The sequence below is a fragment of the Hordeum vulgare genome, chromosome 7H, assembly GCF_904849725.1.
Source record: "Hordeum vulgare subsp. vulgare chromosome 7H, MorexV3_pseudomolecules_assembly, whole genome shotgun sequence".
In the NCBI taxonomy this organism is placed as follows: Eukaryota; Viridiplantae; Streptophyta; class Magnoliopsida; order Poales; family Poaceae; genus Hordeum; species Hordeum vulgare.
Genome location: NC_058524.1, coordinates 351,844,996 through 351,917,084, shown reverse-complemented (window position 1 = coordinate 351,917,084; position 72,089 = coordinate 351,844,996). Strand labels below are relative to the sequence as shown.

Below are 72,089 nucleotides of genomic sequence, written 5' to 3'. Positions count from 1 at the left end.
GTATGGAGATACCGACGATCGAATCTCGGGCAAGTAACATACCGAATGACAAAAGGGAATAGCATACGGGATTAACTAAATCCTTGACATAGAGGTTCAATCGATAGAGATCTTCGTAGAATATGTAGGAGACAATATGGACATCCAGGTCCCGCTATTGGTTATTGACCGGAGAGTGTCTCAGGTCATCTCTGCATAGTTCTCGAACCCGCAGGGTCTGCACACTTAAAGTTGGTTGACATTTCAGTATTATTGAGTTATGTGTGTTTGGTAACCGAAAATTGTTCAGAGTCCCGTGTGAGATCCCGGACATCACGAGGAGCTCCGGAATGGTTCGGAGGTAAAGATTGATATATAGGAAAGTGGGTTTTGAACTCCGGAAAAGTTTTGGGCATTTCCAACAATGCACTCGGAGTGATGAATGGGTTCCGGGGGTCCACCAGGTGGGCCCACCCACCCCAAAGGGTCTCATGGGCTGTGGGAGGACGTGGACCAGCCCTTAGTGCTCTGTTCGAATCCTCCACTAAAGCCCAAGGCGTATTGGAGGTGGGAAGGAAAGAAACCCAAAGGTGGAAAAGGTGGAAAGGGTTTCCAAGTGGAGAGGAGGAATCCTACTCCTAGTAGAATTTGATTAGGACTCCTCCACCTCCAATTTCAGCCAAACCTTGAGGGTTTGAGGCTGCCTCATCCCCTCCCTCCCTCCTATATATAGTAGAGGTTTTATAGGTGAGGGCCAACCAAAGTTGTCAGAATCACGATTCTGAATAGGATCGGAGCTTCGTTGGTAGGATCGTGAATCGTAGAATCATAACTACGAGGATCGTAGAAACTTAGATTCCATGAGCAAAATCGTAGAATCGGAGGGGCTAGATCGGATTGTAAGATTCTAAGACTTGAGTCGCGATGCTGACAACTTTGGGTCCAACCCTAATTGCCATGTGCTCCCTCTACTTCTCTCTAGATCTGTTTCTCCTCTAGTCTAGTTCGGCGGTGCTTAGGCGAAGCATCATAACCCACAAGTGTAGGGGATCGCAACAGTTTTCGAGGGTAGAGTATTCGACCCAAATTTGTTGATTCGCTCACAAGGGGAAGCTAAAGAATATTCTCGAGTATTAGCAGATGAGTTTATCAGATTCAACCACACCTGAAAGATTAGTGTCTGCAAGCAAGGTATCGGTAGCAAAGTAGTATGATAGCAACGGTGTCAGAAACAAAACTGTTGACGACAGACTATTCCTAACTGTTGTATCAATGGCGCCAGTGTTGCACGTGGACGCGGAAATATTCTTCCCCGACAACGGTGTCGGAAAAGGTCTTGCAACAAGTAACAACGAAGTAGCAAGGAACAGTAGTAGCAGCAGCAGCAAAGTAATAGCAGTAGCAACAGAGTAACAACAGTAGTAGCAAAGTGGCCCGATCCCTTTTGTAGCAAGGGACAAGCCTAGACAAAGTAACGTAGCGAGGACCAGTAGTAAAAGACTCGTAGGCAGTGGATCGGTGATGGATGAGTGTGACGGATGTGATTCATCATGTAACAGCTATAACACGGAGAGATAAGTAACTAGCTCCCGTTCGTCGATCTAATGTAGGCATGTATTCCGTATGTAGTCATACGTGCTTAGGGAAAAGAACTTGCATGACATCTATTGTCCATCCCTCCCGTGGCAGCGGGGTCCTAATGGAAACTATGGGATATTAAGGTTCTCCTTTTAATAAAGAACCGGACCAAAGCATTAACACGTGGTGAATACATGAACTCCTCATACTATGGTCATCTCCGGGAGTGGTTCCGGCTATTGTCACTCCGGGGTTGCCGGGTCATAACACATAGTAGGTGACTACAACTTGCAAGATAGGATCTAAAACACACATATATTGGCGGCAACATAATAGGTTCAGATCTGAAATCATGGCACTCGGGCCCTAGTGGCAAGCATTAAGCATAGCCAGGTAGTAGCAACATCAATCTCAGAACATAGTGGATACTAGGGATCAATCCCCGTCAAAACTAACTCGATTACATGATAGATCTCATCCAACTCATCACCGTCCAGCAAGCCTATGATGAGATTACTCACGGACGGTGAAGAGCATCATGGAATTGTCGATGGAGGAAGGTTGATGATGACGATGGCGACGATTTCCCCTCTCCGGAGCCCAAAAGAGACTCCAGATCTACCCTCCAGATGAAGAACAGGAGGTGGCTACGCCTCCGTATTGTAAAACGCGATGAATCCTTCTCTCTGATTTTTTTTCGGGCGAGACGGAAGATATAGAGGTGAGTTTGGGGGCGGTGGTGCCACGTGGGCCCCACAAGCCCTCATGGCGCGACCTAGGGGGGTGGCTGCGGCCTGTGGGCTTGTGGCCCACTGGCACGCCCCCTCTGGTGGATCTTTGCGCACGTATTTTTCTTTTATTCCTCAAAAAATCTCCGTAAATTTTCAGGACATTCCGAGAACTTTTATTTCTGCACAAAAACAACATCATGGCAATTCTGCTAAAAACAGTGTCAGTCCGGGTTAGTTCCATTCAAATCATGCAAGTTAGAGTCCAAAATAAGGGCAAAAGAGTTCGGAAAAGTAGATACGTTGGAGACGTATCAACTCCCCCAAGCTTAAAGCCTTGCTTGTCCTCAAGCAACTTAGTTGACAAACTGAGAGAGACAAAAGAAAATCTTTGACAAACTGTCTTTGATCTTGTTGTTGCAACTATGTCTAACTCATATCCAGAATTTTAGCAAGATCACAAGCAAACCACATAAGCAAATGACATCTAGGTCTCACGGTAAACTCATATCAATGGCATAATCAACTAGCGAGCAAATAATAATAAGCCTCAAACGTCAACACTTCAATCAAAACAACATGAAGCAGCACGAACATGTGGTATCTCGCTAGCTCTTTCTGAGACCGCAAAACATAAATGCAGAGCATCTTCAAAGACCAAGGGCTGACTAAACATTGTAATTCATGGCAAAGAAGATCCAGTCACAGTTAAAAACAAAGCATAAAAATGACAGAGGTGCTCTCTAATTGGTGCTTTTATAAGAGGAGGATGACTCAACAGGAACATAAATAGACAGGCCCTTCGCAGACGGAAGCATTGATTTGCATAGGTGTCAGAGCTCAAGCTTTGAAAACAGAGATAATAATTTTGGGTGGCATGCTCTCATTGTCAACGAATGACAAAGAGTTCTCACCATCTTCCACGCTACACATGCTATAGGCGGTTCCCAAACAGAAAAGTAAAGTTTTGACTCCCCCACCACCAATCAATCACACTCCACGGCTAGTCGAATCCTCGGGTACCGTCCATACCAACATCAATCATGGGGGAGTTTTGTTTGCAATTATCTTTTCGATTTGAGCATGGAACTGGGAATTCCAATTACCGGCCTCTTTCTCGTGAATGATAGTGAATAAACACATATCGAGGATAACACGCCTAGTATGGAAGATACCAATAGCCCCCTGTCACCACATGAGTGGTTCGGGCATGCGAAACATATTATTTCTTAAAGGTTTAGAGAGTGGCATATGCAAATTTACTTGGAACGGAAGGTAGATACCGCATATAGGTAGGTATGGTGGACTCATATGGAACAACTTTGGGTTTATGGAGGTGGATGCACAAGCAGTATTCTCGCTTAGTACAAGTGAAGGCTAGCAAAAGACTGGGAAGCGACCAACTAGAGAGCGACAACAGTAATCAAAATGCCTTGAGATTAACTAACATTAAGTGCAAGCATGAGTAGGACATAAATCACCATGAACATGAACATCATAGAGGCTATGTTGATTTTGTTTCAACTACATGCGTGAACATGCGCCAAGTCAAGCCACTTGAATCATTCAAAGGAGGATACCATCCTATCATACTACAACACAATCATCTCAACATTCATGTTGGCAACCAAGACAGACCATTATAAGCTCCTAGCTAAGTAAGCATGGCATAAGCAACTATGATCTCTAAGTTGTCATTGCAAACATGTTTCTCTCACAACAAAGCTGAATCAGGCATGATGAGCTAGTCATATTTTCAAAAACAAAATAGATCGAGTTCATACCAGCTTTTCCAGGCTCAGTCACTTCATCATATATCGTCATTATTGCCTTTCACTTGCACGACCGAACAATGTGAACAATAATAAGCGTGCTCGTGCATTGGACCACGCTGGAATCTCCAGGCAAACACAAAGGAGAATACAAAGTAATATGGCTCTTTGAAAGCTAAACATGTATGCATGCAAGAGCCACTAAACATTGTAACCAATATCTTCTACCTTGACCCAAAGAAAAGGAAAATTATTTACACGGGAAAGCTCTCAACAAACAAAAGAAGAAGAAAATCTTTTTGGTTTTTCTCAAACTATATAGACACACGAAAAGAAAACGAGAAAAAGAAAATAAACTAACATGGATGATAAAGTGGAAAAGTGTGAACACCGGCTAACAAAGTGAAAGCATAAGCAAGAATGTAAAGTCGGTGAGAACACGTACTCCCCCAAGCTTAGGCTTTTGGCCTAACTTGGTTTACTCCCAAGGATGGTCCTGGCGAAACCCAAAATCATAACGGGGGTTATACGGGAAAGCTGCAGCCACTGCGTGAATAGCTGCCTCACGGAGACGAGCAGCCTTTGCCTCCCTCTCATACTCCTCTGCCTCTCCTATGGTTATGTAATATCTCCGTTTTACCTGAAAGTCAAAGAAGGCAGGAGCAGGAAGGGTAATATGGAAAACACGTTGTCGATTAAATATCAAACGGTATAGGAGGGATTCATCATCCCTCTCAAGGAACTGGTAGCGTGTCAAAGCGGCGCGGTCAAGGAAAGTTGTATGGAGAGGGGGATGTCCTTCGTGGATGGGTACTCCAAGAAAATTTGCTATACGAGTGGCATAGATCCCACCAAAGAAATCCCCTTCATTATCGTTCTTATTCAGCCTCCTTGCTATTATAGCTCCCATATTGAAACTTTTATCACCCGTTACTGCGCTCTTAAGGATACTAAGGTCGGGTGCGCGGAGGTGACAATGCTCAATCTTGCCATTAATGCATCTGCCTATGAAGAGGGCAAAGTAATGCAAGACGGGAAAATGAATACTCCCCATGGTAGCTTGCGTAATGTCTCTAGTTTCTCCAACAGTAATACTAGAGCAAAAATCTCTAACCGAAGATTTAGGAGGATCATTGAGGCTACCCAAAATAGGTATTTTGCAAATTCTATTGAAATCCTCTAAATCCATGGTATACGATTTGTCATAGAGATCAAACAGTACCGATGTCTCACGGCCAGCTGAAAATTTGAATCTACAAACAAAAGAGGCAGTGAGAGCAACATATTGTTCACATTTATCGGCGATGAATTCCTCGAGTCCGACGTTGTGAACAAGTGCATCAAACTCATCTTTGAAACCTGCCTCAATCATAAATTCATCACAAGGCCATTCACATGGTTGTACCTGCGCGTCCCTTGGTTGGTAAGGATCAGGCTCCCGAATCGCAAGACGGGGACCTCTCTTGCTTGAGGAACCACCATGAAAGTTTCTCCTGAACATTTTCCTTTTCTGAAATTTTCAGTGATTCTAAGGAAAGGTGAACAAGGATCAACGAAACTCGTAGCAACTACTCGCACAAGTGCCTAGAGGCCATATTACGCATCAAAACTACTTGGGACCAGCTAGAATTAGCATGCAAAGCTCAAGAACATGGTCACCAAGGCAGCAAAAGTACGCGGAGTATAAGGCAATAGAGCAAAAACTAATTGGACCAATGGAGGAGTCACTTACCAAGGAGTAATTTCCCCAAAATAGTTCGGAGAATGGCGATTTGAGCAAAGAGATCGAAAATCCCAGCAAGAGAAGCAAGAACACGGGTTTGAGCTGCGAAACGATTTTTTCTGAAGGTAGGAGAAGGAGATAAGAGAAAGAATGAGTGGAGGGGGGCCTGTGGGCCCCACAAGCCTGGGTGGCGCGGCCAGGGGGTGCCCGCGCCCCTAGGGCTTGTGGCCCACTGGTATGGCCCCCGGACAAGCTCTTTATCTCCAAAATTTTCAAAATTTTCACAAAAAATCATACTTGATTTTCAGGACGTTCGGAGAACTTTTATTTTCGGGGTACTTTTCTACCGAACGCTAAAACAGAAAATAGGGAAAACTAAACTAATCTATCATTTTTCTTCTAAGCAACCGAAAGTGAAAGCTTGGAACACAGGTTTGTGACTCCTCGATTCATCCTTCTCATGGTCATCGAAAGAAATCCATCAGTGAGGTTGATCAAGCCTCTTTGACAAACCTTTTCGAATCGCAAAAGAGAATGGAGAATTTTCAAATAGTCACTAGGTCACCTCAATGGGGATGTGTATCTCCCCAACAAGCAAATCATACTTCATCTTGACACGAGGAATAGAGCATTCAAAGCTCCCAATAAGAATCGATGAAGTCTTTTCAATAGCATTGATGCAATGTACTCGATATTGTTTCTTTGGAAAGTGCACCGTATGCTCATTACCGTTGACATGGAAAGTGACATTGCCTTTGTTGCAATCTATAACAGCCCCTGCGGTGTTTAAAAAGGGTCTTCCGAGGATGACCACCATGGCTTCATCCTCGGGAATATCCAAGATAACAAAGTCTGTTAAGATAGTGACATTAGCAACCACAATAGGCACACCCTCGCAAATGCCGATAGGGAAAGCAGTTGATTTGTCGACCATTTGCAGAGAGATCTCAGTGGGCGTCAACTTATCCAGTTCAAGTCTACGATAAAGAGAGAGAGGCATAACACTAACACTGGCTCCAAGGCCGCATAAAGCAGTTCTAACATAGTTACCTTTAATGGAGCAAGGTATAGTGGGCACACCGGGATCACCTAGTTTCTTAGGAGTTCCACCCTTGAAGGTATAATTAGCAAGCATGGTGGAAATCTCAACCTCAGGTATCCTCCTCTTATTAGTCACAATATCTTTCATGTACTTAGCATACGAAGACATTTTGAGCATATCTGTCAAACGCATTTGCGGAAAGACAAGTCTGATCATTTCAACAAAGCGCTCAAAATCCTCATCATCCTTTTTCTTGGATGGTTTGGGAGGAAAGGGCATAGGTTTCTGAACCCATGGTTCCCTTTCTTTACCATGCTTCCTAGCAGCGAAGTCATTCTTATTGTATCTCTTATTCTTAGTTTGTGGGTTATCAAGATCAACATGTTCAATCTTCACATCCTTATCATTTCTAGGTTGAGCATCTTCATGAACATCACTATTGATATTATCACTAGGCTCATGTTCATCACCAGATTGTGTTTCAGCATCAGAAACAGAGGCATCGTTTGGACTCTCAGGTGTAGCAGCAACAGGGTTGCTAGCGTTCCTATCATCTTTCTTCTTCTTTCTAGGATGACTAGGTGCATCAGTGCTAACTCCTTGAGAATCTTGTTCAATTCTCTTTGGATGACCCTCAGGATACAAAGGTTCCTGGGTCATTCTACCGCCTCTAGTGATGACTCTGACAGAATTGTCATTCAACTCATTGAGCAAGTCATTCTGAGCTTTAAGTACTTGTTCTACCTGAGTAGTAACCATAGAGGCATGTTTACTCAGAAGCTTAAGATCATTGACATTTCTGTCCACACAAGCACTTAAATGACTAAGCATACGAGCATTCTGTTCCAATTGTCTGCTAACATAATCATTGAAACTCTGTTGTTTGGCAACAAAGTTATCAAATTCATCCATGCATAAGCTAGCAGGTTTATCAAAAGGAATATCACTATCATCAAACCTACGCAGAGAATTTACTTCTACTACCTGTATCGGGTTATCAAGACCATGGATCTCTTCGATAGGTGGTAGATTTTTGACATCTTCAGATTTAATGCCTTTCTCTCGCATAGATTTCTTGGCTTCTTACATATCTTCAGGATTGAGGAATAGAATACCTCTTTTCTTCGGAGTTGGCTTAGGAGGTGGTTCGGGAATAGTCCAAGCATTCTCATTGCACAAGATGTTATTCATTAGGATCTCAGCTTGTTCTACAATTCGTTCCCTAAAAACACAACCAACACAACTATCTAGGTGGTCTTTGGAAGCATCGGTAAGTCCATTATAGAAGATATCAAGTATTTCATTCTTCTCAAGAGGGTGATCAGGCAAAGCATTCGGTAGCTGGATGAGCCTCCCCCAAGATTGTGGGAGACTCTCTTCCTCAGCTTGAGCAAAGTTGTATATTTTCTGCAAGGCAGCTTGCTTCTTATGGGCAGGGAAATGTTTTTTAGAGAAGTAGTAGACCATATCCTGGGGGCTACGCACACAACCAGGAGCAAGAGAAGTGAACCAAATCTTAGCATCATCCTTTAGCGAGAAAGGAAACAGCTTGAGGATATAGTAGTGGCGGATCCTCACTAGTGAATAGGGTGGCTATATCGTGCAGTTTGGTAAGATGGGCTACAACCGTTTCAGACTCATAACCGTGAAAAGGATCAGATTCGACCAGAGTGATTAGCTCAGGGTCGACAGAGAATTCATAATCCTTATCGGTCACAAAGATAGGCGAAGTAGCAAACTACGGGTCGTATTTCATCCTAGCGTTTAGGGATTTTTCTGTCCATTTGTGTAGTAATTTCTCAACATCATAGCTATCCTTACATGCAAGAAAGTCCTCAGCTATCTCTCCCTCCATAACATAGCGCGTATCAGGCATAACAAGCATAGTAGCAGGTTCTACTTCAATAGTATCAGCAGTTTCAGAAGTATCATCACGTCTAGGAGCAACTCTAGCAATTCGTGCATCAAGGGCACCTAGTGGCAAACCAGTATCAGGCATAGCATCATCAGGCATAGTATCAAGCATAGCATCATCAGGCATAGTATCAAGCATAGCATCATCAGGCATAGTATCAAGCATAGCATCATAGACAGTAGAAGTAGCATCATCAAGCACAAGCGACATATCAAGATTTCTAGCAGGAGGCGATGTCGCAAACTTACTCAAAACTGAAGGTGAATCAAGTGCAGAGCTAGATGGCAGTTCCTTACCTCTCCTTGTACTAGAAGGAAAGATTTTAGTTCTTGGATCTTTCAGATTCCTCATAGTGACCAGCAGATGTCAATCCCAAGTGACTCAGAGAATATAGTTGTGCTTCCCCGACAACGGCGCCAGAAAATAGTCTTGATAACCCACAAGTGTAGGGGATCGCAATAGTTTAAGAGGGTAGAGTATTCGACCCAAATTTGTTGATTCGCTCACAAGGGGAAGCTAAAGAATATTCTCGAGTATTAGCAGCTGAGTTTATCAGATTCAACCACACCTAAAAGATTAGTGTGTGCAAGCAAGGTATCAGTAGCAAAGTAGTATGATAGCAACGGTGTCAGAAACAGAACTGTTGACGACAGACTATTCCTAACTGTTGTATCAATGGCGCTAGTGTTGCACGTGGACGGGGAACTATTCTTCCCCGACAACAGTGTCGGAAAATGTCTTGCAACAAGTAACAACGAAGTAGCAAGGAACAACAGTAGCAGCAGCAGCAAAGTAACAGAAGTAGCAACAGAGTAACAGCAGTAGCAGCAAAGTGGACCAATCCCTTTTGTAGCAAGGGACAAGCCTAGACAAAGTAACATAGCGAGAACCAGTAGTAAAAGACTCATAGGCAGTGGATCGGTGATGGATGAGTGTGACGGATGTGATTCATCATGTAACAGCTATAACACGGAGAGATAAGTAACTAGCTCCCGTTCGCCGATCTAATGTAGGCATGTATTCCGTATGTAGTCATACGTGCTTAGGAAAAAGAACTTGCATGACATCTATTGTCCATCCCTCCCGTGGCAGCGGGGTCCTAATGGAAACTATGGGATATTAAGGTTCTCCTTTTAATAAAGAACCGGACCAAAGCATTAACACGTGGTGAATACATGAACTCCTCATACTATGGTCATCTCCGGGAGTGGTTCCGGCTATTGTCACTCCGGGGTTGCCGGGTCATAACACATAGTAGGTGACTACAACTTGCAAGATAGGATCTAAAACACACATATATTGGCGGCAACATAATAGGTTCAGATCTGAAATCATGGCACTCGGGCCCTAGTGGCAAGCATTAAGCATAGCCAGGTAGTAGCAACATCAATCTCAGAACATAGTGGATACTAGGGATCAATCCCCGTCAAAACTAACTCGATTACATGATAGATCTCATCCAACTCATCATCGTCCAGCAAGCCTACGATGAGATTACTCACTGACGGTGAAGAGCATCATGGAATTGTCAATGGAGGAAGGTTGATGATGACGATGGCGACGATTTCCCCTCTCCGGAGCCCAAAACGGACTCCAGATCTACCCTCCAGATGAAGAAGAGGAGGCGGTGGCGCCTTCGTATCGTAAAATGCGATGAATCCTTCTCTCTGATTTTTTTCCAGGCGAGACGGAAGATATAGAGCTGAGTTTGGGGGCGGTGGTGCCACGTGGGCCCCACAAGCCCTCACGGCGCGGCCTAGGGGGGTTGTCGCGGCCTATGGGCTTGTGGCCCACTCGCACGCCCCCTCCGGTGGATCTTTGCGCAGGTATTTTTCTTTTATTCCAGAAAAAATCTCCGTAAATTTTCAGGACATACCGAGAACTTTTATTTCTACACAAAAACAACACCATGGCAATTCTGCTGAAAACAGCGTCAGTCCGGGTTAGTTCCATTCAAATCATGCAAGTTAGAGTCCAAAACAAGGGCAAAAGAGTTCGGAAAAGTAGATACGTTGGAGACGTATCAAAGCCGTGCTGGATTAGTACACCACCACCACCATCGCGCCGCCGTGCTAGAGAACTCATCTACCTCTTTGCCCCTCTTGCTGGATCAAGAAGGCGGCGATCGTCATCGCGTTGTACGTATGCTGAACGCGGATGTGCCCTCCGTTCGGCACTAGATCGGGATGGATCATGATGGGATCGCGGGACGGGCTGCGATTTGGATCGCAAAGATGTTCCACTACATCAACCGCGTTATATACACTTTCGCTTAGCGATCTACAAGGGTATGTAGGTTCACTCTCCCCTCTCGTAGATGATCATCACCATGGATAGGTATTGCGTGTGTGTAGGAAATTTTTTGTTTTCCATGCAACGTTCCCCAACAGTGGCATCATGAGCTAGGTTCATGCGTAGATGATATCTCGAGTAGAACACAAAAGAGTTTGTGGGCGTTGATGTTCAATATGCTGCCCTCCCTAATATTTTCTAGATTCGGCGGTATTGTTGTATTGAAGCGGCCCGGACCAACTTTACTCGTACGCTTACGAGAGACAGGTTTCATCGACTGACATGCAACTTGTTGCATATATATGACTGGCAAGTGTCTGTTTATTCAACTTTAGTTTTATCGGATTTGACCGAGGCGGTCCTTGGAGAAAGTTAAATAGAAATTTGCATATCACCGTTGTGGCTTTGCGTAAGTAAGATGCGATCATACTAGATACCCATAGTAGCCACGTAAAACATGCAACAACAAATTAAAGGAGGTCTAACTTGTTTTTGCAGGGTATGCATGTGATGGGATATGGACAAAGACATGATAGGATATACTCGATGTATGAGATGATCATGTTGTAATAGTTAAGTATCGACTTACACATCGATGTTGCGGCAACCGGCAGGAGCCATAGGGTTGCCTTCAAACTAACGTTTGTACTTGTAGATGCTTTTACTATATTGCTAGGTGGTAGCTTTAGTAGTAATACCATAGATAGAGCGACAACCTCGATGGCGGCACGATGATGGAGGTCATGGTACGGCTCCGGTGACGATGGAGATCATGTCGGTGCTTTGGTGATGGAGATCAAGAAGCACAAGTTCATGGCCATATCATGTCACTTATGATTCGCATGTGATGTTAATCCTTTTATGCACCTTATTTTGCTTAGAACGACGGTAGAATTATAAGGTGATACCTCACTAAAATTTCAAGATAAAATTGTGTTCTCCCCGATTGTGCACTGTTGCGACAGTTCATCGTTTCGAGACACCACGTGATGATCGGGTGTGATAGACTCAACGTTCACATACAACAGGTGCAAAACAGTTGCACCCGCGGAACTCTTGGGTTAAATTTGACGAGCCTAGCATGTATAGCATTGCCTCGGAACACAAGATACCAAAAGTTCGAGCATGAATCATATAGTTGATATGATCAACATGGAGATGTTCACCACTCAAACTATAATCAACTCATGTGATGATCGGACTTCAGTTAGTGGATTTGGATCATGCGCCACTCGAATGACTAGAGGGATGTCTATTTGAGTGGGAGTTATTAGTAATGTGATTAGCTAAACTCAATTATCATGAACATAGTCAAAAGATCTTGCGCTGTAGCTCTACTGTTTTTGATATGTTCCTAGAGAAAAATTAGTTGAAAGATGATAGTAGCAATTATGCGGACTGGGTACATAAACTGAGGATTGTCCTCATTGCTGCGCAGAAGGCTTATGTCCTTAATGCACCACTCGGTGTGCTGAACCTCGAGCGTCGTCTGTGGATGTTGCAAACATATGACATACACGTTTTTGATGACTACGTGATAGTTCAGTGTGTAATGCTTAACGGCTTAGAATTGAGGCGCCAAAGACGTTTTGAACGTCACGGAACATATGAGATGTTCCAAGAGATGAAATAGGGATTTCATGCTCGTGCCCTTGTTGAGAGGTATGAGACCCCCAACAAGATTCTTTGTCTACAAAGTAAGGGAGAAAAGCTCAATCGTTGAGCATGTGCTCACATTGTCTGAGTGCTACAATCGCTTGAATCGAGTGGGAGTTAATCTTCCAGATGAGATAGTGATGGTTCTCCAAAGTCACTGCCACTAAGCTATTAGAGCTTCGTGATGAACTATAAGAGATCAGGGATAGATATGATGATCCTTGAGCTATTCGCGATGTTTGACACCGCAAAAGTATAAATCAAAAAAGAGCATCAATTGTTGATGGTTAGTAAAACCACTAGTTTCAATAATGGCAAGGGCAAGAAGGGATACTTCATGAAACGACAAACCAGTTGTTGCTCTAGTGAAAAGACCCAAGGTTGAACCCAAACCCGAGACTAAGTGCTTATGTAGTGAGGGGAACAGTCATTGAAAAGGAACTACCATATATACTTGGTAGATGAGAAGGTTGGCAAAGTCGACATAAGTATATTGCATATACATGATATTGATGTGTACTTTACTAGTACTCCTAGTAGCACGAGGGTATTAGATACCGGTTCGGTTGCTAAGTGTTAGTAACTTGAAATAAAAGCTATGGAGTAAACAGAGACTAGCTAAAGGCGAGGTGACGATATGTGTTGGAAGTGTTTGCAAGGTTGTTGTGATCAAACATCGCACACTCCCTCTACCATCGGGATTAGTGTTAAACCTAACTAATTGTTATCTGGTGTTTGCGTTGAGCCTGAACATTATTAGATCGTGTTTATTGCAATATGATTATTCTTTTAAAGAGAATAACGGTTATTCTATTTGCTTGAATAAATACCTTCAATGGTTTATTGAATCTCGATCGTAGTGGTACACATGTTCATAATATTGATGCCAAAAGATACAAAGTAGTAATGATAGTACCACTTACTTGTGGCACTGCCGCTTGAGTTATATTGGTATAAAATGCATGAAGGATCTCCATGCTGATGGATCTTTGTACTCACTCATTTTTGAAACGTTTGAGACATGCAAACCATGCCTATTGGTATAAACGCATGAAGAAACTTCATGCAGATGGATCGTTTGGACTCACTTGATTTTGAATCACTTGAGGCATGCAAATCATACCCCATGGGCAAGATAACCGAAGGCCTCGTTTTCCAGTGAGATGGAACAAGAAAATAACTTATTGGAAGTAATACATTTTGATGTGTGCAGTCCAATGAGTGCTGAGGCAGGCAGTGGATATCGTTATGTTCTTACTTCACTGACGATTTGAGTAGATACAGGAGTATTTGCTTGATGAATCACAAGTCTGAAATATTGAAAAGTTCAAGCTATTTCAGAGTGAAGATCGTCGTGACAAGAGGATAAAATGTCTACGATACGATCGTAGAGATGAATATTTGAGTTGCGAGTTTGGTACACAGTTAAGACAATGTGGAAATTGCTTTGCAACTCATGCCACGTGGAGCACTATAGTGTGATGGTGTGTCCGAACGTCATAGTCGCGCCCTATTGCATATAGCGCATACTATGATGTCTCTTACCGAAATACCACTATCGTTTTGGGTTAGGCATTAGAGACAACCGCATTCACTTTAAATAGGGCACCACGTAATTTCGTTGAGATGACAACATATGAACTATGGTTTGGAGAAACCTAAGCTATTGTTTCTTAAAAGTTTGGGGCTATGATGATTATGTGAGAAAGTTTCAGTCCGATAAGCTCGAACCCAAAGCGGATAAATGCATCTTCATAGGATACCCAAAACAGTTGGGTACACCTCCTATCTCAGATCCGGAAGCAATGTGTTTGTTTCTAGAAACGAGTCCTTTCTCGACGAAAAGTTTCTCTCGAAGGAATTGACTGAGAGGGTGGTGGAAACTTGACGAGGTTATTGAACTGTCACTTCAACCAGTGTGTAAGAGGGCGCAGGAAGTAGTTCATGTGGCGTCTACACCAATTGAAGCGGAAGCTAATGATAGTGATCATGAAACTTTGGATCAAGTTACTACAAACCTCGTGGGTCGACAAGTTTATGTACTGCTACAAAGTGGTACGGTAACCCTGTCTTAGAGGTCATGTTGTTGGGCAACAATGAACCTACGAGCTATGGAGAAGCGATGGTGGGCCCGGATTCCGACAAATGCCCGGAGGCCATGAAATCTGAGAGAGGATCCATGTATGAAAACAAAGTTTAGACTTTGGAAGAACTACTTGATGGTCGTAAGACTATTAAGTACAGATGGATCTATAAAAGGAAGACAAACGGTGATGGTGAAAAGCCACCATTAAGAAAAGCTCGACTTATTGCCAAGATGTTTCCGACAAGTTCAAAGAGTTGACTATGATGAGACTTTCTCACTCGTAGCGATGCTAAAAGTTTGTTGGAATTATGTTAGCAGTTGTGCATTATTTATGAAATATTGCACATAGGATGTCAAAACATTGTTTCCTCGACGGTTTCCTTGAGGAAAGGTTGTATGTGATACAACCAGAAGGTTTTGTCGATCCTAAGGATGCTAACAAGTATGCAAGCTCCAGTGATCCTTTTATGGACTCATGCAAACATCTCGGAGTTGGAATATACGCTTGGTGAGATGATCAAAGCTTTTAGGTTTATACAGGGTTTATGAGAAACTTGTATTTCCAAAGAATTGAGTGGGAGCACTATAGACTTTCTGATAAGTATATGTGGTTGACATATTGTTGATCGGAAGTAATGTAGAATTTCTAGAAAGCATAAAGGGTTGTTTGAAAGGAGTTTTTTCAAAGGAAAACCTGGATAGAGCTACTTGAACATTGAGCATGGAGATCTATAGAGATAGATCAAAACGCTTAATAGAACTTCCAATGAAATGCATGCCTTGACAACTTTTTGAAGGAGTTCAAAATAGATCAACAAAGAAGGAGTTCTTGGATGTGTTGTAAGGTGTGAATTTGAGTAAGACTCAAAGCCCTACCACGACAGAAGAAAGAGAAAGGACGAAGGTCGTCCCCTATGCATTAGCTGTAGGCTCTATAGTATGTTATGCTATGCACTGCACCTGATGTGTGCCTTGCCATGAATCTGTCAAGGGATATAGAAGTGATCCAGGAATGGATTACTGGATAGCGGTCAAAAATCATCCTTAATAACTAGTGGACTAAGGATTTTTCTCGATTATGAAGGTCATTGAAGAGTTCATCGTAAAGAGTTACGTCAATGCAAGCTTTGACACTAATCCGGATGACTCTGAGTAGTAAACCGGATTCGTATAGTGGAGTAGTCATTTGGAATAGTTCCATATGGCGCGTAGTAGCAGCATCTATAGGATGACATAGAGATTTGTAAAGCACACACGGATCTGAAAGGTTCAGATCCGTTGACTAAAAACCTCTCTCACAAGCAAGACATGATCGAACCCGATAACTGTATGGGTGTTAGATTCATTACAATGACAAAGTGATGTGAACTAGATTATTGACTCTAGTGCAAGTGGGAGACTGTTGGAAATATGCCCTAGAGGCAATAATAAATTGGTTACTATTATATTTCCTTGTTCATGATAATCGTTTATTATCCATGCTAGAATTGTATTGATTGGAAACTCAAATACATGTGTGGATACATAGACAACACACTGTCCCTGGTGAGCCTCTAGTTGACTAGCTCGTTGATCAAAGATGTTCAAGGTTTCCTAGCCATAGGCAAGTGTTGTCATTTGATAAGAGGATTGCATCATTAGGAGAATGATGTGATGGACAAGACCCAAACTATGAACGTAGCATATGATCGTGTCAGTTTATTGCTACTGTTTTCTGCATGTCAATGTATGTGTTCCTATGACCATGAGATCATGCAACTCCCGGACACCGGAGGAATACCTTGTGTGTATAAAATGTCGCAACGTTACTGGGTGACTATAAAGGTGCTCTACAAGTATCTCCAAAGGTGTCTGTTGGGTTGGCGTGGATCAAGACTGGGATTTGTCACTCCGTGTGACGGAGAGGTATCTCGGGGCCCACTCGGTAATACAACATCACAACAAGCCTTGCAAGCAATGTGACTAAGGAGTTAGTTATGGGATCTTGTATTACGGAACGAGTAAAGAGACTTGCCGGTAACGAGATTGAACTAGTTATGGAGATACCGACGATCGAATCTCGGGCAAGTAACATACCGAAGGACAAAGGGAACAACATACGGGATTAACTGAATCCTTGACGTATAGATTCAACCGATAGAGATATTCGCAGAATATGTAGGAGCCAATATGGACATCCAGGTCCCGCTATTGGTTATTGACCGGGGAGTGTCTCAGGTCATGTCTTCATAGTTCTCGAACCCGCAGGGTTTGCACACTTAAAGTTCAGTGACGTTTCGGTATTATTGAGTTATGTGTGTTTGGTAACCGAAAGTTGTTCGGAGTCCCGGATGAGATCCGGACATCACGAGGAGATTCAGAATGGTCCGAGGTAAAGATTGATATATAGGAAAGTGGGTTTTGAATTCCGAAAAAGTTTCGGGTATTTCCGGAAGTGTACCGGGAGTGACGAATGGGTTCCGGGGGTCCACTAGGTGGGCCTACCCACCCCAAAGGGTCTCATGGGCTGTGGGAGGACGTGGACCAGCCCTTAGTGGGCTGGTCGAAGCCTCCACTAAATCCCAAGGCGGATTGGAGGTGGGAAGGAAAGAAACCCAAAGGTGAAAAGGGTGAAAAGAGTTTCCAAGTGGAGAGGAGGAATCCTACTCCTAGTAGGATTGGATTAGGAGTCCTTCACCTCCAATTTCGGCCAAACCTTGAGGGTTTGAGGCTGCCTCCTCCCCTCCCTCCCTCCTATATATACTAGAGGTTTTAGAGGTGAGGGCCAACCCTAATTGCCACGTGCTCTCCCTACTTCTCTCTAGATCTGTTTCTCCTCTAGTCTAGTTCGGCGATGCTTAGGCGAAGCCCTGCTGGATTAGTTCACCACCACCACCACCACGCCGCCGTGTTGGAGAACTGATCTACCTCTCCGCCCCTCTTGCTAGATCAAGAAGGCGGGGATCGTCATCGAGCTGTACGTGTGCTGGACGCGGAGGTGTCGTCCGTTCGACACTAGATCAGGATGGATCGTGATGGGATCGCGGGACGGATCGTGATGAGATTGCGGGACGGGTTGCGATTTGGATCACGAAGATGTTCCACTACATCAACCGCGTTATATACGCTTTCGCTTAGCGATCTATAAGGGTATGTAGATTCACTATCCCTCTCGTAGATGATCATCACCATGGATAGGTATTGCGTGTGCGTAGGAAAATTTTCGTTTCCCATGCGACGTTCCCCAACAGGATATGACTTCCTTTTAGGCAATGGCAGTTGTCCCTAATCGGGATAGCTATTCAACCGTGCCAGCCCGTTTAGCCAGGGGCCGCGCTTGGTCAGGGAGGCCAGGACACGGCTCGAGTACTTAGCCCGAGCCGTGCCGTGTTTGATCCATCTAATCTAGGGCAGACCATATCAAGCCGGACCATCCCATTTGGCTAGGTTTGCACATGTCGAAATCCACACACATCACCCACAACGCATCCACCTTGTACACGAGGCGTCACCATTTGTTTTAAAAAGGGTCATCATTATCTACTTCGAGGGAAAAATTTAGGGTATATATTCTCATGATTTTTTTCACAGAATCAAGTGTGATGTGACCGTGTCAAAATCGTATCCCTCAATTGAATGAGGGAGTTCCAACCCCTAGGAGTTTTTCCTGAAAAATAGATTTATTATAAAAATTTATCAGAAGCACAAAGCATCTCAAACATAATAAAAAATACATCAAGATCCCATGACCACCAAACGACCACCACTACTGTCAGAACGAGCCGCTGACGCGTTGTTGTCTCCAGTCCTTTACCCGATGTGGCTTGACATTATGATACGACTACTGGAAAGTCTTCATGCATGTATCCTAAGGACCAACACCCTCGTGCCATCACTAACATATGTTCATTTCGGATTAATTGTTTTTGTAGATGAATCAATGTGATATGAAAGTTTCATCACCCCAAAGGTTCTTCACTCTTGGTTTGGAGCTTAGTAATTTGGTCATTGCTTTTTCTCATGAGTGATATGCTTGCTTGCGGTACTATGTTGCCATTAGCTGGTTTGACAACTCTTAACTGATTGAGCGATGATTATATGATTATTGTTTAGTTTTCATTTCTTTTTCATCCCTCAAGATATGATTTTATAGTAACTATTGTGCACGTTGTTTGAATTTTTTAGGATATTATCATGTGGTGACATTGGATGCTTTGTTAATTTTTAGTATAATCACGTAACATCAAATGTTCTCCAAGTTGCTTGCCGTTGGTACTTGCATGGGCTCCAGTTTGTGGCAACAACAATTTAAATGTGTCAACAAAGTATGGTGATCACGCCTGGTTAATTAACAAAGTAAAATAATATGAATGCAGTTCATTCCAAAGATACAAGTGGTTACTATGCTTCCTATTTTCCTAATGCATTTTAAGTACATTATATAGATCCTTACCTGACACCCAGAAAACATGCACAGGTCCATCAACCAATGGAAAGAAGAAATGAAAGGAAGAAAACTGGATCTTAATGACTATATATCTTAGCCATCATAAGTTGGGTGACCAAAGTAATCTATATGATGCCTATGTAGCTTTGCTTAGCATGAACTGATCTTATGACTTTCTTTTAGTCTATGAACCTACCATCAATGTAATATATAGCACTTTGTATGAACTATGTTTAAAGAATATCGATCTCTTAATATTCCAACTTGCATGGTTTCAAAGCTTGGTTTGCTTTTGGCTTTTGCGCCATCGACGCAACGGGTCATATAGTTTGAATGAAATGAAGAGAACACAAACTTGTATGCAACTGAGCAGGTGTGGTTTGCATTTGCTCATCTCTTAAGCACAAATGCGGACAACCAAACAGCCGGCCTAAAGTGGCCTTTGAAGCAATGCAGTCAACCAAACAACATGCATGTGTTGGTTTGTTGCATGTTTTTGGTTAAACTAGCTGGGTTAAGATAGGAACAAAATGAAAAATACTATTCATTCATTTTTTTGATAATCACACCTTTTTATTGAATGGCTATAATTGTAGCATCAGATGCAATAAGAGGAATAACAGCCGTTGAGGCTGTATCCAACCAAACTTCACGTGGGGTGAATCTAGCTAATTTAGCTAACTCATGAGCAACTTTATTGTTCTCCCTAAAACAATGATAAAAAACAATATGACTAAAATCTAAGGACATAAAATAACAATCATAAAAAATTGCGATGGCCACCGAAGACGAATATCGTTCCTTGAGTGCTAAGATCACCTCCACATTATTCGAGTTAACTTTTTTTTGAACATAATACAAACGCAAGCGCTCATATACACGCGCATACACTCATCCCTATGAACGCACACACGCACATCCTACCCCTATGAGCACCTTCGAGAGACTAAGCCGACATATCGTCTTGAGTTTTACGAAGTCACGGGCGCCTCGTCGTCGACGGGAACGTCTCCTTCCACTAAAAGCGTATCGCCGGAAATCCTGAAATAAATTGAGAAATAATGCAAGCACGAGGATTTGAACCCTCTTGGGCTGGGGATATCACTGTCCCTCTAACCATCCAACCATAAGTTGATTTCCTTGAGTGTTGAGATCACCTCTACATTATTTGAGTTAACTTTTTTTTTGAAAGGATTATCTGAGTTAACCAAACACGTATGTTTCCCTATCTCCACACTCTTCGTACCAATGACCAAAAGAATCAACTGAACATGCTAGAGTGGGCCGGGGAATCTCGCTGAGGAGAGGAGCACTCGCAAAATGCTCTCTCATGGGCTATTTCGTTTAAGAGGAGCGGAATCAGAAATGTCATAGCACAGGTCCATCCACACAAAAGCCCTCACCGCAGCCCAACCGGTGCCAAACCTAGCTCGCACTGGAGCCTGGAGGCTATAAAAGACCTTCCGCCGCCACGTCTCGCAAACCCTCTCTAAAACCCTAGCACTCCGCTCCCCACGCTCCCTCCTCGCTTCTACGCCGCCAGCGGTCCATGGGCAAGTCAAGCAAGAAGTCCGCGGCCCCTACAGTCGTGGCGCCGTCGGCCGTCCTTCCAAAGGGGAAGGCCGGGAAGAAGCGCGAGGCTGATGACGAGATCGAGAAGGCTGTAAGCGCCAAGAAGCAGAAGGCTGCGCCGGCAAAGGCGGTGACCGCGCCCAAAGAGGCCGCCAGGAAGGCCAAGAAGCAGCCGCCGCCCAAGAAGGTTGACAGCAGCAGCTCTGAGGAGGAGTCATCCGAGTCCGAGGAGGATGAGGTAGTATTGCCGCTTCCTCCTTTTGCTGTTTCCACTTTGTCCCGCTCACGCGTGCTTGTTTGGTCAACATTTTGCGTAGCTACGGTTGATGCTTGTTGATTTCCTGACATGTCATAGGTTCTGAGCAATAATTTTCTTAACATCAGGTTACCATCGGTAATACTTCATGTAAAAGTAATAATCCGTTGGAAGCTAATTGCTCCGTTGCAGATACTAACTATTTCAAAGACGTACATTTATACTAGTGCGTGTATTTCTGGCAAATACTTCTACCGTTTTATGATTTGGTTTGTATTCACGATCCATGCTTCAGCAGTATACATCAGCTACTAAGCGCTGTATTATCAGGTTCCTAAGAAGACTGCAAAGCCCGTCAAACAGGAGTCTTCAGATGATAGCAGCGACGATTCCTCCTCTGACGAGGTATAGCGTCACTGTCACAAGTCAAAATTGTCTTCATTAGACGCATCCTAATTATCTTCGCGTTTCTGTTAATTAAGGAAATTGCAAAGAAGCCTTCTGCTAAACCTGCGACCCTAGCTGCCAGCAACGGTTCGAAGAAAGGCAAGCCTGAGAGCAGCTCGTCCAGTTCTGGTGATGAGTCCGATGAGGACGAGGTGAATATTTCACCTTCTATTTTTTTCTTGCACTTCTTAGTTTCATTTTGAAGTTCCAGAAATAAGTAAATTCGACTATTTTCACTTTGAAATATATTTGGCCAGGCCAGAGTGGCATTACCTGACTTAATGCTGGTCTCTCCATTCCCAGAAACCTGCTGCTCCGGTGAAGATAACACCAGTAAACGAATCTGAAAGCTCCGAGACTGATTCAGATGATAGCTCAGACGAGGTTAGTGCATGTGGGGTCGATTTTCTTGTTTTTCTCTTCTGTGCATGTTTGCAGTGCTGTGATTAAATATGTCTTTTAGGATGTTCCTGCCAAGTCTCCTGCTACTGCTACCAAGAAGGCAGATTCTTCTGACAGTTCTGAGTCTGAGAGTGAATCTGAGGATGAGGTACCCAGTAATTATGTTTTTGAAGTCTTCATTGGTTGTTTCATAATTTCTTTTGACTTACTTTCTCAAACTTTGTAGCAGAATTCCAAAAAAGCTGTTCAGGCCACCAAGATAGCCCCTGCAGCTGCTAAAAGGAAGGATGATTCCAGTGATTCCTCAGACAGTGATGAGAGTGATGAAGAGCCTCGCCAGAAAAAGCAGAAGGTTCTACTGCTTGTTTCTATTCATTTTTTACTTCCTTATGCTTTTTACTTCTTTTGTAGATTATTACTCTGTTGTTTACACATTTTCCTTAACAGGATGCTGGGAAGGTTGCTCCTAAGTCTGTGAAAAAGGACAGCAGCAGCGATGATGACAGTTCCAATGAAAGCTCTGACGATGAGCCTAAAAAGGTAAGCTGGGTATTTCAGAAATTTTAGAATGTCGAGAATAGGTATGTAGCATAACAATATGCTGCTGTCCAGCTGCTAAAAGGAAGGAGGACTCCAGTGATTTCTCATATTTTTCTTGTGTCTCTTATCTTACGCTTTCTATTCTTTCAAGTTTCCTTCTGGATTGGTATGACTGCCCTAATGACATGTTCTGTGTGAAACTCTGCAGGAAGTGATGACTGCCACAAAATCACAGAAGGAAGAGGTATAACCGGTGCACCTGATTTTATCCTGTAGCCATTCATGTACATATGATGTAATGTTCTGATATATATTACAGCCTAAAACTCCTGCTAGCAACAAAGGTCAGGCAACAGGGACGAAGACTCTTTGGATGGGGAACCTTTCCTTTAATATTGAGTATGATCAAGTGTAAGTTCCCTGCAGCAGATAAGTTCATTATCGTTCTTTCAGAATTCATAATTGTTAATGTTTTCTTTTTATAGGAAGCAATTTTTTGCACAAATTGGAGAGGTTGTTGATGTTCGCCTGGCTACCCATGAAGATGGCCATCCTAAGGGATTTGGTCATGTTGAGTTTGCTTCGGAGGAAGATGCTCAGAAGGTACATTACTGTTCTACTTCCTTGGCCCATATTAATTGATGCTGAAACTGATGTATCTAGACATATTTCAGTGCTAGATACATCTGTTTGAGTGTAATTAATATGGGACGGAGGCAGCATTTGACATCAGTTCCTCTTTGTGTTAGTTTTAGAATCTATACACGTATATTAGTAGATATGCTTCTTTATGTTAGTTTTAGAATCTATACATGTATATTAGTAGATATGCTTGTTTGCCCTTAATCTATAGTGCTTTAGTATCTAGTTATATTCGTGATTTCTGTGTTCTAGAGTTTTTACTGCTATAATCGGACATTCTGTTTTTAGTTGTTTTTGACAGAGATATTGTACATTTTCAACTCACACGGGTACCAGTGGATTCTAGATATCCAAGTTTGTATGCCATTGCAATGTAGACACATTACTTCAGCTCATAAATCTCTGTTTCTTTTGTTCAGGCGCTTGATGCATTGAATGGTGGAGATCTAATCGGCCGCCCAGTGAGACTTGACTTGGCTGCTGAAAGAGGTGCAAGTGCTCTTCGCACCAGGTACTGTGAATATGATCACTTGAAATTAATCGTTTATTTGAATTGCTCTAAAAGCTTGATTTCTTTGGATGTTTAAATTTTTGTGCGACTGCAGGGATGGTGGATCTTTTGGGAAGCCAAGTGGAGGTCCCAGCCTCTCAGTATTTGTTAAGGGTTTTGATTCATCTCAACAGGAGGATGCTGTAATTTCTTGGCTATCTTGTCTCATATTTTTAATTGCGTGCCTACCTTTTCTGAACTGTTCTTTATTTTGAATTCTAGATTCGGAGCTCTCTTCAAGAACACTTCTCTAAATGTGGAGAAATTACACGTGTCTCAGTTCCGATGGATCATGAGAATGGTGCAAGCAAAGGGTACTTCAGCAGTAAACTTCTCTAAACATTGTATCTTTAACAAGAACATGCAAGAGCAACGAACTCCCTCCGTTCCTAAATACAAGTCTTTTAAGCGATTTTATTAAGGGTCTACATACGGAGCAAAATGATTGAATCTATACTCTAAAGTATGTCTATATACATCCGTATGTAGTCCACTAGTGAAATCTCTACAAAGATTTATATTTAGGAACGGAGGGAGTATTTTTTACAAGCTCTTGTCATTTTTAATATAATTAAAATAAACAACCTGGTCTTATACTATAGTGTTTCTAAATTGATAAATTGTACTCTCTTGATGTAACTTGGATAAGTCAATAGATACTTTATTGCAAACCTTCTCTAAACATTGTATCCTAAGTGAATTAAAATGAACAATCTGGTCTTATCCTTACTGTTTCTAAGTCAGACAGATTATAATTTGACCATATTTTGTGGATTCCAAATAGTGATTTGGTGTATGCTTTATTTGAATTCTGCAGAATAGCTTACATGGATTTTACTGATGAGAGTTCCTTTTCGAAAGCACTTGAGCTTAGTGGATCTGACCTTGGTGGCTGCAACTTGTATGTTGCTGAAGCTAAGCCTAAGGGTCAATTTGGTGGTGGGGGTGGTCGATCTGGTGGTAGGGATGGTGGCCGTTCTGGCGGTGGCAGGTTCGGCCGATCTGGTGGTCGTGATGGCGGCGGCAGGTTTGGCCGGTCAGGTGGCCGTGATGGCGGTGGCAGGTTTGGCCGATCTGGTGGCCGAGATGGTGGTAGAGGAGGTGGCCGAGGCTATCAGAGCAGGCAGAGTGCTGGTACAGCTAGCGCAGGTAAGAAATCATAGTCCGGTCGCGTAACAAATATACTTTGCCTGAAATTTGTCAGTCTTGCCGGGAAAACACTAAGCATGCAAACTTTGGTTCTTTCTCCGGAGTAAGGGCGCATGGACAATCGTGGTATATGAATACAGCCCCATGATAAAAAGTTAAAAAGTAGTTTGAAGCATCTATATTGATTTTTTAATGCAAGCTACCATCAGGACGGCTTATCAAAGAATAAAAAATAAAAACTTTAATACACATGCATCTTTATTTTTCATTCTAACTTTTTTAGCTTTTTACACTGGATCACACCTTTTCTCTTTGAAGCACCCGTCTCCTGCTTTTTAATCCAAACCTATTTTTTCTGACATCTGATTCTACATTGCATATGGGGTATTACCCTGAAGCTATACATTGTACATGCCTTAACTCTTTCCTTTTACATTTTGCCTTGCAGGAAAGAAGACAACATTTGGTGACGATTAGAAACTGTTTGAGCCACAAAATGGTCTATTGCAACTGCCGCGTGTCTGGTCGACTGTATCTCCGAGTTTTCCATTGTCCTAGTGGACCTAGTATCATTTGTCTTGGTATTTTCTTGTATGTCGTAGCGCAAGAATACTATTATATATGTTAGCTCATTTGTGGTTCTCGTTCCGCTAGTTCTATTTTTTTTGCTACTTCTCCATCCAAGTATCCAAAAGTAGAAGTGTATGCTGTAGTCGTCTGAAAACAATTATTTCCCAAAAAATAGCCAATCAATATTACTTCAGTGCAATTGCTGGCTCATGCATGGTGCAAGCTTCATAGCCCCTTCCTGTGCAATCCCTGTGTTTAGTGACATGTGTCCGTGATTTTTTCCCCATTTCAGTGAAGGTTTTCCATCGGATGGGTTGTGTAGGTCACTTTAACTACTAGAAATATCTTGGGTTAGAGATTGCGCGGGGTGTTAGACCGATCTAGGGAAAGACGTATCCTGCCCCGATCTCCAAAATCCCTTTTCCACCCCTGTCCCTCCCAACAGCCCTCGGCGGTGTGGCTCGGCAACACCACATCATCTTTACGCCTGCAGCAGCATTCTCCATAGTCCTTTTCCACACCCCTTCACCTTGTGTTGATGCCAGCCATCGTGGTTCGGCGGTGGCCAATCTTACATGTGTGGAGGGGACACTCAAGTGGTATTGCTTCCATTATCTAACTAGAGAATCCCGGTATGATCAAAGCTAGGTTTTAGACCTCTGTTGGTCAATTATCTTACAACATCCGAATAAATTTGTTGGTACATAAATTTCATTTTATTTCCCCCCGTCATTCTTCTTACTGGATGAACATGCAATCCTATTTCTGCACCGTACACAGTAATAGTATTTCTTACTGGAGGATCAAACCACGCCGGAGAAAATAAAACGGAAACTGAATCTGAAATAAGACAGGAGGAGGATCAAACCACGCCGGAGAAAATAAAACGGAAACTGAATCTGAAATAAGACAGGAGGTCAGTACCGTTCATGTAGTTCTTCTCCGGCTGGAAGTGGAAGCCGGTGCGCTGCCGCTGCAGCATGGCGTTGCTCCACGGGAAGCCTTTGTTGGCGGAGTACACCCTCAACGTCTTCTCCGGCAGGGTGTGGTCTGCTGTAGCCTGTCCGGAGGAGGAAACCGCGTGCGAGCAGCGAGCGCGCTGTCACAGGTGCGGGGGAGCGGCGAGCCGGCCAATCGCAGGTGCTGAACGCGGGCGCCGGCAGTCTTGGTTCCCCAGGAGGAGGCGGAGAGGAGCAGGGCATGGAGGGTGTCAACGGTGGCCGGCGGGACGTGGGCGAAGGTGGCGGCGCTGTGGGAAGTTCCTCCATCGAGAGGAGAGGAGGATTAGGTTTACGCGGGATATGTGGGATATGCGGCTCCCGCTGGACAAAGCGGTGTGGCCGTTTAAGCCCGTTACAGACGACGCGGTAACAGGCTTGGCCTGTGATACTGCTGCTACTGCTGCTCCTGTGCACTTTAAAGAGGGTGATGATCACATAATTTGATTATATGCATGATTTCTCAAATTGTAATGGTCACACAATTTGATTCCTCTCTGCTTGTAAATAAAGAGAGCATGTAAAGCTTTTGTAACACAATTTGTCTGATTGCATGATTTGTTCAGATTGTAATGGTTCAGATTGTAATGACAACATCAAAGTTTTAATTGAATGACAGCAGGGTCAAAATGGAGTATTCACAAATGTTTCTTTCAAGCGTCAAATACAAAAAATGCCCGAGTGAAGTAAATGTCGAAAATATTTCCTTCTCACCATTGGCGCAAAATTATCATCCTTGTCAGTCTTGTCAGATTTGGAACATTGATAAAAACACACCTTGTTGTTTGTCCCCCTGAATGCATCCTCCTCCAATATGGCAATAAATCTTTCGGCCGTCGGGGCATCATGAGTATACTTGGGCTGAAAAAATGAGGCCAATTTGGCAGGCCTGGAATTTTTTTAGAAGGAAATGGGGTTAAGATACATCAAGGCCTGATCTTGTATAACACTCTAAGAATCTGAGCTCAACTCATATGCAACTTATCATAACAATTTAAAATTCCTGAATTAATCAAATTAGTCTCACTTCACATATCCAGCACTACACATATCCTGAACTAAACAGGATATCCTGAACTAAACAGCACTACACATATCCAGTATATGTTCATCGTTGTTCTTTTTACTGAAAAAACTTAGGTCAAATGAACTAAACAGCACATGTCCAGCACTACACATATCCAGTATATGTCCATCACTTCACATATCCAGCACTACACATATCCTGAACTAAACAGCACTAAACAGGATATCCTGAATTAAAATATTAGGTCAAATCAAAGACTGAAAAAACTAATATAAATTGGAACTTTATTAAGGCCAAATGCACAGCTCATTTGAAGTTCCTCCCAGAATTACTAGAAAGAGAAGTGTCCTACATTCTAGACGGACTACAAAAAGAAAAGGTTGGGAGATGTAACCTACAAAGGAAACTTCAGGCCTCGATTAGTAGTCTAGAATATCTAGGCAAAACCTGTAGAAAGGGTTTTAATCAGTGCCCTTTTCCAGAAAAGAGTGATATTTTTCAGGGAGAAACCCCTTATATTCCTGGCCTTTCCCCCTTGAAGCAAGTGCAGTCAACAAGCTATAAAATCTTATGACAAGATATAAAGACAAAACTCGAGTTGAGAGAAATAATATCTTCATTAAGGGTCATTACATATCATTTGTGGAAGTTTGAGTATCTGAATCTATCATCATCCATGCCTACCTGCATCCCAAGGGCAAGGAGCATCTCCAGCTTTTTTAATTTGGTTGAGAAAAAGTTTCATTGCATTAGTTTAAAAATGAGCAGGTAGAACATTTTGCCCCTAGAGAGTAAATAACTAGTGCGAGCAAAGTGCTCATACATCTTCCAAGACCGCAATTCTGCCAGCAAAGGACGAGCTGAGTTGTTGCCGGCTCGGGCCGCTTCTCCTGCTTCCGTTTTGCCCCATCTTGTTTCACCTGAAAGTTATGCACGCCAAATGAGGCAATGACACTACCAGAATCTCCATGACAGCCAAAAGCCCAAAACTAGATCTGGTATCCCATCTTTCAAAAAATAAAAGGAGACACTTCGATCGGTATTCCTTGAAATACTAGTGCACTTACATCGGTCCAATGTCCGCCAATGGTTTTCTTGATTTTGGCAGCTGCGTGCTAGACTGTTGAGAGTCTTTCTCTGTAGCAGGTGGCTGATCATTTTGCTCACATTGGTTGCACCAGAACTTCTTGGGCTTACAAATTCAAAATTTTAAACTCTCTGCTGTTGAACAACAACATACATGCTATCGAACAGAACATAACTAAATTTATTTGAAAAATAAGGGGCCCTAAACAACATACATCTTCAGTTTTCTAGAACTGAATTAGATCAAAATGACAAACAACATACATGTTCACTTTGTTGTCGAATAGAGCAAAACTGAGCTTTCTACTATTGAACGCAGTTCCTTCTGGTCCATGTCCTCCTTGGGATCCATCGACCAACAAGGAAATGATGAATCGACCCCTGCCATGGATGCATCAATCTTGGGCTTACAAATTCAGAAAAGCAAGCACAAGTAGATCATCCACACAAGATGCATCAATCACTGTCCTCCTTTCTGGATGTAGTTGCTGCTGTAGTCTTGCTGCTGTTCTGAATTAGCTCAGTGTGTGGAGAATCAAGTTCAAATGTTGAGGAATAATTCACACAAGATACATCAATCAGCGCTTCACCTGGCTGCATGGAGGAATGCTGCGTGGAGGAATGCATCAGTAGAGGGACGAAAAGCAAATAAAAGAGGAGAAGATGGCCAAGGGATGACCTTGACTAGCAAACTGGGCCGGATCTGCGTTGTCAGCTCGATCCATGGCGTCGGAGGCGGGGGTGTAACGGGCGAGGTGGAGCAGTTCATCTCCCGACGGAGTCCCGGCGCACACGTCCAATGAGCAGCGGATCCGGTGGATCCGGTGGCGTGCTTCATCACCAAGGTCCAACCTTGACGAGCAAGTGCGGCGAAAGGGAGGAGCGAAGTTCGCGGGGGAGCTGCGGCGCCAAGGAAGGGAGGAGGGAAGTTCGCGGGGGAGCTGCGGCGCCAAGGAAGGGAGGAGGGAAGTTCGCGGGGGAGCTGCGGCGCCACGGAAGGGAGGAGCTCCGGCGCGGCGGAAGGAAGGAGGGAAGTGCGCGGGGGAGTTGCATGCGGCGCGACGTGGGGAAGGTGCGAGGCCGCGCCGGCGAGTGGGTGATCGAATGCCATCGAGGAGGGCGACGACAGGACTGCGGGTTGTGTCGGGCAAATTTCACGTGATGACAACTTTGTTCGGACGGAGGGAGTAATACAGGAGCCCTTCTGTTTGCAAGCATATGCGGATATTTGTTTGTTGAAAGGAAAACGTTTATACACGGCGCGTCGGCCGAACCGTTTCGGCCGGATGCACCGCGTTCGTCCGACCTGGGCGGATCGCGTGCGTCCCCTCCCCCGCGCAGGTCGCCGTCGCCCCCTCCCCTCGCGCAGGCGCCGCCGTCGTGTGCTTCCCCCCCGCGTAGGTCGCCGTCGCCCCCTCCCCCCGCGCAGGCGCCGCCGCCGTGTGCTTCCCCTCTGCGCAAGTCGCCGTCGCCCCCTCCCCGCGCGCAGGCGCTGCCGTCGCGTGCTTCTCCTCTGTGCATGCCGCCGTCGCCCCTCCCCCACAGGCACCGCCGCACGCCCTCGTTGTTGGGGAACGTCGCATGGGAAACAAAAATTTCCTACGCGCACGAAGACCTATCATGGTGATGTCCATCTACGAGAGGGGATGAGTGATCTACGTACCCTTGTAGATCGTACAGCAGAAGCGTTAGTGAACGCGGTTGATGTAGTGGAACGTCCTCACGTCCCTCGATCCGCCCCGCGAACAATCCCGCGATCAGTCCCACGATCTAGTACCGAACGGACGGCACCTCCGCGTTCAGCACACATACAGCTCGACGATGATCTCGGCCTTCTTGATCCAGCAAGAGAGACGGAGAGGTAGAAGAGTTCTCCTGGCAGCGTGACGGCGCTCCAGAGGTTGGTGATGACCTTGTCTCAGCAGGGCTCCGCCCGAGCTCCGCAGAAACGCGATCTAGAGGAAAAACCGTGGAGGTATGTGGTCGGGCAGCCGTGAGAAAAGTCGTCTCAAATCAGCCCTAAAACCTCCGTATATATAGGTGGGAGGGAGGGGAGGAGGCAGCCTCAAAACCTAAAGGTTTGGCCGAAATTGGAGGTGGAGGAGTCCTACTCCAATCCTACTTGGAGTAGGATTCCACCTTCCCACTTGGAAACTCTTTCCACCTTGTGTTTTTTCCTTCTCAAACCTTATGGGCCTTAGTGGGAACTTATTCCAGCCCACTAGGGGCTGGTTTATCTCTTCCCATAGCCCATGAGACCCCTTGGGGTGTGACACCCCTCCCGATGGTCCCCGGCACCCCTCCCGGCACTCCCGGTACACTACCGATGAGCCCGAAACTTTTCCGGTAATGCACGAAAACCTTCCGGTAACCAAATGAGGTCATCCTATATATCAATCTTCGTTTCCGGACCATTCCGGAAACCCTCGTGACGTCCGTGATCTCATCCGGGACTCCGAACAACATTCGGTAACCAACCATATAACTCAAATACGCATAAAACAACGTCGAACCTTAAGTGTGCAGACCCTGCGGGTTCGAGAACTATGTAGACATGACCCGAGAGACTCCTCGGTCAATATCCAATAGCGGGACCTGGATGCCCATATTGGATCCTACATATTCTACGAAGATCTTATCGTTTGAACCTCAGTATCGAGGATTCGTATAATCCCGTATGTCATTCCCTTTGTCCTTCGGTATGTTACTTGCCCGAGATTCGATCGTCAGTATCCGCATACCTATTTCAATCTCGTTTACCGGAAAGTCTCTTTACTCGTTCCGTAATACAAGATCCCGCAACTTACACTAAGTTACATTGCTTGCAAGGCTTGTGTGTGATGTTGTATTACCGAGTGGGCCCCGAGATACCTCTCCGTCACACGGAGTGACAAATCCCAGTCTTGATCCATACTAACTCAACTAACACCTTCGGAGATACCTGTAGAGCATATTTATAGTCACCCAGTTACGTTGCGACGTTTGATACACACAAAGTATTCCTCCGGTGTCAGTGAGTTATATGATCTCATGGTCATAGGAATAAATACTTGACACGCAGAAAACAGTAGCAACAAAATGACACGATCAACATGCTACGTCTATTAGTTTTGGGTCTAGTCCATCACATGATTCTCCTAATGATGTGATCCCGTTATCAAGTGACAACACTTGCCTATGGCCAGGAAACCTTGACCATCTTTGATCAACGAGCTAGTCAACTAGAGGCTTACTAGGGACAGTGTTTTGTCTATGTATCCACACAAGTATTGTGTTTCCAATCAATACAATTATAGCATGGATAATAAACGATTATCATGAACTAAGAAATATAATAATAACTAATTTATTATTGCCTCTAGGGCATATTTCCAACAGTCTCCCACTTGCACTAGAGTCAATAATCTAGTTCACATCACCATGTGATTCCAACGAATCCAACACCCATATAGTTATGGGGTCTGATCACGTCTTGCTCGTGAGAGAGGTTTTAGTCAACGGTTCTGAAACTTTCAGATTCGTGCGTTCTTTACAAATCTTTATGTCATCTCATAGATGCTCCTACTACGTGCTATTCGGAAATGCTCCAAATATCTACTCTACTATACGAATCCGTTTCACTACTCATAGTTATCCGGATTAGTGTCAAAGCTTGCATTGACGTAACCCTTTACGACAAACTCTTTAACCACCTCCATAATCGAGAAAAATTCCTTAGTCCATTAGTTACTAAGGATAAATTTCGACCGCTGCTAGTGATTCAATCATGGATCACTCTCTGTACCTCTCAACATACTTTGAGTCAAGGCACACTTCAGGTGCGGTACACAGCATGGCATACTTTAGATTCTACGGCTAAGGCATAGAAGACGACCTTCGTCTATTCTCTTTATTCTGCCGTGGTCGGGTTTTGAGTCTTACTCAAATTCACACCTCACAACGCAACCAAGAACTCCTTCTTTGCTGGTCTATTTTGAACTCTTTCAAAAACTTGTCAAGGCATGCATCTTGTTGAAACTTCTATTAAGCGCTTTCGATCTATCTCCATAGATCTTTGATGCTCAACGTTCAAGTAGCGTAATCCAGGTACTCCTTTGAAAACTTCTTTCAAACAACCTTGTATGCTTTACAGAAATTCTACATTACTTCTGATCCACAATATGTCAACCACATATACCTATCAGAAATTCTATAGTGCTCCCACTCACTTCTTTGGAAATACAAGTTTCTCATAAACCTTGTACAAACCCAAAATCTTTGATCATCTCATCAAAGTGTATATTCCAACTCCAAGATGCTTGCACCAGTCCATTGAAGGATCGCTGGAGTTTGCATATTTGCTAGTATCTTTAGGATCAACAAAACCTTCTGGTTGTATCACATACAATGTTTGCTCAAGGAAACCGTCGAGAAAACTATGTTTTGCCATCCTACGTGCAATATTTCATAAATAATGCATCAACAACTAACATAATTCTAACAGACCTTTAGCATCGCTACGAGTGAGAAAGTCTCATCATAGTCAACTGTTTGATCTTGTCGAAAACATCTTTGCGACAAGTCGAGCTTTTCTTAATAGTGACTTATCACCATCATCGTCTGTCTTCTTTTAAAGATCCATTTCTACTCAATAGTCCTATGACCATCAAGTAGTTCTACCAAAGTCTACACTTTGTTTTCATACATGGATCCTCTCTCGGATTTCATGGCTTCCAGCCATTTGTCGGAATCTGGGCCCACCATCGCTTTCTCCATAACTCGTAGGTTCACTGTTGCTCAACAACATGACCTCCAAGACAGGGTAACCGTACTACTCTGCAGCAGTAGCGACCTTGTCGACCTACGAGGTTTGTAGTAACTTGATTCGAAGCTCAATGATCATCATCATCAGCTTCCACTTCAATTGGTGTAGGCGCCACATGAACAACTTCCTGCGCCCTGCTACACACTGGTTGAAGTGATGGTTCAATAACCTCATTAAGTTCTACTACCCTCCCACTCAATTCTTTCGAGAGAAACCTTTCCTCGAGAAAGGATCCGTTTCTAGAAACAAACACTTTGCTTTCGGATCTGAGATAGGAGATGTACCCAACTGTTTTGGATATCCTATGAAGATGCATTTATCCGCTTTGGGTTCGAGCTTATCAGACTGAAACTTTTTCACATAAGTGTCGAAGCCCCAAACTTTCAAGAAACGACAGTTTAGATTTCTCTAAACCTCAGTCTATACTGTGTCATCTCAACGGAAATACGCGGTGCCCTATTTAAAGTGAGTGCGGTTGTCTCTAATGCATAACCCATAAACGATAGTGGTAATTCGATAAGAGACATCATAGTATGCACCATGCCAAATAGTGCGTGGCTATGACGTTCAGACACATCATCACACTATGATGTTCCAGGTGGCATGAACTTGCGAAACAATTTTCACATTGTCTTAACTGTGTACCAAAACTCGTAACTCAGATATTCATTTCCATGATCATATCGTAGACAGTTTATCCTCTTGTTACGACGAACTTCACTCTGAAACGGAATTGAACTTTTCAACATTTCAGACTTGTGATTCATTAAGTAAATACTCCTGTATCTACTCGAATCATCAGTGAAGTAAGAACATAATGATATCCACTGTGTGCCTCAGCACCCATTGGACTGCATACATCAAAATGTATCACTTCCAACAAGTTACTGTCTTGTTTCATCTCAATGAAAACAAGGCCTTGCTCATGTGGTATGATTTGCATGTCACTAGTGATTCGAAATCAGGTGAGTACAAAGATCCATCAGCATGGAGCCTCTTCATGCAATTTATACTAACATGACTCAAGCGGCAGTGCCACAAGTAAGTGGTACTATCATCATTAACTCGTATCTTTTGGCACAAATATCATGAACATGTGTAACACTACGATCGAGATTCAATAAACCATTGAAGGTGATTATTCAAGCAAATAGAGTAACCATTATTCTCTTTAAATGAATAATCGTATTGCAATAAACACGATCCAATCATGTTCATGCTTAACGCAAGCACCAAATAACGATTATTTAGGTTTAACACCAATCCCGATGGTAGAGGGAGCGTGCGACGTTTGATCATATCAACCTTGGAAACACTTCCAACACGTATCGTCACCTCGCCTTTAGCTAGTCTCCATTTACGCCGTAGCTTTCATTTCGTGTTACCAATCACTTAGCAACCGAACCGGTATCCAACACCCTTATGCTACTAGGAGTACTAGTAAAGTACACATCAACATCATGTATATCAAATATACTTCTTTCGACTTTTGCCAGCCCACTTATCTACCAAGTATCTAGAGTTGCTCCGCCTGAGTGACTGTTCCCCTCATTACAGAAGCACTTAGTCTCGGGTTTGGGTTTAATCTTGGGTCTCTTCATTAGCGCAGCAACTGTTTTGCCGTTTCACGAAGTATCCCTTCTAGCCCTCGCCTTTCTTGAAACTTAGTGGTTTTACTAACCATCAACTATTGATGCTCCTTCTTGATTTCTACTTTCGCAGTGTCAAACATCGCGAATCGCTCAAGGATCATTGTATCTATCCTTGATATGTTATAGTTCATCACGAAGCTCTCACAGCTTGGTGGCAGTGACTTTGGAGAACCATCACTATCTCATCTGGAAGATTAACTCCCACTTGATTCAAGTGATTGTCGTACTCAGACAATCTGAGCACACGCTCAACGATTGAGCCTTTCTCCTTTACTTTGTGGACAAAGAATCTTGTCGGAGGTCTTGTACCTCTTAACAAGGGCACAAGCATGAAATCACAATTTCATCTCTTTAGAACATCACTCATGTTCCGTGACGTTTTAAAACGTTTTTCGGCGCCTTGCTTCTAAGCCATTTAAGTATTTTGCACTGAACTATCGTGTAGTCATCAGAAACGTGTATGTCGGATGTTCACAGCATCCACAGACGACGCTCGAGGTGCAGCGCACCGAGTGGTGCATTAAGGACATAAGCCTTCTGTGCAGCAACGAGGACAATCCTCGGTTTTACAGACTCAGTCTGCAAAGTTTGCTACTATCAACTTTCAACTAAATTTTCTCTAGGAACATATAAAAACAGTAGAGCTATAGCGCAAGCTACATCGTAATTCGCAAAGACCATTAGACTATGTTCATGACAATTAGTTCAATTAATCATATTACTTAAGAACTCCCACTCAAAAAGTACATCTCTCTAGTCATTTGAGTGGTACATGATCCAAATCCACTATCTCAAGTCCGATCATCACGTGAGTCGAGAATAGTTTCAGTGGTAAGCATCTCTATGCTAATCATATCAACTATACGATTCATGCTCGACCTTTCGGTCTCATGTGTTCCGAGGCCATGTCTGCACATGCTAGGCTCGTCAAGCTTAACCCGAGTGTTCCGCGTGCGCAACTGTTTTGCACCCGTTGTATGTGAACGTTGAGTCTATCACACCCGATCATCACGTGGTGTCTCGAAACGACGAACTGTCGCAACGGTGCACAGTCGGGGAGAACACAATTTCGTCTTGAAATTTTAGTGAGAGATCACCTCATAATGCTACCGTCGTTCTAAGCAAAATAAGGTGCATAAAAGGATTAACATCACATGCAATTCATAAGTGACATGATATGGCCATCATCACGTGCTTCTTGATCTCCATCACCAAAGCACCGGCACGATCTTCTTGTCACCGGCGCCACACCATGATCATCCATCAACGTGTTGCCATCGGGGTTGTCGTGCTACTCATGCTATTACTACTAAAGCTACGTCCTAGCAAAATAGTAAACGCATCTGCAAACACAAACGTTAGTTATAAAGACAGCCCTATGGCTCCTGCCGGTTGCCGTACCATCGACGTGCAAGTCGATATTTCTATTACAACATGATCATCTCATACATCCAATATATCACATCACATCATTGGCCATATCACATCACAATCATACCCTGCAAAAACAAGTTAGACGTCCTCTAATTTTGTTGTTGCATGTTTTACGTGGTAACCAAGGGTATCTAGTAGGATCGCATCTTACTTACGCAAACACCACAACGGAGATATATGAGTTGCTATTTAACCTCATCCAAGGACCTCCTCGGTCAAATCCGATTCAACTAAAGTTGGAGAAACCGACACTTGCCAGTCATCTTTGAGCAAAGGGGGTTACTCGTAACGATGAAACCAGTCTCTCGTAAGCGTACGAGTAATGTCGGTCCAAGCCGCTTCAATCCAACAATACCGCGGAATCAAGAAAAGACTAAGGAGGGCAGCAAAACGCACATCACCGCCCACAAAACCTTTTGTGTTCTACTCGAGAAGACATCTACGCATGAACCTAGCTCATGATGCCACTGTTGGGGAACGTCGCATGGGAAACAAAAATTTCCTACGCGCACGAAGACCTATCATGGTGATGTCCATCTACGAGAGGGGATGAGTGATCTACGTACCCTTGTAGATCGTACAGCAGAAGCGTTAGTGAACGCGGTTGATGTAGTGGAACGTCCTCACGTCCCTCGATCCGCCCCGCGAACAATCCCGCGATCAGTCCCACGATCTAGTACCGAACGGACGGCACCTCCGCGTTCAGCACACATACAGCTCGACGATGATCTCGGCCTTCTTGATCCAGCAAGAGAGACGGAGAGGTAGAAGAGTTCTTCTGGCAGCGTGACGGCGCTCCGGAGGTTGGTGATGACCTTGTCTCAGCAGGGCTCCGCCCGAGCTCCGCAGAAACGCGATCTAGAGGAAAAACCGTGGAGGTATGTGGTCGGGCAGCCGTGAGAAAAGTCGTCTCAAATCAGCCCTAAAACCTCCGTATATATAGGTGGGAGGGAGGGGAGGAGGCAGCCTCAAAACCTAAAGGTTTGGCCGAAATTGGAGGTGGAGGAGTCCTACTCCAATCCTACTTGGAGTAGGATTCCACCTTCCCACTTGGAAACTCTTTCCACCTTGTGTTTTTTCCTTCTCAAACCTTATGGGCCTTAGTGGGAACTTATTCCAGCCCACTAGGGGCTGGTTTATCTCTTCCCATAGCCCATGAGACCCCTTGGGGCGTGACACCCCTCCCGATGGTCCCCGGCACCCCTCCCGGCACTCCCGGTACACTACCGATGAGCCCGAAACTTTTCCGGTAATGCACGAAAACCTTCCGGTAACCAAATGAGGTCATCCTATATATCAATCTTCGTTTCCGGACCATTCCGGAAACCCTCGTGACGTCCGTGATCTCATCCGGGACTCCGAACAACATTTGGTAACCAACCATATAACTCAAATACGCATAAAACAACGTCGAACCTTAAGTGTGCAGACCCTGCGGGTTCGAGAACTATGTAGACATGACCCGAGAGACTCCTCGGTCAATATCCAATAGCGGGACCTGGATGCCCATATTGGATCCTACATATTCTACGAAGATCTTATCGTTTGAACCTCAGTATCGAGGATTCGTATAATCCCGTATGTCATTCCCTTTGTCCTTCGGTATGTTACTTGCCCGAGATTCGATCGTCAGTATCCGCATACCTATTTCAATCTCGTTTACCGAAAAGTCTCTTTACTCGTTCCGTAATACAAGATCCCGCAACTTACACTAAGTTACATTGCTTGCAAGGCTTGTGTGTGATGTTGTATTACCGAGTGGGCCCCGAGATACCTCTCCGTCACACGGAGTGACAAATCCCAGTCTTGATCCATACTAACTCAACTAACACCTTCGGAGATACCTGTAGAGCATCTTTATAGTCACCCAGTTACATTGCGACGTTTGATACACACAAAGTATTCCTCCGGTGTCAGTGAGTTATATGATCTCATGGTCATAGGAATAAATACTTGACACGTAGAAAACAGTAGCAACAAAATGACACGATCAACATGCTACGTCTATTAGTTTTGGGTCTAGTCCATCACATGATTCTCCTAATGATGTGATCCCGTTATCAAGTGACAACACTTGCCTATGGCCAGGAAACCTTGACCATCTTTGATCAACGAGCTAGTCAACTAGAGGCTTACTAGGGACAGTGTTTTGTCTATGTATCCACACAAGTATTGTGTTTCCAATCAATACAATTATAGCATGGATAATAAACGATTATCATGAACTAAGAAATATAATAATAACTAATTTATTATTGCCTCTAGGGCATATTTCCAACACTCGTACCCTTCGCTGGCGCTGCTGCAAAACCACCATCGCTGGTGCTCGGGCCGAGCCACTGGGGAGATGACATGGCTGCCTCCTGCCATGGACTGATCTGTGTGTATGCATGTATTAAAAAAAGCTACAAGCGGTGTGCAAAAAGCTTCAAACGGCATAAAAAAAGCCTCAACCGTTGATAAAAGAAGTTACAACCACGTCCATGAGAGTTGCAACCAAACTTCGCCGGAGTTTTGTAGGCGGAGTTGCAACCATGATGAAAAAATGCTGCAACCATTATACAAATTTGATACATGAGTCATTCTTTTTTTGTTGCAACCGTATTGTTTTTTTGCTACAACCGTTGACATGGGCGAGTTGCAACCATGATGGAAAATGCTGCAATCATTATACAAATTTGCTACATCAGTCATTTTTATTGTTGCAACCGTATTGTGTTTTAGCTACAACCATTGACATGGCGAGTTGCAACCATGATGGGAAATGTTGCAACCATTATACAATTTTGCTACATTTGTCGTTCTGTTTTGTTGCAACCGTATTGTTTTTTACAAGGGGTTGCATCCATGAGCGCACGCTGCTACATCCACGGAGGTTAGAAACGCACAGAAAGACGACATAGGTGAGGGCGGCGACCGGCGGCGACCGACGGTGAAGGGCGGCCAGCGGTGAGGAGGTGAGGCTAGGCGGTCGGCGCGTGCTGGGGCGTCGGTGCGGGCTAGGCGCGTGCGAGGATGGCGGGCGGTGGGGGATCGCGAGACCAGATTTGACGGTCAGGGGCCGTGATCTGACGGCTGCTGCGCGACCGGCGCGAGCCCTCGGGCTGGCGCGCCGGCGCCTAGCACTGCCCTTGTTGAAATGGTTAGCATGGTATGAACGTTTCAAATTATTTACAGTGCAGTATTTGAATACTTACTAATCATGAGTTCTAAAACCAATATATTACTCCCTCCGTAAATACAAGTTTTTTAGAGATTTTATTATGAACTATATACTAATGAGCTCTAACACCAACATATTACTCCCTCCGTAAATACAAGTTTTTTAGAGATTTCACCATGAACTACATACTAATTTATATAGATATACTTTAGAGTATAGATTCATTTATTTTGCTTCGTATGTAGTTTATAGTAAAATCTCTACAAAGACTTATATTTAAGAACGAAGGGAATACTTTAGAGTGGATATTTTAATGTTGAGTTGTTGAGGCAAAACATTGATACCACCAACAAATCAAATTGTCAAGCAAGCAACATGTGAGATGTTTTTCCCTCTTTATACGCGAGTCGTCATTTTATAGATAGCTAAATACACATTGATAGACCAGAAGTGGATTTTACACTTATCCATGTATTAGTAGAACGTGTGTGCATTTTTACGAGCTACAATGCATATAAATAAATCAAACAAATGATTAAGGTCCTCTTCGAGATCGAAGCTCATTTCATCCTCTTACGTCCGGACGTGTTTGGACATCAAACGAGCGTCCAACATGCTCCCCCAAATTCAACCATACGGATAGTCCGGGCTCCCCCAAATTCAGACCATGTGCAGGGGAGAAATGTGGTTGTTCGGACTATATGCCATGTTATCTCCAACATGTGGTCACAACACAAAAAACCCACCCCACGACGTATCCTTTTTGCTTGGGTTCCCGCTATAGCGGGACATTTCTCGCTGGAGCTCTCTCTTTTAAAATCGGATGATGTCCTCCTCACCTTCGCCATCGCGCCCTTTCTCCTTCGCACCACACTTCCGCACGAATCGGACCCCCTTCCATAGCAGCGCTATCATGCTATGCCTCGTCGGTCCGCTTTACCCTATTCGTCTCCTCCGTTGGCCCGTTGCCTCCCTCTTCTTCTCCAACACCACTAAACTTTGACAAATGACCAATCATGTGGCGTTACAACTTAGAAGTGGCATCAAAATTGTGCCATGTAAGTAACATGCATGTAAAAAGGAGAAATGAGAAGCTCTAGATTTCGGTTGATAGCTATACCAAAAAATTGCTAAGGAGAAATGAGAAGCTGTAGATTCCGGTTGAAGATTCCGGCTGATAGTTATACCAAAAATGGCTAACTACTGTTATTTTGCTGATCTGGGGTGCCCATATATCCCTCTATCCACAGTCTGGCAACTTGAGGTAGGACAACTTTAACATTGTAATCAAAACACACAGAGCAAATTATGAATATCTTGAAGTCTTAAACTAATCATTGATCATTCACTCAGCTTCACAACCATATGTGTGTTTTAATAAAGCAATGACCGGAACACTAATTTTCCATTTTTATATAATATAATACAATGAAAAATTTGACAAAATATACAAATTCCATGCATGATAATTCACATACTTTTAATCAAATCTCCGTTCGAGTGAATGACATTATTCAAGCGACCAACTGCTATATTGATGACAGGTTGGCCGACGACAAATACCTTATGAGTTCTTTAGGGATTATGCTAGCCCTTGGCTTACCCTTTTTCTCCATCTCTTTCTCTTATGTACTAGGATATATATTCCAAAACCAGACACACCACAATTTTTTCTAGAAGAAAGCTCAAATTTTGTGTTATCTCTTACTAAGCTTAAGGCTTTGGAAACAATCCATAGGTCTTCAGAATTATGTGACACTTGAGCTTCTACAAGCTTCAACTCTAGACGAGCACATTCAAATGAAATATGAGCAAAATAAAACATCTCTCTTGGGTATGGAAGATAGCCCATCAATATCAACATAAAACCCCAGAGAATAATTGCTTCGGCGAGCTTGGAGACATGTTTGTTCTCTCGATCCTGAAATATCAAAAGTTGCTAGCCAAATCATAGAAATGCCAAATAGAGAAATATAGAGAAACATAGTTCCAGTCTCTTGTAGCAATCCTCTTGGCATCATCAACAAGGATGTTTGGAGAGGTATACTAACAAAGAGGAATCATTCTAAAGAAATATTAATCCTACTCCTAGCATAGCTAAAAGAGAGTAGATTTATCAATATCAACTTATAATTTACTCCCTCTGTAAACTAATATAAGAGCATATAGATCACTAAAGTAGTGATCTAAACACTCTTATATTAGTGTAGAGAGGGAGTACAGTTTATCACAGATCCATCCTAAATGGGCATCTAATAAGCAACATATGTTGCCAAAACTGTATGCTGCAACATCACAAATTGCCACTATATAATAAAAATAATGGGGGATGTTTTTTAAATGAAGTCATGGAAATACCTCAATTAAATAATCCAAAATGTTATTGCATATTCCTTCTCAAGCAACTGGCTTCTCTCACCATATTCCCTATCGAGTGGGAGTGTTCAAAATAGTAGATCATTCTTCAGGATTATTGGTACATACGCACAAACTTGTTTATTTATAGATTACATATTAATAGGCTGAAACACTAACACCATGATTTCCAGGACCTGCCAACTCTATTATTTTATAAGATCCAAAACCTACTAGATTGTTCCACAACACCAATGTCCAAGTCGATACCATATATTATCCACTCAAATTTCTGATTTAATATCATCTGCAGAAATATTAGAGCAATGTGCTCTCCTTTACCCATGTTATGTACCACATAACATTACGATTGCCAGGGGAGGATTAGGCTCCAACTATTTTAGATTGTGCACCAGCAAGTTGTAGTTTTCCTAATTCAGGAAGAACAAGGTTGGAATAAATAAGAGTCACATAGAATTTTCTGCATTAAATATTTGACATGCTCCTCGTAGTCCTCAGTATACCTTATTGTAAGTGCATCTAGTGCACCTTAGTGATTTTGGTGGTTTGAAGAGATATGTTTGTGAGTGTACACATGCTCTATAAGTCGCTGAGGAGTTTGAGTTATTCGATGAATATCGACCCCTAAAAATGTATGTCTTCGGGTGAAGACTTTGGTCATTTCTTGAAAACTTTGATCGCGAAGAAATTGCGAAGAAATTGATATTCCTCATGAAGATATTGAAGATGAGGAATTCAGTGTGTCCTGAAGCAAACACTCTCAAGACTTTGAAGCGTGAAGATTTACTCTTTCTGTTTCATTCTCTTTACTCTTGAGTCATAGGAACACCGTACTGTTAAAGGGGATCGAGGTAAAACTACGGAACGATTTTCCTCATGATGCTCAACCTAAGCCTAAATCTACCAAAGCCTCAAAGTGAGGATTATGAGAGACATGTGGACTTTCACAGCTGAAAGTTCCGACCGTTGCCGCGCCACGTGCCACCTCACAGATCTTATCCAGCCAACGGTCATATTATTAAAGGGCATTTATTGATGGGGTTATAGCCCTAGGATAGGGTCATAGGCCTGACCTAGAAGTCCTACCCAAGGGCACCTCATTGTTAGCTTAAGGATCACAAGATACTTACCGACTGGATTAAGACATCCTCTGATCCACTCGGTAAAGAACCACTCGAAAGTTTACCTAATACTCGACGACTGGATGCTACTCGGTGAAGACGAGAAGCCAGTCGACATAGAAGACCATAAGCCACTCCAGCGAGGCTAGCATCCAGACGTTAAACTACTGTAGTGAATTTCATTTATGGCATACGTATTCAATCTCACTTATAGCACCCTTGAAGGCTGGACACTTATGAGGGGCAGGGCACTCTATATAAGCCACCCCTCCCCTCTGGCACAAGGGTTCACATTCTGTAACATTCATATTCCACTCGACACTAAAGCTCCAGAGCACTGATACGTAGGGCTGTTACCTCCACCGCAGAGGGGCGTGAACTCATACAACCTTGCCGTAGCTAGGACTCTGCCCTCTACTTTCGTACCCTACACAACTACTGCCAGACTTATATCCACGAGAGTTGGCGCCCACCGTGGGGCAGGCGTCTAGACGACTTCCGGCAAGTTTGTGTTTTTTCCTCTTCACCATGTCTTCCGGCGGTGATTTGTGCCTGGGTCACGAGATCGTGTTTGGCACACTCGTATTCATCGCCGACGATTCGGCATGGCTTCGGGAGGCGCCTCTCGACGTCGAGGCGCTTCCAGTTCGCGGGGCGACGTTCTTCCACGTATTTCCTGTGGAGTTCTCTTTGCCAACCATCGACTCCGTTGTCGACTATGCTCCCCATCGTACGTCGCAACAAGCGATCCAGTCGCTCATGACTCCAGCGCTGGGTGCGTCATGCACTCGCGCATCAAGCGTCTTCGTCGCACGTGGCAGCCATTGAACCTGCTACACCTCCATGTGCTGCATCTCACTTGGTGTCAGATCCGTCTAGCTCTTCTTCCGAGTGTGAGAACCGCATCCCTGCGGCGGAGGTTTTCATGGACGGCTCACACGAGAGCCTGCCAAGGACCAATCGGGACAAGCGGGAAACCGGAGAGACTTCGGGTGCGCGTCATCATCCGCCCCTCCAGCATCCGGTCGACGTTCTCATCACGAGAACATCGAGGTATTCCGCACGCCTATCCTCAACTTGGCTGCGGCCGCAAGGATTAAAGACTCCATCCAGCCGTCAAATTCATTAGCGGGCAGAGGAGTGCAGCAGACCCGTGCCGTGTTGCAAGTGACACAGCAGCAGAATTTCACTGTATCTCAGTCTCACAACAGACTGCACATCAATTCCGTCCGAGCAGACACAGTTCGATCGGTTTACAGCCTAGGTTCTTCCCAGCGTCGCAGAGGAGGAGATCACCGAGAAGATCGGTATAGAGACCAGGGGCGGAATCCGCTTCCCCCCGGTTCAGTCATGAAGATTGTCATCGCTCACGCTCTCCTGCGGGAGTGGTTCGTACATGCCCCGGTGATGTTTGCTGTGTATCCCCGGCAACGGTGCCAGAAATGATTCTGATGTCCGTTATGCTACTACACAAAAGACCTTCCAGTGGTGCCAGAAATGGGCACGTTGACGACACCAGGAACCCTTCTGTGTTGGTGTTCCCTCGAAGTGGAGAGGATGATGTAGCACAGTGGAGGTAAGTATTTCCCTCAGTTTGAGAACCAAGGTATCAATCCGGCAGAGGAGTATCTCAAGATCCTGCACAAACACAAAAGCTTGCACCCAACGTTATGAAGGGGGTTGTCAATCCCTTATAGATTGTTTGCCAAGTGAGAACTGAAAGCAACAAAGTAACAAAGCAAAGTAAAAGCGGAGTTGTAAACGATGGATGTGAATAGACCCGGGGGCCGTAGTGTTTACTAGTGGCTTCTCTCATGAAAGCAAGTAGACGGTGGGTGAACAAATTACCGTCGAGCAATTGATAGAACTGTGCAGAGTCGTGACGATATCTATGCAATGATTATTTCTATAGGCATCACGTCCGAAACAAGTAGACCGATACTTTCTGCACCTACTACTATTACTCCACACGTCGACCGCTATCCAGCATGCATCTAGTGTATTAAGTCCATAAGAACAGAGTAACGCCTTAAGCAAGATGACATGATGTAGAGGGATAATCTCAAACCAATGATAAAACCCCCATATTTTTACCCTTGATGGCAACTGCTTGATGTGTGCCTTGCTGCTCCTACTGTCACTGGGAAAGGTCACCACATGGCAGAACCCAAAACCAAGCACTTCTCCCATTGCAAGAATCATAGATCTAGTTGGCCAAACAAAACCCAAGACTCAGAGAGACTTATACAATTTTGAGGAAGCCTATCATTGGAATATACAAGCCAAGTTATATAATGAAAATTTCCCACTAGCTATATGGTGGTGACAAAACGAGAGACTCTAAATCATGAAGATCATGGTGCTTAATATGCACAAGTGTGGAAAAAGTGGTAGCATTGCCCCTTCTCTCTTTTTCTCTCATTTTTTATATATATTTTTATTTTGGTGGGCTCTTTGGCCTCTTTTTTATGGGCTTCTTTGGCCTCTTTTATTTCCTCACATGGGACAATGCTCCAATAATGATGATCATCACACTTTCAACTCAAAACTTAGAGCAACTATGACTCTATATGGAATGCCTTCGACAATGTACCGTGGCAATGATCTAGCATGGCATAGACATCAATGGAAACATCATGCTAGCTATCTTACGATCGTGCAAAGGCAATGTAGACGTGGTGGCACATGTCATGGTGGTAGTTGCATGGCAATATATCTCGGAATGACTTTGAAAAATCCATAGTAGGTAGGTATGGTGGCTGTTTTGAGGGAGGCTAATGGTGGGTTTTGTGCACCGGCGAAAGTTGCGCGACACTAAGAAGATAGTGATGGTGGAAGGTGAAAGTGCATCTAAACCATGGACTCAACATTAGTCATGAAGAACTCATATACTTGTTGCAAAAGTTTTATTAGTAATCAAAACAAAGCATTCAACACATACTCCTAGGGGAAGGGTTGGTAGGTATAAACCATCGCGCGATCCCGACCGCCACGCAAAGGATGACAATCAATATACTAATCATGCTCAGATTTCATCACATAGCGGTTCACCATACGTGCATGCTATGGGAATCACTAACTTCAACACAAGTATTTCTAGATCCACAACACCTTACTAGCATGACTTCAATATTACCATAACCACAACTCAAAACTAATTGAGATGAATCAAACTTCTCTAACTATTCAATGCACATGAAGGTGGAAGTTTTCGTATCCCTTTGGATAGCTACCCCTTTTGAGACTACTTTCAAAGCATAGATCAACTACCAAGCCACGCACCGCTATGCTCTAAAAGATATTAGTGAAGCACATAGAGCAAAAGTATCTAGCTCAAAAGATATAAGTGAAGCACGCGTGAGCTGAATTGTCTACCAAAAGATATAAGTGAAGCTCGACAAAATCACGGTGTGTACATGTCTATCTCTCTAGGTGTGCAGCAAGGATGATTGTGACACAACAAAAATAAAAGACTCCTACGATACAAGACGCTCCAAGCAAAAACACATAACATGTGGTGAATAAAAATATAGCCCCAAGTAACGTTACCGATGGATGGAAGACGAGAGAGGGGATGCCTTCCCGGGGCATCCCCAAGCTTAGGCTTTTACAACATCCTTGAATCTCTTGGGGTGCCTTGGGTATCCCCAAGCTTGAGCTCTTTCCACTCTTTATCTTTTTGTCCATAAGAACTTCACCCAAAACTTGAAAACTTCACAACACGAAACTTAAAACAGAAACTCATGATAACATTAGTACAAGAAAGCAAACCACCACTTCCTTAGGTACTTTAGCAAACTTAAATTCTACTTGTGCTGATGTTGGGTTACTGTACTTTCAATCTTCCATGGCTAATACCCCATGATACTATCCATAGTTTCATCAAAATAAGCAACCAACACAACAAAAAAGAGAATCTGTTAACAGCAGACCAGTCTGTAGCAATCTGTATGTTTCGTATACCTCTGGTACTTCAAAAATTCTGAAAAAATTACGAAAATCTGAAGAATTTGCGTAGCAATCAGCAGAAAAAAGAATCAACTCAAAAGCTCTTACAGAAAAAAAATGAAAATTCTTTTCGTGAGAAGAAAGTTTCTGTCTTTTCCAGCATGACCAAATGATCATCCTCAAGACTAATCATAACGGTTTTGCTTGGCACAAACGCAAAAAGAAACACAAAAAACACAATCATAACAGAATTATGAAAGTGTGGAAAACACAAAACAGAAAGAAAAAGGATAGATTCGTTGGGTTGCCTCCCAAAAAGCGCTTTTGTTTAACACCCTTAGCTAGGCGAAAGTGATGGAATCACGTATAGTCATCTTTGGTACTCAAACCATAGGTAGCCCTCATCATAGATTCATAAGGCAATCTTATTTTCTTTCTAGGAAAGTGCTCCATGCCCTTCTTTAAAGGAAATTGAAATCTAATATTCCCTTCCTTCATATCGATGATAGCACCAATAGTCCTTAGGAAAGGTCTACCAAGAATAATGGGACATGAAGGATTGCAATCTATGTCAAGTACAATGAAATCCACGGGTACATAGTTCTTATTTGCAACAATGAGAACATCATCAATCCTCCCCATGGGCTTCTTGATAGTAGAATCCGCAAGATGCAAATTAAGAGAACACTCTTCAATCTCATGAAAACCAAGAATATCACATAAAAACTTTGAAATCGCGGAAACACTAGCACCCAAATCACACAAAGCATTGCTCATAGTTTTTGATCTTGATTTTGATAGTAGGTTCCCACTCATCATGAAGTTTTCTAGGTATAGAGACTTCTAGTTCGAGCTTCTCTTCAAGAGAATTCATCATAGCATCTACGATATGCGCGATAAAGGCTTTGCTTTGGCTATAAGCATGTGAAGAGTTTGCAATGGATTGCATCAAAGAAATGCATTCAAACAAGGAGCAATTATCACAATTGAATTCCTTGAAATCCAAAGTGGGAGTTTCATTACTACCCAAAATTTTGACTTCTTCTACTCCACTCTCCACACCTTTATCATCAAGATAGGTGGACTCCGAATCATCGGGGCGTTTTTCAACCAAAGTGGATTCATATCCAGCCCCTCCATAAGTAGGTTTGACACGCGAAAACAAAGATTCAAGAGGAGACACATCAAGCACTTTAAGATCTTCGTGATTTGCATCACTAGAACGCACCCTTTTAAACCATTCATGTCTAGCGCGAATTTGGGCGGTTCTTTCTTTGCTCTCATTCATGGAGATACGCATAGCTTTCAAAGTTTCATCCAAGTTGATCTTGGGAGGAGCGCATCTAACTTTCAAAGCATCAATATCACAAGACATCCTATCAACGCTCTTAGCCAAATCGTCTATTTTGAGTAGTTTTTCCTCCATGGACGCATTGGAAATCTTTTGAGAGTTGATGAACTCTTTGATATTACTCTCTAGATCAGAGGGTAATTTGTTGTGATTTCCATAAGTGTTGCCGTAGGAATTGCCATAATTGTTAGAGGAGTTACTAGGAAAAGGCCTAGGAACATAGTTTCCTCTAAAAGCATTCTTGTTGCCAAAATTGTTCCTACCAACAAAATTCACGTCCAAACTAGCGTTGCTACTCTCAATCAAAGTAGATAGTGGCATGTCATTAGGATCTACGGTAGCGTTTCTACTAGCAACCAAATTCATCAACTCGTCCATCTTAGCACTAAGTGAGTTAATCTCTTCTATAGCGTGCACCTTTTTGCTAGCAGGCGACCTTTTAGTGTGCCACTGAGAGTAGTTGGTCATGATATTGTCTAGGAGTTTTGTAGCATCTCCTAACGTGATTTCCATGAACGTTCCACCTGAGGCGGAGTCCAAGATATTGCGAGAAGCAAAATTCAAGCCAGCGTAAAAGATTTGTATAATCATCCACAAACTCAAGCCATGAGCAGGACAATTTCTAATCATAAGCTTCATCCTCTCCCAAGATTGTGCAACATGTTCATGATCAAGTTGCTTGAAATTCATGATATCGTTACGTAAGGAGATGATCTTAGCCGGCGGAAAATACTTGGATATGTAAGCATCTTTGCACCTATCCCAATAATCGATACTATTTTTAGGCAAAGAACAAAACCAAGTTTTTGCGCGATCTCGCAACGAGAAAGTAAAAAGTTTCAACTTAATCACGTCATGATCCACATCTCTTTTATTTTGCATACCGCAAAGCTCAATGAAGGTATTGAGATGGGATGCGGCATCTTCACTAGGAAGGCCAGAGAATTGCTCTTTCATAACAAGATTCAGTAAAGCTGCGTTGATTTCATATGATTCCGCACTAGTGGCGGGAACAATCGGAGTACTAATAAAATCATTATTATTAGTGCTCGAGAAATCACAAAGTTTGGTGTTTTCAGACATGATGTCTTCAACAAACAAACAAGCACACAAGCAAGCAAGAAACTGGCAAAGGAAAAGGGCAAGGGCAAGAGAAAACAACGAAGGAGAAAGGCGAATGAAAACGGCAAATGTGAAGCGGGGGAGAGGAAAACGAGAGGCAACTGGCAACAAAAGTAAATGCAAGAGAAGAGTTTGTGAGACCTACTTGGATAGATCTTGATTTCTCCTCCCCGGCAACGGCGCCAGAAATACTTCTGATGTTTGCTGTGTATCCCCAGCAACGGTGCCAGAAATGCTTCTGATGTCCGTTATGCTACTACACAAAAGACCTTCCAGTGGCGCCAGAAATGGGCACGTTGACGACACCAGGAATCCTTCTGCGTTGGTGTTCCCTCGAAGCGGAGAGGATGATGTGGCACAGCGGAGGTAAGTATTTCCCTCAGTTTGAGAACCAAGGTATCAATCCGGCGGAGGAGTATCTCAAGATCCTGCACAAACAAAGAAGCTTGCACCCAACGTTATGAAGGGGTTGTCAATCCCTTATAGATTGTTTGCCAAGTGAGAACTGAAAGCAACAAAGTAACAAAGGAAAGTAAAAGCAGAGTTGTAAACGATGGATGTGAATAGACCCGGGGGCCGTAGTGTTTACTAGTGGCTTCTCTTATGAAAGCAAGTAGGTGGTGGGGTGAACAAATTACTGTCGAGCAATTGATAGAACTGTGCAGAGTCGTGACGATATCTATGCAATGATTATTTCTATAGGCATCACGTCTGAAACAAGTAGACCGATACTTTCTGCATCTACTACTATTACTCCACACATCGACTGCTATCCAGCATGCATCTAGTGTATTAAGTCCATAAGAACAAAGTAACGCCTTAAGCAAGATGACATGATGTAGAGGGATAATCTGAAACCAATGATAAAACCCCCATCTTTTCACCCTTGATGGCAACTGCTTGATGTGTGCCTTGCTGCCCCTACTGTCACTGGGAAAGGTCACCACATGGCAGAACCCAAAACCAAGCACTTCTCCCATTGCAAGAATCATAGATCTAGTTGGCCAAACAAAACCCAAGACTCGGAGAGACTTACAAGGATATCAAATCATGCATATAAGAAATCAGCAAAGACTCAAATATATATCATAGACAATCTGATCACAAGTCAACAATTCATCGGATCTCGACAAACACACCGCCAAAGAAGATTACATCGGTAGATCTCCATGAAGATCATGGAGAACTTTGTATTGAAGATCCAAGAGAGAGAAGAAGCCATCTAGCTACTAACTACGGACCCATAGGTCTGAAGTGAACTGTGACAACCCGATGCCGACGTTCCAGAAAATTCCCCCTTCCTTCCGTTTTCGTCGTGTGTCTATTTTATTTGTGGCATCATCATCGCATCATGCGCATCATCAACATTGCATCGGCATCTCCGTTGCTGCCAGTTTTCAAAAACTTGCATCCGTTGTTAGTTGCCGGTTCGAGTCGTCGTCCGTCCTGAGCCCGACCGCACTCGCACGCGCCCTTGGCACCGTCGAAACCCTGTTTTAAAAGTGTGCGTTAAACCTTCTCTGATCGGGTTGAAATTTGACGTGCGGAGTTATTTTAATATAGCTAGGCCGCCTGTCAAATTTCGTCGCGATCGGAGTCCGTCTGGTACCCGAACGGTCGACCGTAGCGGCACCGTAATCGGTCTACCGTCGGACGTCTGTCGGTGTTTTAAAACTCGTTGCCGCGCCTCCCGTTTTCCCTCTCATCCCTGCTGAGCCCCTCTACACAGTGCACCGACCATACGCGTAGCCTAGTCCGGAGATCTCCCGAAACCCGAACCGGGAGTTCATGACCGTTGGGTCCAGATCAACCCGGTTTTACTGTAAATCGTCTTCGATTTGTCCATTGGACTCCCTATCCTAATTATCTGGACCACCCGATCTAAATCGAAAGGTCCAGATGCCTCTATACCTAACCCACTAGCTTTATAGGCTACCCTAGCTCAAATAGACAGAGACCCTAGAAATTCTCCCCTGTCCTATCAGCGCCGCCGCCGCAACCACCTGGTCTCCTCCCTTGTTTTCTCCACCTTCGAGTCAGATGCTCACCTAGCTTTCCCCGCCAGGAAGACCGCAGCGAGCGAGTCCCTGCTTTTCCCCAGTTCTCCGCCTCGGTTTCCTCCCCAGTCCCAAGCGCCGCGCCAGCCCAGATCGGGAGCAGACCCGCCGCGCCGCGCCGCTGTGGGCCAGAGCTCCCAGGTGCTGATCCCGCTCGATTCCCTCGGGAGCGTCGCCTTCCCGCTCGGGTGCTCGGGGTGTTGACCTCGGGAGCGCCAGCGCCGCCCTTCCCGCGATCTGGGATTCCAGATCGGTCCCGCGTCCCGCCGCCGCGATGGCACCGCGTGCCTGCTGATCCGATCGAGCCCCGGGACGCCTTCCCTCTGCTCCTCGACCTGGGCCCCGAGCCGGTCCAGATGGCGAGCAGCCGGCCCAGCCAGCCTCCGTCCCCAGGCCGCCTCCGCCTCAGCCTGCATGGGCCGAGCCCACCCGGTGAGACCTCCCTATTCCCCGCCCCAGCGCGTTTTTATTATGTTGCGCATGTTGTAGACCCGTTAGTAATATAGATGATTTTTCGGAATTAATATAAATTCGAGTAAATAGACGTATACTTAAAACGTCGTTTTTTTTCCGTTAGTCGGATCGAGACGTGTAATATATGTTTTACGTGTAGAATTTCGTGTAGCATCCGAATATTTAACTTGCATATTTATTTGGCGTTGTTTGACGTATCGTATGCATGGATTTATGTGCTGTCTCAATAGGAAAGTGCCCGCATTTATTTTCCGCGCGTGTTTGAATTGCTCGAATGCCATGATAGAAATGTCCATGTTTTAGGAATCATTTTTGCATGCATTTTAGAGCGGTCATTGATATTTTTGCGTGTAGGGATTTGCCGGTAGTTTATTTTCCCGTATATAGGATATTTTCCCGCATTAATGTGTGGCTTTATTTTGTGTTGCAAACCCCACATATTTTATATGTTTCCGGGGTCTGTGCAATTAGTTTTAGCTTTCGAGTAAGTTAGTTCGCGAGATATTTTGCTATGTTGCTCTTTTGATTAATTCGTAGGATTTATTTTGTACGTCGTTTGACGGAGTTGTCAACTAGAGAGTTGATCTTGGATGTTTTGTTTAGCCGCTGGTATTTTTGGTTGCAATAGAAATGCATGTTTAGGTGTGTTTCAATAGCCCTCAAGTTGCTAGCAATCTTGCGGTGCTTGTATCTTTTGATTCGTAGCTCCGTTGGAGATGTTCCTTATGTGTAGATTGCTTGCCATGACGCGTAGAATCATGTGAACCTATTTGTTTTGCTGTTTAACAACCAATTAAATGCATTAGTTTAGATCTGGAAAGAATTGTAAATTAACACGTGGGGTCATTTCGAAGGTGCTATATGTCATTTCCGACCTCACTTAAAATGTCTAGATAAGTAGTTTAATTACGCTTCACCTCTTGCCATGCTTAATCACATTTAATATTGCCGTGTACCTAATCGGGATAGCACTAAATAAATAGACGTGGAGTATCGTCAATATGCAACTCTTTGCATATTGAACTTCTGTCACATCCCTAACCCTTAAGCAAGATAGCATTGTGCTCATGTCTTCTTTGCATTTGCATCTAAGAAGTTTCAACAAAAACAACAAAGTGGCAAAGGAAAAACTCAAAACCCTAGCCACCATTTCAATTAAAGGAAATCTCAAACTAGTTCAAAATCAATGAACCCAAAATGGCCTCAAGAAATGTTCAAACTTTCTGATAAATCATGAAAGTAAATGAGCATTGGAGAAAACTATTTTCTTGACACTTTAAGCTTTTTGAATAAATGAAAAAGGCTACTGGTTTCAAGTTTTAAATTTGAAATCAGAAACTATAAATTTCCAAAAATATTGAAAACCTTGGAAATGGTTGGGGATATTATAAAAAATATTTCAGGAGGTCTAAAATAGTTTTTACTTATTGTTTTGGAGCTGAATTAATTAGCAAAACAGAAAAACAAAAGCAGAAAAAATGGAAAAACCTTACCTGTCGCCTAAGCCTGGCCCGGCCCATCCCTGGCTCGTCCCCTCCCTCGCGCCAGTAGGCAGCAGGAGGTGGCCGCCGCCCCCTCCGGCGCGGCCACGCACCTGCGTGCCTGCCTGGCCGCCGCCTCGCGCTGGCGACGACGGGGATAAGCTCCCCAGGGCCTCCCCTATCCATTCCCCGCCTCGGTTCTCTTCCTCCTCCCGGATCTCCTCCTCCTCCTTGCTGCCGCCATTATATCCGAGCTCGAGCTCGAGCTGCCCGTGCCCCTAGCCATAGGATTCCCTCCCAGAGCACGCCATTAGCTCCGCCTCGTCGCCCTGGTCATCTCTGCAGAAGCCGAAGCTTCCTCGAGACCTGCAACGCCCGCAACGCCGTCGTCTTCCACCTCCGGCCGCCGGACCTCTCCCGTCGATTCGTCGCCCCCAGGCCTTCCCTGAGCCGTCTAAGCTCTGCTCTGCACTCCCCGTGAGCATGCGGTCGTTTCCCCTAAGTTGTCCCCGTCGATCCCCTCCTCTAGATCTAGTTTCACCGGAGCCCGACGAGGACCGCCGCTGCCGCTCGTCGCCGGTAGCCCTCCGATGATTAGCTCGTCCTTCCGAGGGCACCAGCAGCTCCAGGTCGACGCGTAGATGCTGTAGCAGTTAAGAACCGAGCGTAGGTCCCTCTGATTCAAGACCCCGATGACGCCCGAGCCTTGGCCGCCGCCAAGCTCGTCGCCGGCGTCATCTCCGGCCAGATCAGCCCCGGCTAAGTGCAGAAATGAAGCTGCGGGAGACGTGCCGTTCCTCTGGTGCTCTCCGCGCAGCATTTGGCCCCCTGTGCGCCGTTTCCGAGCCCCTCCGCCGTGCTGGTGGTCGCCGGAGGCTCCCCGCCGGCGAGGACGACCTCGCCGCCGGTGGATGTCGACGTGGCAAAGCTAACCTAGCAACTCAACACCTAATCACTCGCTGACAAGTGGGCCCAAGGCCAAGTCAAACCTCAGTTAGGGCTGGTCAGCGCGGGATTAGTCCCAGAGAGGCTGACCAGTGGGCCCCCCTGTCAGGTTTGACCTGAACAGGTCGGCTGACCTACTGACGTCAGTCTGATGCAATAAATAGAATTTCCAGTATAAAACTAATTCAAGAAATTGCTAAAAATTGTAAAAATCATAGAAATTAATCTGTAACTCCAATGGAAATAATTTATATATGAAAAAGTATCAGAAAAATTCAAGGATTCTGATTATGCTATTTTCAACTATGTTTAGAAAAGTTACAGAACCCTAAATTGTGGAATAAGTAATAATTCAATTCTTATAATCACTTTTTAAATGGAATTTGCAAAAATATTCAAATTTCATTATGTATACAACGTTCACCACTGTCCTAATTACAAACCAGTACCATAACATGACATTTCATGCATGTTAACATCAAGTTGATCTGAGCATCAGGTCGAATCAATTAAACCGGTATCCGAGAATACCCCGTTTGAATTGCTATTTGAATGTGATTCAAATCCACTCTAAACCTAATACATCTTGAAAATAATAACTTATCACCTTGCATTCTCATGCCATGCTCATGCATCATTTTGAGTGCATATAATTGTTATTGAATGTTGCCACTCATTTCGGTAGGCTCCGCACCCCCGGATTCCACCGAATATCCGTCTGGCGGATATCATTCCTCCTCTGAGCAACAAGGCAAGCAACCCTTTTGATCATCCCGATAATTCCCATGTTCTTGCTCCTGCACCTATTTATTGCATTTAAGATCAAATGCTTCAACTGCTTTCGCCACGATAGTTGAACCCACTTCCTTTGCATGACTTAACCTTGTCACAGTAAATAGCCAAACCTTGCAACCTAGCATACCTGGTAGTTGTTTGAGCTATGATGTGCCTTATCCTGCTATGCATGCTATGCTTAGAGTTGTGTATGGTCTGTCATCTGGGAGATGAACAGAAATGTGGAATGTGTTCGGTAGGCAAAGGTTGTGTGTTGAACTTGAGTTGGTAAAGGTACCGGTGAAAGGCTGTGTAGGAGTACATGGCGGGTTGTTTCATTGGAACCGTCCTTAGGAACTGAGTTCCGTGTATGTATTCCAAGACTAGATACTACCACATGCTGGGCCCTGAAATATGACCCCGCTCGGCCTATTAATCGCGTAGTACCCGGTCCAGGAGTTGCAAGTAGTTTCTGGTGTTTATAGTAATGCTGGAGGCCGTGCATGGTGCTGACCTGAGAGGTGGGCCGTGATGCGGTAGGCAGTGGCACTGTGTACCAAGTGGCACCCGGATGGTGGGCTTGGGAACCCTGCGCACATCGTTTGAGGCCATGGCGGAAACCTCGGCCGGACTTCCGTACGGGTTACTCTCAGATAGGCGATAGACCTGGACTAGGTACTAGTGTGGTTAACGGTCGTGGCCGACTCCCTCACTGGGCTTCCGCTTGAAGGTTGCCGAGGTGCATGACGTGCACATAGCGATAAGTGGCGAGAGTGTGTGTGACGAAGTACACCCCTGCAGGGTTATGATCTATTCGAATAGCCGCGTCCGCGGATATGGACTACTTGGAGACATATATTGTTCATAGATAACTTCAATGGCTACTCATAAAATTGTCAAGATAAGCGTGAGTGTCGTGGACGGCATTTCCGTATGGAGACGGAATGATTCCACGATAGTGTATTGTTGTGGTGTTAGTGGACTCGTGTGCGAGAAATTAAGTTGTCAAAACTAATTTCAAAATGCAAGTTGTCTAGCCACGAGTCAAATGCTGGCTTCCCGCATGAAACCCCACAATACCTTTTGATACCTTGCATGAGTAGTTAGTTCTCCTAAAGTCTTGCTGAGTACCTTCGTACTCATGTTTGCTTAATAAATGTTGCAGAGGTTGCTAATGACCCTAATGGAGGGTTTTTCGTAGACATCGACGACGACGAGTAGCTTGTGTCCCAGCTACGATCTGGCCCTACGTCGGCTCTGTAGTATAGTCAGGCCATGTGCCTTCTAGTTGCACTGTCTGTTCCCAGACAGTTTATAACTCTTCCGCTGGCTTGTATTGTATGACTGCTATTATGGGTCGTGAGACCCTTAATGTGTAATATTATGTGTGTGGCTCTTCCGAGCCTCTTAAATAAAGGTTGTATGTTTATGGTTATGTTGTGATGCCATCGATGTATCTATACATATCGGTATGCCATGCGTACGTGTGTCGTACTTGATATGTATGGGGTTCGATTACCTAGTCGTGAACTTTAGTAGCACTCCTTACAAGGAAATGCCCCTTTGTGATCCAACGAGCCTTGGTAGTTCGCTACTGCTCCGGACACATTGGTTGACCGGCATGTGTCCTTCTTAGCTGCTGTGTCTGTCCCCTTTGGGGAAATGTCACGCGATGTAATGGAATCCTTGTAGCTTGCTACGACTCGTCTACATTCGCTGATGACCGACACCTGCTTTGTTGGGTCATGTATGCCTGTCCTTGTGCGGTACTGCCACTTTGGTTTATGACTAGACATGTCGATCCGGGTTCTTTGACATTGGATTGCTAGCGACACTATCACATACGTGAGTCAAAAGACGCAAACGGTCCCGGCTAAGGTAAGGCTGCAGCCGTGGAGTTAACCGTGCGTGAGACCACAAAGGGATGCGATGTGTTACAGGCTGGATTCCTATGGCTTAGGATCGGGGTCCCGACAGCGTTGGTATCAGAGCCTGACTAACTGTAGGATTACTAAGCCAAACTGGTCGAAGTTGAGTCTAGAATTTCTTAGTTATATATAAGGGAATTGTTTGTGGAAGGGAACGTAACACTCTTGTTCTCTTCTCAAGATATTCTATTCTGGTCATCCTCGTCCTTTCTACGGGAATTAAGGACTAGGTTACTCATCTTCTCCTAGGCTCGTGTTTCTGATCGGTAGATTATAGGACTACGGGTCGAGAGATATTGGGTTTCTTTTATTCCTAGGAAGCAGGAAGTAAGTTTGATGATCAGAGAGTTGAACTTGATAGTTGAGTGGTTACGCTATTCCATTTTGGGTTGTCTCAAAATTTGTTTTTGAGCATTTACAGCCGTTATGCTGCCCAATTTTGCATTCGGAGCTCTAATGCTTTTGCATTACTCTCTATTACAGATGCTTGGCCGTCCTTCTCGTCAGGTGGTACGTCTGACCAGGTGCATTGATGTACCGGGTCATACGGCCATGCTGGTCAGGGTGATGTCGGTGTGCGGTTACCGCTGGTACCCCGAGTACACAGTGGAGGAACAGTACCGAGACTTCAACCAGAGCCAGTACATCTGCACTGTTAGGGTATTTCGAGACTACCCTGGAGCGGAGAAGCCAATCCATTGGTCCTATGGGTTGGGGGTCACCGTTGACATAGCAGTACAGGATGCTACCTATTCAATGCTGACTATTATGAGAGCGAGACATACACTGCTGCAGAATTCAGAGTTCTGCTATGTTCCGGCCTCTCTGTCTGGTGAAGAGGGATACCTCAGTGGAGTCTATTTTGATTCTTCTATGGAGGATCCACTTCTGCAGTCCACTGTTGAGATGCTAGAGAACAGAGACAGGGATGCTCGTGCTCTCCGCATGGAGCTTTATGCTACCCGTGCCCGTCTGTGGACAGCTTTGACGCAGCTGGCACCGGTAGTCCAGACAGGGTATGGAGAGATGGAGATGCTGAACTCTGTTAGAACCCATCTTCCGGCCCACGTTGACTGGACAGCTATAGGAGGAGTCACACCTCTTCGGGGACCCCTCTTACCACCAGTCAGGGGACCAAGGCCACATCCGTGTCCTTATGGATCCCAGGGATCTCAGGCTAGAGTGTTTCCTGATCCACAGGTTGAGCTTCCAGGTCATGGAGATAATCTCTATGAGATGTTCTATGCGGATGCCTGAGCTGTGAGCGGAAGGATAGTATGGTAGTAGCCGTACGTTCACAGTCCTGCGTGACTTGTGAAGTATGGTAGTAATGTGAAATGAATTCCGGAGGCCTAGATAAATAATGTATAGGAAGCTTGTAAGCCTCTGATGAGTAGTTCCACCATTTCAGTAGTTTGCTCTTCGAGTAAGTTTGTACTGAACTATGTAAGGGTGTGTATGAACCATGGTGTATATATAGCAGTTGCTTGTTACCATGTTGTTCGGATATTCATTTCCGCATTCCGTGTGTTCAGTACATTCTTAATCCATAGCTAGTATTGATATGATATTGGTCTAAGCTACGAGTTTGTTTGTCAGGATGGTGTTCACCAGGTTGAACCGTGCCCCTGCTCATGAGCAAGGTGAGGGTAGTCAAGCGTCGCAGGAAGACCTGCCTCACCCACCTTCTCTGGTAGAAGTGATGCTTGAGGCAGAAAGAAACAAAAGGGAGACCAACCGACCGCTAGAGCGTATTGAGCAGAATACGGCTCGACAGCCTAGGAACGCTGTAGTGTCCCTCAATGACTTTGTGAAGCTGAATCCTCCAAAGTTTCATCATTCCGTCGATCCCCTCAACGCTGATGACTGGCTGTGCAGCATCTCACGCAAGATTCGCTCGGCGAATGTGTCTGAGGCCGACAAGGTGACCTTTGCGGCATATTTCCTGGAGGGACCCGCCAATCTGTGATGGGAGAATTTTGAAGCTATGCGTCCTGCTGAACCAGTGGCCACGTGGGCAGACTTCAGTGCAGCTTTTCGTCTGCACCATATTCCAGAGGGCCTGATGGACAGAAAGAGAGAGGAGTTCTGTGCCTTCACTCAGGGCAAGTTGTCTGTGGATGCCTATAGCCGCGAGTTCGGTAACCTCACCCGCTATGCAACAGAGGAGGTGTCTACTGACGCCAAGAAGCAAGCAAGATTCCGTAAGGGTCTGAGCCCTGAGCTTCGTCGAGACCTGCGCCTCCATGAGTGTGCAAGTTTTCAAGCCCTGGTCAACAAAGCGATCAGTGCAGAGACTGGCCATACTGACTTCGAAGCCACAAGGAAGCACTCCCGTGACTTTGGCTCATCTTCTGGTTCTGCGTTTCCAAAATGCAGGCTGTGGGTTCCAAACAGTTCTCTGCCGCCAAGATACACTCCGAGGCCATCCTACATGGCGCCTCAAACGAATCAGGCCAACCCTCCAGCAAAAGCTTATGGTGGTCCAGCTAGCAATGCTGCACCACGTGCCAACCAGGTGATATGCTACAAGTGTGGAGAACCAGGGCATTATTCCCGTGAGTGTCCTCATAATGTGGGTGCCAAGCAACCCGGAAAGTCCGTCGGGCAGGCCAAGTCGGGCAAAGCTTATTATGTGAAGCCAACTCCTGCACGTGGTCGTGTGAACTATGTGTCAGCAGAAGAAGGTGCAGAGGATCCCGATGTCATGCTGGGTACGCTTCTTGTTAATCATCACCCAACGTCCGTTCTCTTTGACACTAGGTCTTCTCATTCCTTCATTTCGGAAAGTTATGCACAGTTGCATAACATGTCATTTTGTGATATGCCAATCCCATTGGTTGTACAAACCCCTGGTAGTAAATGGCAAACCTCTAGGATAACCTATGACAATGAAATTCTAGTAGACAGGCTAGTTTTTCTAGCCTCATTGATAGCATTGAAATCTTCGGATATTAATATCATCTTGGGCATGGACTGGATGTCAGCTCACTATGCCAAGATTGATACTCATTCTAGAAATGTCCAACTTACCCATCCCTCGGGTGAGATAGTAAATGTCTCTACTCGAGTTGCCAAATGCCAACTCTATTCCTTAAATGCCAACCCTCTTCCGGAACTTGAAGACATCGGTAGTCCGTGACTTCCCGGATGTTTTTCCAGAGGAACTGCCAGGAATTCCACGTGACAGAGATGTAGAGTTTGTGATAGATCTTGTTCCGGGAACTGTCCCAATAGCCAGAAGACCTTATAAGATGGCACCCCTAGAGCTAGCCGAACTTAAGAAGAAATTAGATGAGGCCTTGAACAAAGGTTTCATTCGTCCTAGCTCTTCTCCTTGGGCTTGTCCCGTCCTCTTCATCAAGAAGAAAGACAGAACGGATCGGATGGTTGTAGATTACCGACCAGTTAACCTGGTCACCATAAAGAACAAGTATCCGCTCCCCAGGATCAACGATCTGTACGATCAGCTCGCTGGATCCTCAGTCTTCTCTAAAATGGATTTGAGGTTGGGATACCATCAAATCAAGATTAAGAACGGGGACATTCCAAAAACGGCCTTTGTTACTCGTTATGGCCAATATGAGTACACCGTTATGTCCTTCGGTTTAACCAATGCCCCAGCCACCTTCTCTCGACTGATGAATTCAATCTTTATGGAGTATTTGGATAAATTCGTCGTAGTATACCTCGATGATATTCTCATCTACTCAAAGAATGAACAAGAACATGCCGAGCATCTAAGGCTGGTATTGATGAAAATTCGAGAGCATCGCCTTTATGCCAAATTTTCAAAATGTGAATTCTGGTTACCAAAAGTGACCTATCTAGGCCACGTAATCTCTGGTAAGGGTATTGCTGTCAATCCCGAGAGAGTTCAAGCTGTCCTTGATTGGACTCAACCTGAATCGGTTAAGCAAGTTAGGAGTTTTCTTGGTCTAGCGAGCTATTGTCGCCGCTTCTCGAGAATTTCTCCACGGTTGCAAAGCCTCTAACTGAACTCCTCAAGAAGGATAAAAAGTTCGAGTGGACACCACAGTGCGAGCATAGTTTTCAGGAACTGAAAAGACGCCTGACTTCTGCACCTGTGTTGCTACCACCAGATTTTTCTAAGGACTTTGTTATCTATTGCGACGCCTCGCGACGAGGATTAGGTTGCATTCTCATGCAAGATCGTCATGTGATCGCATACGCATCTCGACAGTTGCGTCCACATGAGGATAATTATCCCACACATGACCTAGAGCTTGCAGCTGTGGTCCATGCACTAAAAACCTGGCGACATTACCTTTTGGGTAATCGTTGCGAAATATTCACTCATCACCAAAGTCTGAAATATATCTTCACCCAGCCGGATTTGAATCTCAGGCAAAGACGATGGGTTGAGTTGATCTCGAATTACGACTTAGGGAGAACTTACACCCCGGGGAAGGCCAATGTTATGGCCGATGCACTAAGTCGTAAATCTTATTGTAACAATTTGATGCTACAACAAGGTCAACCACATCTCCATGAGGACTTTCGGAAGTTGAATCTTCATATTGTTCCTCAAGGATTCCTTTCTACCTTGGTGGCGAAGCCTACTCTTAAGGATCAAATTATAGCTGGCCAAAAGCGTGACAAGGGTATATCACGGATCAAGGAGAATATTTTTTGCGGAAACGCTAAAGAATTTGCCATGAATGATCAAGGTGTTGTGTTCTTCCAGAATCGTTTAGTGGTTCCTAAGAACCCACATCTAAGGCAGTTAATCCTTAAGGAGGCTCATGATTCTCCTCTCACCATTCATCCCGGTAGTACTAAGATGTATCAGGACCTACGCCAGAGGTTCTGGTGGACTAGGATGAAGAGAGAAATTGCTGAGTTCGTTGCTAACTGCGACGTTTGTCGTCGAGTTAAGGGAGAACATCAAAGGCTTGCTGGCACCCTTCAGCCTCTTGCTATTCCTGAATGGAAATGGGATAAAGTTAGCATGGATTTCATTACCGGATTTCCCAAGACCAAGAAAGGAAATAATGCTATCTTTGTGGTCATTGACCGTCTTTCCAAAGTGGCTCATTTTCTTCCTGTTTGTGAGAGTATAACAGCTAGCCAGCTAGCAGAGTTATATATCTCTCGAATAGTGTCTCTTCATGGTGTTCCCCTGGAAATTAACTCGGACCGTGGAAGTATCTTTACTTCTCGCTTCTGGGAAAGTTTTCAGAATGCCATGGGGACTCACTTATCTTTTAGCACTGGTTTCCATCCTCAATCAAGTGTTCAAGTAGAAAGAGTGAATCAAATCCTAGAAGATATGCTCCGCGCATGCGTTATTTCGTTCGGTATGAATTGGGAGAAGTGCCTTCCATTCGCCGAATTCGCTTATAACAATAGTTATCAATCAAGCTTGGGCAAAGCCCCTTTTGAAGTTCTCTATGGACGAAGATGTCGAACCCCTCTTAATTGGTCAGAAACCGGAGAGAGGCAACTCTTTGGCCCGGACATGATCCAGGATGCAGAAGAGCAGGTTCGCATTATTCGTGAAAAGTTGAAAACAGCCCAGTCTCGTCAAAAGAGCCAATATGATCGTCATCATAAGGCTGTGACCTTTGAAGTTGACGAGAAGGCTTACCTTCGGGTTACACCTTTGAAGGGTACCCATCGATTCGCTATCAAGGGCAAATTGGCTCCTCGTTACATTGGTCCTTTTCGCATTCTTGCCAAACGAGGAGAAGTTGCCTACCAGTTGGAACTTCCTCCGCATCTTTCCAAGGTTCATGATGTTTTCCACGTCTCGCAACTCAGGCGTTGCTTCTCGGATACTATCCGTGAAGTGGACCACGAAACGCTTGATCTCCAAGATAACCTTTCATACCGAGAATACCCCGTGCGTATTCTTGATCAAGCTGAGCGTACCACTCGACGTCGAAACCTCAAGTTTCTTAAAGTTCAATGGTCAAATCATTCTGAAAAGGAGGCAACTTGGGAAAGAGAGGATCGTCTCCGACTTGAGTATCCTGCGTTATTCCCGATGACTTCTAAATCTCGGGACAAGATTGTTTTGAGTGGGGGTGAGTTGTCACATCCCTAACCCTTAAGCAAGATAGCATTGTGCTCATGTCTTCTTTGCATTTGCATCTAAGAAGTTTCAACAAAAACAACAAAGTGGCAAAGGAAAAACTCAAAACCCTAGCCACCATTTCAATTAAAGGAAATCTCAAACTAGTTCAAAATCAATGAACCCAAAATGGCCTCAAGAAATGTTCAAACTTTCTGATAAATCATGAAAGTAAATGAGCATTGGAGAAAACTATTTTCTTGACACTTTAAGCTTTTTGAATAAATGAAAAAGGCTACTGGTTTCAAGTTTTAAATTTGAAATCAGAAACTATAAATTTCCAAAAATGTTGAAAACCTTGGAAATGGTTGGGGATATTATAAAAAATATTTCAGGAGGTCTAAAATAGTTTTTACTTATTGTTTTGGAGCTGAATTAATTAGCAAAACAATAATTAGCAAAACATAAAAACAAAAACAGAAAAAAATGGAAAAACCTTACCTATCGCCTAAGCCTGGCCCGGCCCATCCCTGGCTCGTCCCCTCCCTCGCGCCAGTAGGCAGCACGAGGTGGCCGCCGCCCCCTCCGGCGCGGCCACGCACCTGCGTGCCTGCCTGGCCGCGGCCTCGCGCTGGCGACGACGGGGATAAGCTCCCCAGGGCCTCCCATATCCATTCCCCGCCTCGGTTCTCTTCCTCCTCCCGGATCTCCTCCTCCTCCTTGCTGCCACCATTAGAGCCGAGCTCGAGCTCGAGCTGCCCGTGCCCCTAGCCATAGGATTCCCTCCCGGAGCACGCCATTAGCTCCGCCTCGTCGCCCTGGTCATCTCTGCAGAAGCCGAAGCTTCCTCGAGCCCTGCAACTCCCGCAACGCCGTCGTCTTCCACCTCCGGCCGTCGGACCTCTCCCGTTGATTCGTCGCCCCCAGGCCTTCCCCGAGCCGTCTAAGCTCTGCTCTGCACTCCCCGTGAGCATGCGGTCGTTTCCCCTAAGTTTTCCCCGTCGATCCCCTCCTCTAGCTCTAGTTTCACCGGAGCCCGACGAGGACCGCCGCTGCCGCTCGTCGCCAGTAGCCCTCCGATGATCAGCTCGTCCTTCCGACGGCACCAACAGCTCTAGGTCGACACATAGATGCTGTAGCAGCTAAGAACCGAGCGTAGATCCCTCTGATTCAAAGACCCCAATGACGCCCGAGCCTTGGCCGCCGCCAAGCTCGTCGCCGGCGTCATCTCCATCCAGATCAGCCCCGGCTAAGTGCAGAAATGAAGCTGCGGGAGACGTGCCGTTCCTCTGGTGCTCTTCGCGCAGCATTTGGCCCCCTGTGCGCCGTTTCCGAGCCCCTCCGCCGTGCTGGTGGTCGCCGGAGGCTCCCCGCCGGCGAGGACGACCTCGCCGCCGGTGGATGTCGACGTGGCAAAGCTAACCCAGCAGCTCAGCACTTAAACACTCGCTGACAAGTGGGCCCAAGGCCAAGTCAAACCTCAGTTAGGGCTTGTCAGCACAGGATTAGTCCCAGAGAGGCTGACCAGTGGGCCCCCGTTGTCAGGTTTGACCTGAACAGGTCGGCTGACCTGCTGACGTCAGTCTGATGCAATAAATAGAATTTCCAGTATAAAACTAATTCAGGAAATTGCTAAGAATTGTAAAAATCATAGAAATTAATCTGTAACTCCAATGGAAATAATTTATATATGAAAAAGTATCAGAAAAATTCAAGGATTCTGATTATGCTATTTTCAACCATGTTTAAAAAAGTTACAGAACCCTAAATTGTGGAATAAGTAATAATTCAATTCTTATAATCACTTTTTAAATGGAATTTGCAAAAATATTCAAATTTCATTATGTATACAACGTTCACCACTGTCCTAATTACAAATCAGTACCATAACATGACATTTCATGCATGTTAACATCAAGTTGATCTGAGCATCAGGTCGAATCAATTAAACCGGTATCCGAGAATACCCCGTTTGAATTGCTATTCGAATGTGATTCAAATCCACTCTAAACCTAATACATGTTGAAAATAATAACTTATCACCTTGCTTTCTCATGCCATGCTCATGCATCATTTTGAGTGCATATGATTGTTATTGAATGTTGCCACTCATTTCGGTAGGCTCCGCACCCCCGGATTCCACCGAATATCCGTCTGACGGATATCGTTCCTCCTCTGAGCAACAAGGCAAGCAACCCTTTTGATCATCCCGATAATTCCCATGTTCTTGCTCCTGCACCTATTTATTGCATTTAAGATCAAATGCTTCAACTGCTTTCGCCACGATAGTTGAACCCACTTCCTTTGCATGACTTAACCTTGTCACAGTAAATAGCCAAACCTTGCAACCTAGCATACCTGGTAGTTGTTTGAGCTATGATGTGCCTTATCCTACTATGCATGCTATGCTTAGAGTTGTGTATGGTCTGTCATCTGGGAGATGAACAGAAATGTGGAATGTGTTCGGTAGGCAAAGGTTGTGTGTTGAACTTGAGTTGGTAAAGGTACCGGTGAAAGGCTGTGTAGGAGTACATGGCGGGTTGTTTCATTGGAACCGTCCTTAGGAACTGAGTTCCGTGTATGTATTCCAAGACTAGATACTACCACATGCTGGGCCCTGAAATATGACCCCGCTCGGCCTATTAATCGCGTAGTACCCGGTCCAGGAGTTGCAAGTAGTTTCTGGTGTTTATAGTAATGCTGGAGGCCGTGCATGGTGCTGACCTGAGAGGTGGGCCATGATGCGGTAGGAAGTGGCACGGTGTACCAAGTGGCACCCGGATGGTGGGCTTGGGAACCCTGCGCACATCGTTTGAGGCCGTGGCGGAAACCTCGGCCGGACTTCCGTACGGGTTACTCTCAGATAGGCGATAAACCTGGACTAGGTACTAGTGTGGTTAACGGTCGTGGTCCACTCCCTCACTGGGCTTCCGCTTGAAGGTTGCCGAGGTGCATGACGTGCACATAGCGATAAGTGGCGAGAGCGTGTGTGACGAAGTACACCCCTGCAGGGTTATGATCTATTCGAATAGCCGCGTCCGCGGATATGGACTACTTGGAGACATATGTTGTTCATAGATAACTTCAATGGCTACTCATAAAATTGTCAAGATAAGTGTGAGTGTCGTGGACGGCATTTCCGTATGGAGACGGAATGATTCCACGATAGTGTATTGTTGTGGTGTTAGTGGACTCATGTGCGAGAAATTAAGTTGTCAAAACTAATTTCAAAATGCAAGTTGTCTAGCCACGAGTCAAATGCTGGCTTCCCGCATGAAACCCCACAATACCTTTTGATACCTTGCATGAGTAGTTAGTTCTCCTAAAGTCTTGCTGAGTACCTTCGTACTCATGTTTGCTTAATAAATGTTGCAGAGGTTGCTAATGACCCTAATGGAGGGTTCTTCGTAGACATCGACGACGACGAGTAGCTGGTGTCCCAGCTACGATCTGGCCCTACGTCGGCTCTGTAGTATAGTCAGGCCATGTGCCTTCTAGTTGCACTGTCTGTTCCCAGATAGTTTATAACTCTTCCGCTGGCTTGTATTGTATGACTGCTATTATGGGTCGTGAGACCCTTAATGTGTAATATTATGTGTGTGGCTCTTCCGAGCCTCTTAAATAAAGGTTGTATGTTTATGGTTATGTTGTGATGCCATCGATGTATCTATACATATCGGTATGCCATGTGTACGTGTGTCGTACTTCATATGTATGGGGTTCGATTACCTAGTCATGAACTTTAGTAGCACTCCTTACAAGGAAATGCCCCTTTGTGATCCAACGAGCCTTGGTAGTTCGCTACTGCTCCGGACACATTGGTTGACCGGCATGTGTCCTTCTTAGCTGCTGTGTCTGTCCACTTTGGGGAAATGTCACGCGATGTAATGGAATCCTTGTAGCTTGCTACGACTCGTCTACATTCGCTGATGACCGACACCTGCTTTGTTGGGTCATGTATGCCTGTCCTTGTGCGGTACTGCCACTTTGGTTTATGACTAGACATGTCGATCCGGGTTCTTTGACATTGGATTGCTAGCGACACTATCACATACGTGAGTCAAAAGACGCAAACGGTCCCGGCTAAGGTAAGGCTGCAGCCGTGGAGTTAACCGTGCGTGAGACCACAAAGGGATGCGATGTGTTACAGGCTGGATTCCTATGGCTTAGGACAGAGGTCCCGACAACTTCACTTAATGTGTAGTGTTTGATTGCGTGAATTGTCATGCCGTGCCTTGCATGTTTTCAGCTTCTCATGCATCATTTGTGTCGTGCATCGTGTGGTGAATATCGTGTGTTGATTCTTGTTTCCGGGTTTCCCCGTCTCGATAGAGTCCGCAAGCGTGTCGGATGTGAGGACCCATTCGACTACGTCGGTTCGTCTGCTTCACGGAGTTGTTCTTCTTCCAAGCGGGATCTCAGGCAAGATGACCATTTCCCCAGATACCATTACTATCATTGCCATGCTAGTTTATCGCTTCTATCGTTTATGTCTCGTTGCCTACCACCTGTTAAATTCAGCCTCTCAACAATGCCATGAAAACATTCAACCTGTTCAACCTAGCAAACCACTGATTGGCTATGTTACTGCTTGCTTAACCCTGTTGATAGCGTTGCTAGTTGCAGGTGCAGTTGCTTCCATGTGAAAGCATGGGTTCCTCGATATATCACCATATTAAATGCTATCTAATTTAATGCACCTATATACTTGGTAAAAGGTGGAAGGCTCGGCCTTTCTAGCCTGGTGTTTTGTTCCACCTTTGCCCCCTTAGTTTCCGGCTACCGGTGTTATGTTCCATAATTGAGCGCTCCTAACACGATCGGGGTTGTTATGGGGACCCCCTTGATAATTCGTTTTAGATTAAAGCTGGTCTGGCAAGGCCCAACTTTGGTACTACATTTGCCTAATCACCTAAAAAAATTGCATAGGGACTTTCCGGACCCCAAGGATAATTTAATCAACCCCCGGGCCAGTGCTCCTCATGAGTGTTGGTCCAAATTGGTAGACTACGGGGCCACCGCGGGGCAACCCGAGGTTTGGTTCTCCTAGTGTGACCCATCCGCCGTGTCCTGAGAACGAGATACGTGGCTCCTATCGGGATCGTCGACACTTCGGGCGGCCTTGCTGGATTAGTTTTACCTTTGACGACATATCTTGTGCATCAGGATTCCGGTGATGCTTTGGGTAATCTCAGAGTTGAGGTTTTCCACTAGGGAATCCGACGAGATCGCGAGCTTTGTGATTGAGGATTTCTATGCGGCTTGTGGTAATTTGTGATGGACTAGTTGGAGCACCCCTGTAGGGTTAAATATTTTCGGAAAGCCGTGCCCACGGTTATGTGGCAATGTGGAAGCTTTGTTTAACACTGGTTCTAGATAACTTGAAGTTAATTAATTAAAATATGCCAACTGTGTGCGTAATTGTGACTGTCTCTTTCGTGAGTTCCTTCTCCGATCGAGGACACGGTGGGGTTATGTCCGACGTAGGTAGGTGTTCAGGATCATTCATTTGATCAACCGTAGTTCACGTCCGCTATGCGTAGATCTTCCCCCTCTTATTTCTTGTACTCGTAAGTTTTGCCACCAAATATATTCTTAGCCGCTGCTGCAACCTCACCACTTAACCATGCCTCACCCATTAAGCTTTGCTAGTCTTGATACCTTTGGAAATGAGATTGCTGAGTTCCCTGTGGCTCACAGATTATTACAACACCAGTTGCAGGTACAGGTAAAGGTTACTTGATGCGAGCGCGTTGATTGTTCATTTGGAGTTGCTTCTTCTTCTTCTTCATCATCGATCTAGGATCGGTTCCAGGCCGGCAGCCTGGGATAGCAAGGATGGACGTCATTCTTATTTTCTCGTTTGTTTTCGTCCTTAGTCGGACCCTCCTCTTATTCTTGATGATTATGTAATGTACTGATGTGACTCTGATGTAGCTTGTGGCGAGTGTAAGCCAATTCTATTATATATCTCTTCTTTTCAGTACATGTACTTGTAACGATATCCATTCTTGCAACACGACGAGATGTGCTTCTATCCCGGACGAGGCCCCCACGCCAAATTGAGGATAGGGTCGCATCTTGGGCGTGACAGGTTGGTATTAGAGCAGTACCGACCTAGGAGCCCCCTTGATTGATCGAACTTGGCCGAGTCGAGTCTAGTGAAAAACTACTTTGAGTCTAGTTATATTTCGGAGAGTAGGATTCTTTTTCTCCTCTTCTATGCTCTGGTGAGGAATCTTGACATAATAATTTATTCTACTCCTTTTCTCGCTCAATTTTTTTTAGGATCACGCGGGTATTTGTGAAATCTATATGATTTTGATGTGATGGAATCCTGTCCTGGTGCCTCCTATCTGCTTTGAGTTTCAGGGGAGTTGAGCTCCAGGGGATTCTTGCGCACATCACCATCATTCAGATTTCTTAGTATCTGAGAACGAAGGATGTTCGTAATTGCTTCAGTACTAGTAGTGGCGAGATAACCCCGATGTCCCCAGTACTGGTGCAGATTGTTCGGGAGTACTGCCATACTTTGTATCGTTGTGATCACGAGGGTCTGTTGTAGATGAAGGTCCGAGATTCTGGTTATGTGTTGACGGATGTGATACAGGTGACGGGTTAGTATAGGAGTTGTGTGATATTACTCCTTGTATCCGTGTACCAGATTGCATGACCAGATATTTCGGGAATTCATAGGTGGGAATTCAAGTAGTTACTTATAGGACATTCTTCCAGGAAATGCATGATGTTAGGTTGGGGTTCGACATCTAGTGGATTCGTTTGTTCACGGTCGACTTACAGCGGTACACGTTGTGTCTTAAAGAGTCCTTGTAGCTTGCTACGTCTCGGGGACGCTTCGTATGTCGGGTGCACTGCCTTGCACTTGATGGCTACTGTAAAATCGAGCCCGTGCGATCCTGTCCACGAAAATATCGGACGAAATCTTTCTCATGAGTTTGTTCTGGCTTGTTTCATAAGCCTCATCCTTTGTTTTGTTGAATATGGTAATTCAAGTTGCTTCGATGTGAAGTGGTGATTTCAGATCTTTCCTAAGAGGCGTTCTCCTATTTTTATGTGAATGCTAATTCTTTTGCTCAATCAGTTGTCTTATCAATTCTTGTCAACCGGAGTCGTCGTATCAATTCCATTTTACCGGTGTGCTTCTCTGCAACTGAATTCAATCTTCTCCAGTTGTTGCAGATCATTCTCTCATTTTATTCCGCAGTTCATCTCATCTGTCTCATGTTGTCTTTGTTTTTCCCGCCATCCCACCCTTTTCTTCCGCTGTGCGTTCTTTTCTCTCTTACCCGGTGACTCGTTGTGAAGATTCTCAGGAGCTTCATGTTCATCTTTATTCATTCTTGTCATCCTTATCGGTGAATTCAGTTCAGTTATCCATGGTCATCATATCCTTTTCAACCATTAAATTCTTTCCGACGCTGGAAATTCTTTTCAGCCCATCTTGTTATTCATTCTTCTCTTTCTATTCGGTGTGTTGAAGATATCTCGGAAGTTTCGTGTTTTCTATTCTTTAAGTATTTCGAGGTTCTCAACCTCATGTAGTTTTAATTTGTACCGATGCAATATCTCCTGTTCTAGTAATCTTTTCAACGATGGTTTCTTTGAGTGGGCCCATAACCCACAGGTTTTTCCCAGGATCTTATATGTCTCTTCTAATTTTACAGAGATCTCTAAATCTTTTCAACCATGACGTAAGTATGAATTTCATCAGTCATATCCCTTCTCCAAGATCTATTCGAATTAATTCTCATATTTGGCTCAACCTTTCATTCTTCGTTAGTCCGAAGTGTCTCAGCTATTCTTGGTGTTGTTCCTCGTCATCATTCTCAGCTTGCAAATTCAAAAGAGTGTTTCTCTCAAATCTTGCTCCATTCTTGTGAAGACTGTCATCTCAGCTTCGTGTATCCTCTCATTTGTTGTCAATGAGGAGTAATCTATTTCTCGCTATCCGGTGCATTTGTGAGTTGTTTTTATTTCTCGATCCTCTGAAGATCATCATTTTAGAAGATTCTTCGTTCTCAGCTTTCAGCTTTCATTCTCTGATTCTTCTCCATTGTTGTCTCTTCGTTCGTCTCTCAATTATTCTGATGTCTTGTTTAAATTTCTCTCTCAGGTGGATCATGATCTCTTCATTCTCACGTGTCTCCATGCTTTCTTGGTATTCCCATTCAATTGTGAATTCTCACAGGTGTCTCCTTCAAGACTTCTTCTAGTGGTGCATATCTATATCTCTCTTCAAGTTTCTTTCAAGAAGAATAAGGGGTATGCTAAATCCGTTGCTTGTCATCAATTAAACTTGATGAAGGTTAAGCATAACATAATTCTTATTCTTGTTCGTAGTAATCTGAATTCTTCTTCTGGAGTGGCTCATAATATCAATTCCTTTTTCTCAAGTGTTCTTATCTTTCTTTTCCAGAGTTCCAAGTTTTCTCAAGTATCTCTTCGTGAAGCTTCATCGAAGTCTTTGCAAGGCTTCAATCTTATTCTTTTCTACCTTCATATCTTTGCATCATTCATTTGTATACGGTGGTCCTTCATGGTGGTTCATCAAGGTTTCAATTTGTTCTCAAGTGTTCTTCAAGATTCTTATTGGAGAACTTCAAGTTTTTTCTTCTCTTGCATTTCCAAGTGCAATTGTTCTTCCTTTATCCTTTGAGGTGGTATTATAGCATTCTTTTTAGTGTAGGAGCCTCGAAGAGATTTCCTTTCAAGAATGAGATAATTAATCCCACCAATTCTTTGATCATGAGATATTTTCAACCCATGATTTCTTCATTGAGCTATCTTGGTTTGGATTTCACCTAAAGCTTTTCCTTTGGATTATTGCTATCATGGTGCTTGTCATTAATCCAAGTTCTCTATGTATCATCTTGGTGTAAGAATTGTTCATATCTTGTTTCTCACAATCAATCCGTGTTTCTGTTAGTGGCTGGTTGTCACTTCATTAGTTTGAAAAGGTTTCCAT

General features: G+C 44.3%; 1 protein-coding gene across 2 annotated transcripts; it reads left to right on the top strand.

Moving 5' to 3' along the window:
- Window positions 1-20,683: 20,683 nt before the first annotated feature.
- LOC123411480 (nucleolin 1) lies at window positions 20,684-25,535 on the top strand. Of its 2 annotated transcripts, none has more exons than XM_045104435.1 (15): window positions 20,684-21,007; window positions 21,356-21,430; window positions 21,508-21,624; window positions 21,776-21,856; window positions 21,936-22,022; window positions 22,104-22,226; window positions 22,322-22,414; window positions 22,623-22,658; window positions 22,734-22,825; window positions 22,900-23,017; window positions 23,476-23,567; window positions 23,662-23,749; window positions 23,829-23,920; window positions 24,424-24,755; window positions 25,204-25,535. In XM_045104435.1, the coding sequence occupies exons 1-15, from the start codon at window positions 20,747-20,749 to the stop codon at window positions 25,230-25,232; spliced, it is 1,716 nt and encodes a 571-aa protein (XP_044960370.1). In that variant the 5' UTR covers window positions 20,684-20,746; the 3' UTR covers window positions 25,233-25,535. The 2 variants fall into 2 exon arrangements, with proteins under 2 accessions (XP_044960370.1, XP_044960369.1); XM_045104434.1 differs by having other exon boundaries at window positions 22,101-22,226.
- Window positions 25,536-72,089: the final 46,554 nt, after the last annotated feature.

Excerpts from the sequence above, each read along its gene's own strand:
- LOC123411480 (XM_045104434.1), top strand. The coding sequence starts at position 20,747 with ATGGGCAAGTCAAGCAAGAAGTCCGCGGCCCCTACAGTCGTGGCGCCG. Across the intron at positions 21,431-21,507 it reads ACGATTCCTCCTCTGACGAG|GAAATTGCAAAGAAGCCTTC; the intron begins GTATAGCGTCAC and ends CTGTTAATTAAG. Across the intron at positions 22,826-22,899 it reads AATATTGAGTATGATCAAGT|GAAGCAATTTTTTGCACAAA; the intron begins GTAAGTTCCCTG and ends TTCTTTTTATAG.